A 61,124-nucleotide genomic window follows, 5' to 3' on the forward strand; every position below is an offset into this window, starting at 1 on the left:
GTGTCTGATACAATTAGGTTAATAGCATGAAGCCACTGGAGTGTGGGGATGCAGGCAGACTGCTCTGTGCCCAGGAGTTAGAGCTACGGTCAAATTTGCCCTTGCTGTCAAAGAAAAGAGAACAGCAATGACAACAGTTGCTAGAAGGATCTTCCTAGAAATAAAAACTGGCAGGCTCTCCTTGTATGCTCATGCCCATAGGCAGCTATCCTACAAAGTGCTCGCACTTCCTAGAAATTTCAGCAGGTTTTTCTGGCCATGGGTAGAGAACTTTTCAGAAAGAAAAAAACAAAACAAAACAAAATCCCCCCAAAAAACCAACCAACCAAACAAACAAACAAAAAAACCAACAAAAAACAAAACAAAACAAAACAAAACAAAAAAAACCCACAAACCAAACCCCCAAAAAACCAAAACCCAAAGAAACAATTTGGTCTAATTTTTAATGCTGCGCTCCTCATGTCTGAGTCTTTCCTTATGTAGGCAAAAGCATGAGAACATTAGAAGAGATCACAATGAGGCCTCTCTGTGAGAACTCATCTCAAATGACTTTCATACCCCTGGAAAAGTCCCAAATTTGTTAGACTTCTTTCAGCAACTTCCTAAGTATGGGGGTTTTCTTCCCCATTTCTTTCCAGCTCATCACCTACATTTTTGTGAAGTCTTTTCTTTATTTCTATCCATCTCCTTCCAAACTGTGTTCTAATTGAGCTGTAACAAACTCAGTATTGGAATGACTGGCTAATTGTCATCCTTGGCCACTGTTCTCCAAGTTTAATGTCACAGATAGCTGTGCACTCCTACAATAAAGGTTTCACTTTGACAGAGATGTAAATACAGGGAGCTTCTGCCTTGAACTACACCCTCTGTCATGTGTATTAAATGGAAATTATTACAAAATGTAAGTGAGAAAGAGCCTGAGGTGTGTGTGTGTATACATACATACATACATATATATATATATATATATATATATATATATATATATATATGTATATGTACCCATGAAACCCATTATCCCAAGTGCAGTCAGATTTCAGCTACTTATAAACTGCTTCTAGATTTTTCTCTTTTCCACAAGTTAAAAAAAAATTACTCCTAGTCGTAATCCTGTTCTTGTGTAATGCAGAAAAGGAGGTGACAAGGAGGGACTGGAAAACACACAGCTAATTAGGGGGAATGTTCTCATTAGTGAGATGAATGATCACCACATGACCACTCATGGAAGGGTCAGACTCTGCTTTTTCACTGGCACTGAAGGCCAGATTATCCAGAATGTTAGGGATGTTCCCCGCTGCATAAGCATGAAATAATTTCAAACAGAGCCTTAAAGGAGCAAGAGATAGCTAGAGAGAACCCCTTAAAGAAAACCTGTCCTGGTTTCAGCTGGAAAAGCATTATGTTCATAAAAATGTTATGAAGATGGAAGGAAGGTAAATGGCTATTATATGGCTCAGGTCCCAAAGCAGCCTGTGTTCACAAAGCACTGCACTCAGTTTCACAAACCTTGTTCCAGATGCCCTATTGCATGAATTCAGTCAGCATGATTTGGAACCTGAACTGCTAAGTCCACATGACTTGGGAGTGTCCCCACCAGCTGTGGAATCTCAGAACTGTGCTCCATTCCTTTATACAGACATATCTTCCAACATCTTCCTTCCAAAAACGTCGGTGAAAAGGACTGAAGGTCACATGAAGGATATTTAATTGTGAAGTGGGAAAGGAAGCACTTGATAGCTTTTTAGTAGCCAGGCTTTGAATCCCACTGACAAAAGCTAGAGTGGGTTTCTAATTCTCTGTAAGTAGCCCCTTTCTTCTCATGTCCATATGTAATTTCAAAGCAGCAGATAAAGAAGCCCATCACTTAAAGAGCTATATTCTTACAAAATATCAGTTGAGCTGCTGGAATTCAAATGCCTCCAGAAGATGTGAGACATGTGACTTCTACAGATCTTGGTGTAAAATGAAATTCAGATAAACACCAGTAGCACCTCATTACACAACATCTGCCTTCTTTGCAGCTGCTTTCCATGTCCCCAGGTGGAACTGGTCACCTGACCCCTGAATATCAATAAAAGCTCATATAATCCCATGACAAATATGTATACATACAAGGCAGCATTCCAACAAGCTGCTTGTTTGGTCATTGCCATCTAGACTCGAATTATGTGAATTTTCTGGTTCAGGGCACAAAACCCACCTTGCAGGTACATACATGGGATACTGGCTTCACTAACTCTAAGTGCTGATGTTAGTTGTTTAAGATGCCACCTACTCTCCCAAAGCATGCTGCCTACTACTTGGAAGAGAACAAATTCCTCAACGGATGACTCAGAAGACCTATTTATCTTCCCTGACTTTGAAGGAAGTCCAGAGTGATACGTGTCACATTCTGGGTGTCTAAACTTCATCAGATGGACTGTTTCCCCACAAATCTTCTCCAAGATCCTCTGCTACCTGACAGAGAGGGAGATATCCTGACACACAGACATTCCAGTGCTGTTCAGGGCAGCAGACAGGCAGCCCACAGCCAAGGGTCCACTGCAAGCCACAGCAACACCCCATCCCTTGTTCCCTGGGCAGGGCACTCAGCATCAGGAGAGCTCCTTTTTATGCAAGGGATTTTTGCTAAGCTGTGGTGCAGAAGAGTGAGGACTGGACTTCAGACATTTCTTAATTGAATGGAAAAGAAAAGAAAAAAGAAAAGAAAAGAAAAAGAAAAGAAAAGAAAAAGAAAAGAAAAGAAAAGAAAAGAAAAGAAAAGAAAAGAAAAGAAAAGAAAAGAAAAGAAAAGAAAAGAAAAGAAAAGAAAAGAAAAGAAAAGAAAAGAAAAGAAAAGAAAAGAAAAGAAAAGAAAAGAAAAGAAAAGAAAGAAAGCCAAGTTGTAACTGAGGAGCAGTTATAAAAGTAGTTCAAATAGCAGTATGATTAATATTTTGGAAAGGTTTCCTCTTATAACCACATCTGCACAAATAGTGAGAAAAGCAAATAGCAGCATCTCTTGTTATAGACTAAGTAAATATTCTGCTACTGAAGATGATGTGGAAAGCAGAGTTGTTTTTTTAAAATAAAGGTATCAGATTACCAGCAGGATTCATAGTCTTTTAGATTTCACTAACATATGCAAAACAACAAAGACAACACTCTTACAGCTCTTCCTATCTTCTTAGTACTGTGTAAATTTTACCTACCCCTTCAACAAAGCCATCAACACTCTCAATACCCCAGCAAGATCAAACTTTAACCAGGCACCTGCTCTGTGGGAAAGTTGGCTTCCCTGTGTCCAGCCTTTTAATTCCGCTACAAGGTGGATAGATACTCCTGTGCTTTTTGGTCATTCACAGTAGAAGAGAAGCTATAGCAGATAAACTACTACATAGATACTGGATAGTAAACCTCTGCTATTTTTTTATTAGCTGGTGAAATATTCCAGAGCCCACACTTGGATCCCTGAGCCATCTACTACACTTTCCACAACTATTGCATAATTAGTCACAAGCTACACTATGAGCTTCCACCATTATCACCCATTAAAATTCTTCTTTCCTTACGGAATGTTTAAACACGTGTTATTATATCATGGCTGATATAATCAAGGGTGACAATGTGGGTGGGGAGGTGAATAAGACTTTTTTGGTCCATTTACTTCTTCCACTACCCAAGAATTTTGCCAAAAACACAGGAAAGGAAGCAATCACTCAAACAATCCAATAAACATTTTCTTCATGTGGGTGATCTCATAATATTGCAACCACAGTAACTGTAGTAGTCACTAAATGAAACTTTTCTTCCTCAGATAAATGATCTTATCCCACAAAAAATATTTATCTAGCAGAAGTAGGCAGTATGCTGAGGCAGTTACATTCACTGCAGTTTATAGATAGTATTATAAGGGTCCTTCAAGAATAAGTATTTTTTTAAGTATCTGTAGAGAATACTATCACAAGTCTGGACAGTTTCCCTATCACCCATGTATAGGCTTCTTTTTTAATTATTACAAAAGACACCATGCAATGTGAATCACCCTGAAGGTGCTTGTCCTTCTCCATTAACCAAGGCAGGCAGATGTCCAGATCTCTTAGCTCCTTCACTTAAGAGCCCTCAGAAGATGTCTATTATTAAGCAAAATTCTTTCTAATACCTGTTCAGTAAGGTCACTGCTTACCTTGAATACAGAATAGAGCTGCACACTCATCTCCACTCAGAGAATGGCTCCCTGCTTTCACAGACAGAAAACTTCAGTTGTAGACTACTCCTCTATCTTGTGCTTGTCCTCTGCACTGGTGATTCATGCCTCTCATTTTTACCTAGAAGTTGACACTATTTGGGTCTTTGGACCAAACCCGCCTGTCTCTCTCATGTGCACAGCACAGACTTGTGTAGGGGGAGAACGGAAGAAGAAGCTGATACAGCCTTTGCTGATAGAAGTACAGAAGTACAGTGCACTGCTCTAGCACTGTCTTATAATAAGTATTCTCCAAACTTCAGCTGGCTTTATGAGGACAGTATGAAGATGCTGGAACCCATAGTAAGAAGTATTTCTGCTGTGCCTTTCTGAGAGCACCAAGAGAAGCAGTGGAGCTTTGAGGAAGATGAACAAATAGGGTGGAAACAGTGAAGATGAGATAAAGGACGTCAAGGTGGGTCCATTTAAAAAAAAGATACTTGTTAAAAAAGTAATATCCTTAGGGCCACAACTCAAAATAAAGGACAGAAGATGGCAATGTATATGAAAACTGGGGGAATACAGAGGAATTGTGTAACCTTGGATGGTATAAGAGCGTGTTCTGCTTTTCTATCAACCACTCTATCCCTTTCTCACATGCTCAAGAGCTTCCTTATCCTCTGCAACCAACATTTGAACTCATGGCTAATACATAGAGCAATAAAAGAGTCACAGATTTTGAAGACTACTGAGCATCTGCATTGTCTGTGGACAGTAAGCACTGAACATCCAATCAGCTTTACGTGGGAACCTAAGCACAGATGTAGACCCATAACTTTAAATGGATGAGACTGAAAGTGATTGTCCAAATGTAGGATGAAATTTTATTTGATAAATCTCAGATGAGTAAACTTGGCATCTTTATCATTACTCCATGAACAGAATTGCTGAAGAGTATTTATGGGAGAAACTTCTTGACAAGTTGCAATAACTTGTAAAACTTATTTTCACATCCTTTAAGCAAAGACAAGTGCTTAAAATTATCTATTTGACTTTGTCCTTTGGCATACTTGGAATAAAATATTTATAAGTTCTTAGACATTTTCAATCTTAAGAAAAAATTAAGACATTTTTGTGGTCTTCATATCTATAGCATTATCATGGAAGATATCTGGAAAATAACTATTTATGAGATCAATCCTGCAAACACAGAATGCTTTTTATAGTACATAGCAGTACCATTTTCTTAACAGATAAAACTAATGGACAGTGTTGCCTTAGAGTTAAGAGCAACACTGCATTTTCAGACAATGAACATAACTCTTCCACTGGTTTCATGAAACTCTGTTTTGTCTAAACCATTTCATGTAAGTCACACTCCATTTCTTTGAGTATAAACAACATTCCTCAGACAGGGACATGTTGATCAGCTTCCTTGAATATCAATTTAAAGAGAGATGATGAATTTATTGTCTATTCTCCATGGAGTGGCATTTTTTTACATGCTGACATGCTGTGAGGAGCACTTTATGATGGATAGTAGACTGGCTCTAATACCACTTGATACTTCATAAATTAAGAGGCAAGAGGCAGCAGCCTATCATGTAACTCCATTACTGGGATTTGGATTAAGAGTGTCTTGCACATGTTATTGTCCTTCTTTTAGCTGCTACATGTTAGGTGCTTGAGAATAGCTTTGGGAAACCTTTTCCCAAGCCATCCTTTTACTGCTCATCTGGGCTCTCTGAAAGGATCTATTTGCCACTGAGCTTCATGGGCCCAAGTCTGGGGAAAAATCCAGCAATCAGCAGAGAAAATGCGTAAGTTTAGAAAGAAACTTTTTTATTTCATGTCCATCTGCATTGCAAAACCTGATCCTGACTAGTAAAGCAGATGCTTTTATTTGCATCATTATTTCTAAGTCCACCTGTAAAAACTTTACCTGTTATACTCTGGCAGTGTCTGTTTTCACAGGAGATCTGTTGCAGTAGGTGCAGCAGTGGGCACAATTACAGTCAGACCTTTCCCTTTCATCTTTGAGAGTTGGCATGTTTGAAAAGCTTGAATGCAGTTTGCTTTCTCCTGGGCTATGGAGGCTTCCTATGGGCTATGGAGGCTTCCTGTCGGTTGTGGGGCTTTTTTTGTCAGCACACCCCTCCCAGCCCGGGTCACACAGCCCCTGCACACCCAGCAGACCGGCCACATTAAACTTTATAAGAACTAGTAAAATAACTGGTGAACAGGGAAATGAGCATTTAGCCCTCCTCCTCCCCTCTGCCACAGCAGAGGAGCCAGACTGATGCTGTTGTTGCAGCTGTGGCCCAAGGGAAACCAGGCAGAGGGCCAGTGGGACTAGCAGGGCTGTGCAGAGCCTGGCCCAGATCCTGTAGCATGATGGAGAGAGGACACATTTCAATCTTACTGTCATGAGCAGGACCTTCTTCTTCCTGACACACAGAACATTTAAATACAGATGGGTTTCCTTCCACTTTGATTTGTGCATCAAACAGCTTGGAGCTGAGAGGTGCAATTGGCAGCTTTGATAGTTGGATGTTGCCTCTGATGTGTTTTCTACAGTGGTCTGCGTACAGGATGATACCTATAAAATACAGCTCCTGGCAGCAGCACTAGTGTGGAGGTTTTGGCAGATTCACCAGCAAGGTTTGCTACATCAAAACCCCTGACTGAGGCACATCAGAGCTGAGGACAGCAGCCATTAGATTTTCTGTCCCCTACACAGTGCAGAATTCCATGAGGAGTGAAATCACAGTGTAACTGCTACCAAGGCAGCTTTCTTGTTTCATTAAGATTTTTTTCCTCACCACTAGCTATGGGATGCCCTAGAATGCTGCTAGGATGTGTAGGAATCGTAAAATCAGCCACATTTTCTCTTAGCCAACCAGCTGGACAATAAGAAGTGGGATAAGTTCTGATCTGCTTTGTACACTCTTTTATTTCATGCCCTTGTAACATATCAAAGTCACATCTGGAGATAAATCATGGAAGTATCATTAGAAGTTTGCCCTGTCCTTATGCTTTCCTTAAACATCTCCTTCTGGCTACTGGATGAGATAGATACTGGGCTAGATGGATCTTGGACATGACCTAGTACAATTATTCCAATAGTGTCTAATAAAAGAAGATTGCAGAGCAGCTAGGGAATCCAGGAGGCACTGCAGTTTGAGGGAAAGGCACTCATGTACTTCAGTGATGGGCAGCCATCCAAAACACTAAGGTAGATGGAAGGCAATAAACTCTGGAGATAAGCAGATGGCTCTCAGGCTACAGAATGAGTTTACAACCAATACTAATGGTCTTAGGCTTTTTTTATTAACTTCTTGCAAAATGCCAGAGCCAGCTATTACATGTCTGAGCTTCTTAAACATCAAAGATATTTTTAAAAGTTGATTTACACAAGCCAAAAAAACTTATGTAATTTTCAGTTAAAACTTGCAGACCACAGAAATAGCATCCAAATTTCTTTCCTAATAATCCATTCTGCCTAATGGATTTTCAGGCCAAGTTTCTGCCCTTTATACTTTTATTTGGCCTAGTTACAATTCTGCAAATCTTTCAGTGCAGTTTGAGAACAGCAGCTGAAGTAAAATTGAATCTGGGCTGCTGGGGTCCTGTCCTCTGCCTTGGAAGAACCATCCACTGACAACCACGCTGTTCTGTCCCTCTCTTTGTCTTGCTGCTGGACTTGGTGCAAGGAGAAGTTGAGTCTGTCCAGGAAAGTAATGTTTCTGGGGATGAACCATTTCTTCCTTTTGCTAGGCTGGTTTTCAGTCAGATCAGCTCCTTCAAATTCTCCAGGTAGTGTGGAGATGAGGAGGTGCACATGCACAGTCAGGGACAGGAGAGAAGGGCAGATGTGCATCCTCCCTTTAGCTGAGTGTTAGCTGCTGAGTGGCTCTGCTGCACAAGAGTGAGACCTCCTGGCTCTGTGGCTCACTGGATGATGCAGCTTGCAGGTTTAGTTGAGACCTTTAATATGATCCATAAACTCTCAGAAAAGACCACCCTGGTACAAATGGATGAACCAGAAAATTGGGAAATTTTACATTCTTTCAATGATTTACCGGCTCTGATAAGATATTAAAAAACTGCCTGGCCCATATTTTGGGGCAGAGTGTTTTTATTTAAGTCCCAATGATTTTCTTCCCATGGTTCCTGTACAAGACTCTGCTTTCATTCCTTGCCAGGCTTTGGTAGAATCACTGAATGCTTTGGGTTGGAAAGAACCTTAAAGATCATTTAGTTCCAACCCCTTTGCCATGGGCAGGGACAACTTCCACTGCGCCAGGTTGCTCAAAGCCCCATCCAACCCAGCCCTGAACATTTCATCATTGCCTTCTAATGTCCTCAGCACAGGCAGGGAGATCACATATTCAAGGCTGCTCTCAACATGAGAGAAGGGCTATAGCAGTCACAGCCTCAGTCTAACAAGGGAGGGGGAGGCTGCACAAAGCCACTGGACACAGGAGCTCCTACACCAGCCAGAGCAAGTGGGACTTTAACATCTCCCTGTACACCAGTAAAGCTACTCCTGCTCATAGATCTCAGAAGTGGAAATGGAATCAAATATCCTCTAGCAAAAATTGCTTACATTTTATTTTAGTGAGCTACTTCACTGTGTTTATCATTGTTTATATTATGCACAAAATAGGCATTCTTGATGTTGGTTTGATACATCAGTGGCTAAAATTCACATCCACTGGATTAAAAGTTTAAGTAAAAAACTTTAAACCTAGTAAAACCATCTGGCTGCCTATCTTATGATTAAAAAATTGTATCACAGGTAATTCAAGACTTATTTTTTGTAAATGTGGTAGAACAATTAGGAAATAAAATCTCCCTTGGAGATCCAAGAGTGTTTTAAATGTAGCTGCTTTCCAGAGTAAAACTTTTTACTGTCATGACCAGCTGCAAAGGAAAAACCTGAAGATCATTTTCAGTTTCAGAAGAGTCTACATGTAAAAGCTGCTGTAATATTTAATGCTGCTACCACAGGGGCTTAATCTTTCCTCTTTGAACATCAATGGGTACAGGATTGGTCCTTGAAAATAAATGTTTTCTCTGCCTTGTAAAGCACACTATTTCATGAAAAAACCCTTCATTTAATAGGAGTTGTCATGGTTACCAATATAGGAGTGCTTTTCTGAATATAATAATCATTCACTGAGTATATGTGAAGGGTTAAGGACACTTACCAGAAGCCAGAACTGTCTCACTGACCTCATAAAAGTGACAGCAAGTCCATTGTCTGCTTTCCTGGTATACTTTTCACACGTGTGGCACCCCATGACACTGGCTAGCACTTCTTTAAATGTGTCAACTGAAACATTTCCACTGTGCTTTAGTGGATGTGTGCCAGTACACACTTAACACTTCTATCAACAGAGAAGCAAGGCAAACACCCAAGCATCACCAGACTCATACTCTAGCTCAAGCTCTGCCTCCCTTCCTCAGCAAGTCCACAGAAGATAGCCCAATACTCTGTCAGCCAGCACAGATCAGAGTAGCCTCTGGCCAAGTGGGCTAAGAGTACTTGGAAATGTGCAAATTTTTAGGCCTCTACCCATCCACTGATATGTTGAAAGCAGCTCTCTAGTTCTAGAGAAAGTAGAGATGGCTTTTCTTGGATTGTGTTGGCACTCTCTCTTCTTGCAGAGCAGCAAAGAAGAGGAACAGTGTAACACTACCAGCTGGTGACCAGAAAAAGGGGAATTCAAGGGCATGACTTCCACCTGCCTTCACACAACCATAGCACGCAGCCCTTGTACCAATCTTTGCACCTTCAGGGCTGCCCAAGCTGCTGCTAAGCCCTTCTAAGTTCCCTCACACCAGTAAGGGCTGTGTCAAAGCTTGCAGCAAAGGCTCACCTCTCCTGCTTTATCTAGGATGTCAGCACTGATGAGTGCATCAGCAGAGATTGGGGCTGATTCAGCATTGTCTGGCACAGAGCCACTGCCCGAAGGTGCAATCCTGGGTGTTGATCTTGGCACCACTGATAACATCCACTGGAAAGTTCTGTCTGAAAGGGATCCTTGCAATGTAAGGACAAGATTAATTCCTGATGTCCATAATACAGAGTCACCTTGACTTTACTTCACCTGGAAAGGGCTTTTCATCACCCACACTGGTCAAGCTTCCAGCCAGAAGCCTGAACAGTGTAGGGGTGCAGCTCCACTTTCCTTTGTACCCCCATAGAGTCCTGGGCTTCAGGATGGTACTGAAAAGGACTCCAAATAGTCAAGTTTTTATAGCAGTTGTTACTGTGTGCTAGAAATTTTCCATAAAAACATTAATATACTAGAATTCAAGTAAAAAAAGAAATTTGCTTATAAAATGAGCATTTGTTGTACTGTACCATGAACTTGGGTAGGAGTGTGTCTGTGCTACAGATTTCAAATGAAACTTAGAAGAGTGGGACCTGGGAACCAAGGTCCCTTAAACTTCACTGAAAACCCTCACCTTGGTGCTTTGAAGAAATAGCTTTTTATTGCATAGTTGTATTTTACCTCAAAATTGCAGAATTTTAGGATGTTGGGTGTCTGGCTTGAGACCCACCACAAATGAAACTGACCTTATAATAACCTTTAAAAATCCAAACAACCCAACAGCCTATGTGAGAAACTGCCACAACTATTTTGGCAACATTTACCAGTCTAAAAGTCAGCCTTTTAGGGCTGACCTAGCATGAAGAGTGAACCACATGCCAAGCCATAATTTTCCTCCTCCTTCCAAAACTGCAATTGTCTCATTTTTTTTAAACCACAACCCCGTGTTTTAAGTCCAGCAGTGAATGTTAACAAAGCCTTGACCTGCAGAGGGCTAATTTCCATGGGGACCATTAAAGGAGAAAGACTTTTCTATAAATGCCAGGTTCTGTAAACTGAGAAGTTCATCACTGCAATACTTAGAGTAGTGTGGAAAGTGCCAGGCATGGAATTCAGAACCCCTTATTAGAGGGTGAGATTCTGCCTCCAGAGTCAGGTAGCAGAGGGTAGAAACAGAGCAATTTAAAAGGTTTTAGTTGGGAATGAAAAATTCTGTCCTTTGGCATCTTTGCTATTTCATTGTCTATGGTGCTGAATCCTCTGCTAAGCTAGGTTTTTGGTCCGCCTCTCAAAAGCTAAGAGGACTCTCTAATTTATAGCATAATGCCAGAAGGAACTTCAGTGGCATTGGTCTGCTTTTGTTTTGGAATTGCATAGGAAAAGGGAGAGATCCCAAATGTTGCATGAAAAGAAAATAATTGAGTGCTTTTTCCACAACAGAAGACACCCATCACCAGAATTTCAGTCACATGACAAGAGACACATATTTTTCCTCTCTCCCTACCCTGCTACACTCTTTTGCTTACATTCCATCCTCCCAGCTGGTGCAGGAAAGATGATATCCCAGCAGACAGAGCTCAGGGAGCAGAAAAGATATTGAAATTCAAATCCAAGTGTGGATTCATTGGGGAAATGGATGCTTTTGCTTCCCCTACTTTTAGTCCCCATATGATCTGATGTGGTTCATCTTTCAGCTTCCCAATCTGCCTTTTTCAGCTGGAGGCTGCAGTTATTGCTCTCCTGCACCATATAACAAATAAGGTTGCAGTTAGGTGGTGCTTAACTTTGCTGATGCAAGCTAAAATGGTTACCCTAGGGCAATTTTCACATAGAACCCCAGATAGATTAGAAGTTTCCTCTGAAAGGCAGAAACTTACTAATTACCCATTATGTAGGACTTACCATGACAATAGATTTGAACGAAGTCATAAAAACAGGGTTTACATCCTCTTTTAAGTACCTTAGGTCCTATTTTAGATCTGGATCTAGGCAGGTAGGAGCAAGAGAACTTCCTGCAGTAATAATGCTCATTTCACATCCTCAGTGTTTGGTTTTGAGAACAGAATGCCTTACTTTTTTGGCATCTTTGAAGATCCAAAGTCTCCTGATACATTTGTGTCTGGGTTCTTGCCACCACTGCTATTAAATGAAAGGTTTGAAATTTGAGGAAATTTAACTTAGAAATATTTTCACTATTATCTTTCTCTTTGAATTGATATCACAGCATCACAAGTATAATAAAGTAATTAAAACTTAACATCTCTTTTTTCAAGAAATAGTAGAGAGGACTTAATGTGAAGTACAGGTAACAGAGAAAACATAAGTAAGGGGCAGGAGTTAACACCTCATTCATTTAAACCTTTTAAATGCTTGGAATTTAATATAGAGAAGTCTCCTTTTCACCATAATTATGTGAAAGACCAGAATAAAACAGAGTTAAATGGGGCAAATATATAAATAAGAGAACCTACAGTTTGCGGTAGCTTTACTTACTATCTTAATTATATATTTCCTTTGAATGTTTCTTTTTTCCCTCCCTGGGACAGATGGAATAAATTAATCTTAAATGCAGCATAAAATCTATTCCAGATCCCCTCGTATGCCAGTGTTTAAACAAAACTAACTAGAATAATAAAAGTCAGAAATGGAAAAGATCTATTAGCTGACCACCTAAAATTTTATATACAGAAACGTATCAATTTAACTAAACCTATTTCTAAATATTTAAGGAGGTTTGGTTACATCTTAAATCAGTTCAACAGTGGCCAGAGTCAGTTTATTTCACTTTGAAACCACTCTTAAAAGCAAATAAAAGTGACCTGCTTTAAAGCACAGTTGCACTAGGTAAACAAATGCATGTGTGTAGGCTAAGAATCAGAAAAACAAGCAGGTCTGTCCAATCCTGGCAACAGAGACTACAACACCACTTTTGTGATGGCCATGGGCATGTGATGCCCAGGGTTGTCCATGGCCATTGTAGTGATGGAGAATAAAATAATTATCTGAGTTGGGAATCAAGAATTGTTGTCTCAGTTTTGCCTCTGTCCAGCTTCGGGGGAATCCCCTAATGACACAGAATATCTGAAAATATTAATGCCTCCTACCTGAAAGTGGTGATTCAAATTTTAGCAAGCTGGGAACCAGACAAGTGCAGAATTTTGGTCCCAGTCCTAAAGAAATTGTATGAATTTCATCTTGTGAGTAAATCGTTTTGGATGGCAGTTTACCAGTCACAATGCACAGAATAGGTTGTTTCCATATGTTCTCAATTACTGTGTAGGTGCCTGCACAGGACTGTTCTGTATGAGCCCCATTTATAGCGTTTTGTCCAAACCAGCTTTTAACAACTTGCTGGGGGGAGAATGGAAGAGGGATTATTAAGGGGGCTTATTCCATACCTAAATCCTTATATTTATGGGAATGTTAATGTGAAATTCTCCACATAAAATGAGAACTCATTTATCTGCTTTCAAATTGACATGCATGCAACCTATGCATGCATGCAACCAGACAGTCAAAACAGATCAAACACCAACTTTCCTATACTACAATTTTTTTTCCTAATTCTTGATGAATAGTAGAAGCTGAAAGTTTCCTCTAAAAATCTCTGAAGACACTCAGTGGGCTGACCTTCTGTGGTGCTGAGAGGCCACAGGACAACACATGAGTTCAGTGTCTCTCCAAGATGGAGCAAAGGAAATTCTCTAGTTTCATAATAAGCACTTTGGGGTTCGGTACTGACGTGTTGTTCCTACAACAAGGCAACACCACCTTGACAGCTCTTCCCAAGGTGTTCTCCTTTCTTTTTATTTCACAAGAGTCCTACCATCCTACCTACACCCAGATTATTTTAGAGAATCTGGACCATTGCAGACAACAGTAGCATGAACTACACACAGCCTGTCAAACAGTGCTAGGTGTCACTATTATTTTGTGCTGCCATATACAACTTGAGGGACCACTGGCAGACTTGATGTAAAGGACAGCAGTGCCATGCAATGTAGAGATGGAAATAAAAGCACTGGTGGCAAACTAAACCAGTTGAGCATTTATTAGACCAGTAGAAGGTTGGTTTGTGTGGTATAACTTTGTATTCTGGTCAGTTTTATGTCTTTAGTGTCAAGATTTCCCCAATTTTTCTTATTTCTTGTAAGACATAAATAAGAAAAGGTATAAGAAAATAATTTTTTTATTAAAACAACTTTTTTTTTTTTTTTTTTTTTTACTTCTGACCACTTTCTCCAAGAGCCTACAGCTAATATAAATCTGGTGATTGTTAGAGATTTTCCAAAAGAAAATTCCAACTCATCAAGGCATCTTCCACAAAACATTAAAGGAAGAAGCCTCCAAGTATGGGGTAGATTAAATTGTCCCACAATATCTACATTGTGGGGAACACAGAGCACCCCATCCCAGTTGTGTGCCTGAGCATTTGAATCTGATTCAGAAGAGACAAAGAGTTGGTCTCCCAGGTTAGAGAGCAGAGGTAACAAATCAGTTCTGCCCTATCCCCCCTTGTAAGATCTGAATCGACTCAGTGGATTAAGGGAAGATATTTTTTCTTCCCACCAACTTTTTTTTTTTTTTTTTTGGCTGGGTGAGATCTTGGTTCACATCTACATGGATGGATATTTATATTTCTGTAAGTGATGATGAAAGAGATTGGTGTTGAATTCCAAAAACAATAATAAATAGACAACAGGAGTGCAACCAAAACTTTTCCTTTCACTCTCACCTTACAGACACTACCACTCATCTTTTCTACATCAGCATTTCCTCACAAGCAGCATTCAAAATGGTTCTAACGCTCCTTTTACATCATTACAAAAATTCTCATCAGGTTGGAAACGACCCGTCGCCCGTTTCTGTGTGTAATTTCAAAGTTATTGTTGTATTCGATGTAATGAACAAGTGCCAGGCAGCACTGAGGGAGGCTGGAGGAAGCTCAGCTCCGTGAAAGACTTCAAATAAAAGGCTGTAACAGCGGAAGTTCCGAGGCCGCACGGATAGTGAGAACGTCCTTACACCAACAGTCTCTCTTAACTTCCACTGGACACGGGCGCTGCACCTTTAGCCCAGGAAGCACTGAAGTGCCGCGGTGAAGAGCTGACGCAGTTTCTGAGCCGGCAGCCGCGCCGGCTCTGCCCGCGGGCCGGGGCGGCCGGCTCTGCCCGCGGGCCGGGGCGGCCGGCTCTGCCCGCGGGCCGGGGCTGCCGGCTCTGCCCGCGGGCCGGGGCTGCCGGCTCTGCCCGCGGGCCGGGGCTGCCGGCTCTGCCCGCGGGCCGGGCTCGCTGGAAGCAGCGGGCGCGGCGGGCGGCGCCTCCCGCGGCGCGGGGCGGGGGCCGGGCCGGCCGAGCGGCCGAGGCTCTCGCCGCTGCTCTCGCTGCTCTCGCCGCTGCTCTCGCTGCTCTCGCTGTCGCGGCTCTCTCTGCCGCACACGGCGGGCGGCAGGGCGGGCGCGGAGCCCCCAGCCCCGCCATGGAGAAGCAGCCCGGCGGCGAGGACGAGTGCGTGGACTCGGGAGCGGAGACGGGCGGGTGAGTGCGGCGGCTCTCCCGGCCGGCGGCAGCTCCCGCCCGGCCCGCGGGCTGCACTTGTTGCCGGCGGCGGCGGGGCCGGGGCAGGGCTGGGGCGGCGGCTTCGTGTCCCGGGCAGAGCTTCCCTCCGGCAGCGGGGCCCGGCGCCCCGGGAGCATCCCGCTCAGCGCCGAATCTCCTTGCCTTGCGTTGCCCTTCCTTTCCTGCCCTCCTGGGACTCGGTCCGGCGTGACCCCGAGGGGGCATCACCCTGCTCCGACTGCCCCGGGGAGGTCGCGTTCCCCCTCGGTGAGGCAGTCCCCACCGTCCTCCCGCTACACACGGGGAGGAGGACACGGACAGGTCTTTAAGTTTGAACTCCAAAGTGCTCTGTGATGGCTCGGCTCCGCGGGCTGCAGATGCGCTGGTCAGGGCTTGTATCCCAGGGATAGTGCGGCTGAGGATAGTCTGAGAACGTGTCCAGGACCTATCCTCTCCTTCTGGAAGTGACACCCAGACAGCATCAGGCAGAGAGAGTTGACTCCTCAGAAGGACCATTGAGAGCCTTCTACAAAAGCAAGTTCGATTTGCAGACACCCTGAAATAGGGCTGCTGTTGTGATTCTCGTTGTGATAACTCACCATGCTAGCCTGTGAACTGCTGTAAACTTTGTTGGTAGTGTCATCTCAGTCAAGGAGACTTTTTTTTTCCCTCTGACTTCATGACTGCTGCCAGGAATGTACTGTGTTTCTTAGGTGGATGACTTCTCCTAAGTTAATGGAGCTGCAAGGGATGATCCATGGGATCTCCCATTCAGCTCACACCTTCAGCCCATCTCTGTGGGAGAGAAAGGGAAGTGCTTTCAAGCCTGTCCTACATGCTTTCCTACACGCTGCTGCCTTGAGATCTTGTCAGGAATGGCAGTGAGCCTTTGCTCCTCTTGTGGCTGCAGAAGGGCAAAAAGAGATTGCATAATCCTGATAAGGCTGTTCTTTCCTGTGTCTTCCTTCTCACTCCTTGCTCCTCCAGCTGTTTCTCTCCAAGCTCCTTGCCTGGTGCATCTCCCTTGGCCTCTAGTCTGACTTGCAAAACTGTAAAAGTAATTCTTTGCACAGTGGTATCAGGTGCACCACACCAAAACTGAAGTAGCAATATTGCAAATAAAAATCTAAAGGGTGAAAAGGCTATATGGTAATCTTTTTCATACATCCAGCTAGTAATTTAAATAATTTTTTAATCTCTTCTGCAGTCTGAGAAGTTAAGGACTTTTCCTATCACCTTATATTGTAGGCACATTTAACAGTAAAAGCTTTAAAATATTTTATTTGACATAAGTTCAACAGAAAACAAAATCCAGGCTTCTTTTCCAGATATAGGTTAGTCCCCATTAGGGATGTGGATAAGAGGAAGACAAAGTAATCAGTGAATTCATGCCTGGTTCAAAGCTCAAAAACCCCTTGATTGGTCAAGTCACTCTTAATTTGCTGTGTTTATCTGGAATGGAAAAACCTGGGTTTCCTTGGGACAGACACTTGGAAGGATTTGACCCAGCTGGTGACATTAGCCTTTAGACCTCATGGACCAGCGTGACAGCTGCTTGTGTCTGGTGTTGATGAGGTGCTAAAGCTGTAGATTTTATGAAGTGTCTCTGTCCCATGTGTGACACTGGAAAGTATGGGTTGGTGGAAGACTCTGTCTGAGGAATTTGAACAATGACTTATGGCAATTAATAACTGCAGTGCTTTGCACTGACGTTTATTTTGAAAAGCAATGGGTCTCTGCATTTCAATTATTATTTTTAGTTTTGTTTAGCAGCTATTTAATTTTGATAAACATATTGCGTATGTCTCTTTCACAATGTTTATATTTCAGCTTTCTCACCAAACCAACTGTTCACAGCACTTGCTTTTCCCTGTTACCAGATCTGCTATTTGCTTTGTCTCAGTCCCATCACCACTATTACTAAATTAAACTGTATTCCTTTTTCATTATTCAATGGTAAAAAAAAAAAAACAAAAAACAACTATTCTGAGCTTCAGCAATAGTCCTCTGAAAGAATGAGGAACAACTGTCAGAGTGATTCAGTCCCAGTTTTGCATGGAGTGGTCGCTTTCTGTCACTCAGGGAACAATAGTGGACAGTGACTGTAGTAACTCCAGGCACTGCACGCCCTTGTCATCTCAATGATTGTACATAATGATGTGCGAGCTCTTACACAGAGCCTGGGCTGCTGAAGCTGCTTAGAGCAGCTAACAAATTGAACACATCAAGTACTCCACAGGGCATATGTTGCTTAAGGTTTTGTTGTGGCTGCCAGCTACAAAAGCAGGCAAAACTCTCTGCTAAAGGCAAGATCAATTACAATTCAAACCCTTCATTTTCCTAATCCTTTTGAAAATATGTTCCTCTTACTGCATTTGCCTTGGTAAATAGGGTTGGCATGGCAAAGAGTCTGTTGAACAAAAATAGCATATTTGGAGTTCCTGAATCCAATAAGAATGGATTGAGCTGGTGTTGTCAAGTACCTAAATAAAGGGTGTAGAACGTATAAGCCAATTAGTTTATATTGGCTGTTTATTAATGAGATTTGAAATAGTTTGACCATCCTTGATCTAAGAGACTTTGCCTATACAAGTTGTATCTTCTCAGGAAACATATTTTGGGAGTTTTTAGTATAAGAATCTTATTTAATCTGCTACTGAAAACTTTTAGTCCAGAAGTATGGCATACAGAGCTTTCTCTGGTAGTAGTTTTAGTAGTGGATTTGTACTATAAAACCTGACATTTTAGGAAGAATAAAAAAGTCCTTATTTGGCCTTTTATTAGAAAGAAAACAAAGAAAAACAAGTGGAAGAAAGATTGAAGGGAGGATAAATGTATGCATTTACAGAACTGTAGTTGAATAGCAAAGAAAAACAAAAAAGTGAAAAAATAACAATTTTGAATTTGAAATTGTAGAAACATTTATTTTAATGTTTTCTTCATTTTACAAGCCATGCAAATGCTATTATTTCACTGTCCTTGAACAGCAGAGCAAAGATGACAAACTAAGACAATTTGGAAGTTGTTAGGCATGCCTGATTTTGAGGCAACAATTCAGATTGGCTACCACTGGCATCCAGGACAAAGCATCAGCTCAATTCACTGCATTCAGGACCGATATCCCAGGTGAATGTGGAAAAACAGGTAGTTTCTCAGTTCTAAACATCAATTTCTAAACATTTCAACATTCATGATAGTTCCCAGCACAAGTTAACTTGTTTGCTTATACAGCTGTAAGAGCCCATGTCTTAAAAGGTTTACACTTTAATCATTACATTACTGATTGTCTCAAAGTTTGCCTAAACATGTAATTTTTTTCCTCACTTTAAATTTTTTTAATATTTCGAGAAGTTATAATTTTTATTTGAATGTGTTACTTACCCACTTATATTTCAAATAAAAATCAATCTTTTTAGCGAAAGTGGGGAGATATTGCTGAAGTACCAGGTGGGGAAGTTTTTTTCTGTAAGTTTAAAATGTAAACATTGATGATGCAAACTGAATTAAACAGTAGTTAATTGTTGAGAATTTGATGAATTTTAGGAATATTGTTTATAGTATTTTTTAGTAGTAGGCAACTGCAACAAAACAGTTCAACAAGATATAGAGAAATTAAATGTTTGAAGTTTATGACACTGTACCATGCAGCAGCTATTTGTAACATATACTTAGCAAAATCCAATGCTGTTTGGTTACAATTAATTTTCATGGTGCTTGTTGCCTCCTTTACATTTTCTCCTGTCTCTCATTCCTCAAATTTATTATGCAGAGTTTATGCTCATTTTTGGAGTGTGCTATACTTGTTTGTTTTCCTTATGGCTCTCCCCAGCTGCATGTGTGACCCTGGCCAAATCACAAATTATTTGAACCTCTGTTAACTTATCTCTTAAGCAGATCAAAAAAGCCTTTCTTTAATTGTTGCAGTTCAGTAAAAGGTGTGAGGTTCTAAAGTAGAAAATACACTTGTTAATAGAAGGTAAGGCAGCCAATATAGATATATATATTAAGTCGTACCCCACTTAGAGGTAAAATATCAAGAACACTGTAATCCACTTGTGTCCTCAGCCAGAATGGATCACTTAAATTATCAAATGAATAGTTGAATGTTTTATTGGGGTGAGAGGTTGCTTTCATGTCTCATGTTTCTGGCTTTAAGGAATTCAACACTTAAAACTTTGTATGGCAATCCTTCAAGCTGACACATCAGTCTCTTGTCACATATTTCATCCATCTATGAGAAACTCTCAGGAACACAAACCACTAATGCTGAAAGCTGTTTTAAGGCTTGTTTTTATATTTAGTCTTCTTTAGTTTTGGTTTTGGGGGTTGTTTTGCTGTGGGGGGTTTTTTGACACTTTTACTTCATGTATAGGCCCATCAGTCCAGATATGTCATGGTACTCAAGTTGTCTCTGATTTGACATTTGAATAATGTGAAGTTGGGCTGTTTGTCACAAACTGGGGTTGAGGCACATTTCCAAACAGATTTACTCAGGGAAGCGAAGTTTTTTGGTTGAACATTGGGGCAGGCAGACCTGAGAGTGCCGGGCACTGGAGCAAGACTCTGACAGCAAGGTTGAAACAGACTTTAGATCTCTCTCTGGAGGCCATGAGCTCTGTGCTGATACCCATAATTTTTAGGTCCCTGCAAGCAGCGAGGCTAAATGTAGCTGTGTGAAGGTTTGATGTTTGGTATAAATAAGGCTTCTTCTGTTGTTAATTAAGAGAACCAGGACCTCAGGAGGATAACTCAGGCCCTGGCCTGGGATGTGTGGATAGATGCCACCTGATGTGTCCCTCTGGGAGTGCTCTGTGAGGGAGTGGGGAGCAGGCTGTGCAGCCAGGTGTACTCACTAAAGCACAGGGTGGTCCTGCCTCATCAGCTGCTTTTTGGAAGATGACAACTTTTCAAACCTTATGCAACAATGGTGTCTCTCACGTGGGGTCTCAAACATTGCTGTTGGTAATAAGCTTTGGAGTGTAGTGGTTAGAGCTGGGAACCCATCACTTGTCTTTCACATCTGTCTTTGTCACTTCCCTAGAAATCCAGAGCAAGGAGTTTAGAGACAAGTTGCTGTGAGTAATTCCATTTCAGTCATTTTGACTGCACAAGTAGAAGTATCGTGAGGGTAACAGATTTGTGCTGGACTGGTATTAGTGAAGCAGATTGTAATATGACCTGCAGGAATTTGGTGATAAGAAACCCAAGACAGAACTATAGAGCCAAATCTTCCAATTCATGCCTGGGACTTTAGCTGCTATTAAATACTCCCGTGTGCCTTGTGGAGCATTTTCTGAGAGAGGGAAGGAAAAGAAGATGTTAAATACAATATTTAGTATGAAATAATGAAATGTGCCAGAAGTCTAGGTAGAGAATGTGTGGGAAATATGAATCCAGCAGGTTTTATTCCATCGGTTCTAGGCAAGCAAAGGATGCAGGGAGCAGAAGAGATTGTAAACTTTCCACTATTTCATTTTGGGGAGTGGGATTAAGGAGCCCTTGCAATGGAGACCATGGGCATATGGAGGTATAGTATGATGTTAGAATTATTTGAGATGTGTTTGTTTTGCACAGCAGGCTGCCTTTGGGGATGTTGCACAGCTCAGAGACCTTGGTCCCAGCCATGCCAGTGCATTAAACAGCATGTAAGGGTGTCCCTGAGCACAGGACAGAATTGTCCATATTGTTGAATCCTTAAAATGTTTTGATGGCATCTGTTTGATTGGGGCCATCTAGCTGTTTCCCATATCTTTCCTGGTGTGTACATTGCCCAGAAGTTTTACCATAGGCCAGGAACTTGTTTTGACATGTTGCCATGGTTCAGGGATCCTTCCCAGCAGACAACTTGCCAGGATGTTTTGGAAGGCAAGAGGTTTCACTGCTACAGGTGCAGACTGTTTCACAGCCCTTGGCCTGGGTCCCAGGCAGTTCCCCTGGGACTGTTTGTTTAGGGCTGCAGCTGTCAGTGCTGTAGCTGTGCTAACGTGGTGCTGTGCCACGGCTGATCAGCATGCCCAAGGAACCCAAGCACTGTGTGATGCTGGAGGAGCTGCATTGCTTGTGTGAGCCAGAGCTGTGAAATAGCCGTGTTCTTACCAAAGAAACAGGCTTACAGTGTTTTTAGGTACCACGTTCAGCAACTGCAAGTTGCACTAGTAGATTTTGCTGGTATTCAGTGGAATAATTCCCTCTCTTGGATATTTTGACGTTCTGTATTACTAATCAGCAGTGGGAGATGCACACAGATCTCAGACGATTGTTCAATATCTTTTGTGCTCCTGATGCTCTTACCATGTCCAATAATGCACAAGTCTGATCCTTCAATGGTGGTAATAGGAACTGAGGTCCCACCTTTATCACAAGTTTCTGCATTCCTATTTTAATGTCTCTTGACATCTTCACAGCTCCTCTTTGCTGGTGGGCTGACCATTGAGCACACATTCTTCACAGACTGATATGTCTTTTGACTGAGCTATAAGCCTACCTTTTCAGTACCTCACACTGTTTCAATACCCTGTTTGATAATTTTTCTTCTCATTACATGCCTATAAAGGGAGCAGTCCTCTATTTGTTCACTTTCTGTTGTGGATGTTTTTTTTCCTTTTATCTATAATCCAACATCTATCAGAGGAAATAGCTTGCTGCAAGACCATGTAATAGACCTGGAACCTCTGAGCCCCAGTGTGGTCCCAGGTGTCACCATTAAAGCACATGAGTGCTGTACTCTTGAGTTATCCTATTGGGAAAACCCTCTTCCAAGGGAAATAATAGAAGGTAATATTCAGGATGTTTAAAACAGGAATGAAAAGAACAGAAAGGAACACAGTTACTTGATGTCCACAGAGCCTGTATGCCCCAGGAGATGTTTATTTCAGTACTTGACTTTTCTAATGCATGATTTTGTCAAAGGGAATGTTGTGTGTGTGCTGGTCTAACAAGCTTAAAAGACTTAGAGTAACTTCAGCATTTAGTATCCTAAATAGACAACTGTAAAGAAAAAAAATTAATTTATAAGATACTTAACAATGCATGACATGAATCAGAATTGTTTCTTCTAATATTTTGAGAACAATAATGATTTTGCTAGCACTGCTTTTTCTTTATTCTTAAGGACTAGATTCAAAGCAAAGAAAGAAGCTGGAGAAAGAACAAAAAGTGAATCAGGTTGTCTCTGAGAGCACACAGAGAGACTCATATTCATCCCATCTGATTTTAGACACACAGTCTAGGGTTCTATATTAGAAATGTGGTTTTCCTACATTAGAAATGTGGTTTCTGTAGGCTTCTTGTCTAGGCAACAGTCAGGAAGAGATACTTCAGACTTCTTTTTTCATTGGCGATAGAGGGAGCTTAGGAAGGGTACAGACCTCATTTTGGTACCTGAGGTTGACATAAGCCTTTGAGCCTAATTACCCTTTTTTAATTTGCGGATGTCAGTTTTGCAGCAAACATTAATTAAGTACTAGTGTGAACCATATTAGAACTACAAAAAAAAAAAACAACAAACACCTGCTATACAATTATAAAGCCTATTAAAATGTGTATGTGCAATTAGTCTCCAAGCATACTGTTGTCTCCTCCTTTCTCACCCTCCATCTTTTTATTTTTCCACTTGTTTAATTTTTCAATCCAGCTTGTGCATAGACTGCTACTCCCTCAGTTCAGGACTCATTAGTTCTCCATGTCCTATAATGTGCCTGCAGCACTTTGGGATAATAAAATAACAGTGTGAAGTAATAGAATACTGTTCCAGCTTGCAGTAAGCAAAAGGCAAAATGTTGTCTCAGTTCCATCCGAAATACAAGCAGTGCAGATTCATTTTGAATTAGCTGCCAACTGCTAAACACAGATACATTGAAGGACAGCCCCAGGCTGTGTTCAAACAGAAGTGCAGACTAAATGAATTCTTGCTTGGGATGCTTGGAGGCAGCTGGATGTATATTGCTTGCCTCTAGGCTTATGAAGAGTGACATGTTACACAGTTTTCACACCCTTTCAAATATACATGGTGCCAAGTGACACTGATGTGACTTGCTGCTGAAAATACTATGTGGTTTTATGGGCTGCACAGCACCTTAGCCAGCCCCTGGCATAATTTTCCCTTGGTCCCTGCCCAGAGCCAGACCAGTGGTGTGTACATTGCTCAGAAGTAGGAACAAGAAGGTCTCCTTCCCTGCTTATGTTGATGTCCAGGCTTTAGAAAGATAAATTAGAATTTATCAGTCAGTAAAATTGCTCTGGTAAATTACAGGACTCAATGTGCTTCAGTGATCTCAGATCTAGGTGGAGGTTAGCAAAGCTTGGGGAAAGGGATGTGCTGCTGATAGTGGGCACAAAGAACACAGAATTCATGGGCCACAGGACATTTGGCAGAACTCACAAGATAAGGAAGAAACTTAATAAAGCAAATTAATTTCAGCAACTGTGCTGAAGTCAGCTCTAACTGGGTAGAAAAAAATTTCACTGGGGGAGAGGCTGACCACTGACTCCCAGCCCACTGACTCAGGAAACCCACTGACTCAAGAAGCAGGCTGATCTTGGCATGGGAAATGAGAGAATCATGTTGCCCACCAAAGCTAGAATACTGATCGGTAACAGAGCTGGATCACTGGTAGCCAAGGAGCCCTGATTTCTTTGCTTGCTAAAATGCATAAGTGGCATGGAGCTTTGATGATTGGGGACCCAGCCTGTTGTGGGCCACACCAGCTCCCTGCTTTGTACAAACTAGACAAAAGAAATGGGAATATCTCATCTTGGTGTGTAAATCGGTGCTGCACATGGGGCAGTGAGCCCACATCCAGGACAACAATGTCATTACTGCCCCTGCCCTTCCCAGCTACATTGGAGTCCTGGGGGTGATTGTTTGAGGGGTAGCACTTGATTCATGGAGGAGGTGTTGTGGAGCAGCTCTGTTATGGGGTGCCTGAGAGTGGCTGCTAATGATCTAAACCTATGGTCTCTGCCAGTGGGACAAAAATGTGTCCTTGCTCCTTGGCCTTATCAAAGTGGCTGGGGGTACAGGATTAGCAAAGAGTAAGTCAGGGAGAGCTGCAAGCCCCCACAAGCAACTCTTTCCCCAGCATTGCCCAGATCTTTGCCAAAAACTTTGAAAACCTCATGGCACTTGATGGTATTGGTGTCATTTTTCATGAGTTTTGTGAAAAATTCAGGTTGTGTCCTCTTTTAGTAGTGCGGAATTGACAAGAGTTTGGGGTAGTTCCTCATCATTTTCTCACCTAACCAGTAGTTTTGGCATCTGATCTGCAGAGTACTGAGTGGAAAGCTCCGAAATATGGGGATAACTGTAATTTCTTTTTTCTTCTGCAGAGATATGTCTACATTAAAATCAAAAGCAGATACTATAGATATATGGGATTGATGTCCTTTATTCCCTTGGTTGCCTGAGAGCCTAGAGTATGAGCATATCCTAAGAATAGGCTTAGATGGTATCTACTTCCACACATCTCCTGGGAGTCAAGGCTCATGTGGTTTCTTTAATTTAACATAATGTTGCAAACGTGCTGCAACTATTATATAAAACAAGTATTTGGGCTTGAATCCAAGAGCTGTGTCAGGGCTCCCGAGCACTTTGCCTGTTCAGGGCACTGCAGGGCACACGTGCTGTATGTTTATGGTGGCAGGGTGCTCTGGTACAAGGGCTCTGTTTTGGGGACCCAGCAAGTGTGAGGGTAGAGGCTGTGTAGCTGTGAACTCCAAACCCAAACACTCAAAGCTTGGGTCTCAGCACTGGAAATTATTTTTTTTTTCTCCTTAAATATTAAGTGGTGGCATCTTTGTTTTACCTTATTATTTCTGATCTTCAGGACATAGAGGGGTTATGTTTTAATCAGTTCAGAATGGGGTTTTCAGGAGTTTGGGGTTATATGCAGCCAAAAAATTTAATTGCACTGCTGCTCAAAACATTCAGCTTCTCTGGCTTTCTCACAGATAATCCAGCATGCCCTGAACTAGAACCAATGGCTGTGTAATTTTATTGAGATGTCTTCAAGAGAAAAATGGTCTACTAAAGCAAAAAGCTTTATCATCTAAATGTTTATATTTTGGCATTCCCTTCTCTGACAGTTGTAATTGTAGAACTATAAAAATTCTGCTCATCAAATAGATTTCTCTTAAAAAGAACTCCAAAAACATATTCTGCACAGCAGCATTTAGAGGACATAAAGTGAGGAAGGAGAAGGAGCTGAGTCAAAGTCTAGTAGACTTCTACTCCTCACCTGTGTCTAAAGCGGACTATTTCTTTCTTATGGAGATCCTGCTGAGCTTTTATTTTCACACCTAGAATTAGGTAGCATGAATAACCCCTAGATAAAAGCATAGTTACTCCTTATACTTACATATTTTCAAAATTCACATGAGATGCCAGTTTTTCTGAAGCAGTGTTCAAAACCTGTTCTAGTTATTCTCTTAGCACAAAAATAATGCTAAATGGGCATTAAACTATATCAATAAGCACTGTGATTTCATTTTGGTAATTTTTTCATTATATCTTCTAGATTTAATGCATTCTAATTAAAATCTTTGTCTTGCAGGTCTGAGTATAGCCGAATGTCCTCTACCAGCAGTGAGTATAACTTTGAGATTCTTTTTTTAAGTGGATTATTATATTTTCTTTTATTCTGCTTGCTAATATTTATTAACATCAACCTGGTGTTATTGACAGAGTTCACTTTGACACAGTAAAGCCTTCATCCCTTCTCTTCTTGGATCTATGTCTAGAAACAGTATAGAAAATTAAACTGTTTGAATATTTATGACCAAATACAAACCAAGTGTAAAGTCCTAAATATTGTCACTTGCAAGGATGCAAGGCAAAATGAGAACAAAATCTATAGACACAGTGTGGGCCAGTGTGAATGGGCCCTCAGGCCAAAGGAGTTTGCAGTGATGAATGTCATTGGAGCTGGGAATGCAGGAATAATTGAATGTTTATTGTAAGCAGATGCCAACAAAGCACTTCACAGCAACTCTAGTGAAGTCATTTTTTTTATTTCAGAGATGGTAGATGCTCTAGTAAGTGTCACAGTCTTGATAGATATTCACAATGCCAGTTGATTTTCAGGTTATCCAACTGATAAAAAACAAATTCTTGTGTCTGGATTATTTTTTCTTTATTTTCCACCAATGAAAAATGATGATTTTTTTTTTTTTTTGAAGCAACAAGGAACACTTTTTCACTCCACCTACTTCCTTAGTTGTAGAACGCACTGCATTCACAGCACTTTGGAATGCAATAATGCTTATTCATGCATGATTGCTGGTATCTCTCCTTGTCCAAGTGCAAAGTGATGTCTGTCTTCCTGATTCACACACAGACATGAGTTTTATTTATGCCAAGCAAGCACATCAAAAATTCCAAGATGACAAGTTGTGTTTTATAATCTGGATCTTTAAGCACCATGAAAATCAGAGGGGAAGAAAGCTGTCAGTTTTTTTCTCATTCACACATTCTGGCTGAAGTGTGGAGAGGGTTATTTTCCATCTCCCGTGGTCTTCACTGAAGGGCTTTAATTGATTTCAACAAGAGCTGGATGAGACAGCATTCGTAATGTCTGACTCCTGAGCTGATGTGACTAGCAAGGAACTCGCTGTGTTTTTCTCCATCTGCTCAGTGTGTGTGTGTCTGAGAAAGAGAGAATTTAGTGCAGCTTTTTCCTAAATTCAGTTGTTTAAATAGATTTCTGGATTCTCACTGTTAGGCATAATTTTTGAAATGATTGGGAGGCAAAATCGAGGCAATCAGTTTCTCTGTGATAGTGAAAGCATACTGGATTTGCCTGATTACACCAGATGTGTGTCACGCCACCCTCTCAGCTCACAACTTCAGATGATGGCTTGGGGAATATGCTGCCAACTTCCTTCATTTTTTGGGTGTTAACTCAAACTTACTTGCTTAATGAAGGCAGATTAGTTCAAAGAAGAAGGTACAAGAAGAATATTTCTCATTGTAAAATTTGGTTTGAATCCGTTAAAAACTTTGCGTGGCTGCTGCACATTTTACGAATAAAGGTAGCAAATTACATGTGTAAGCCTTGGTTTTTATTAAAGGAAGAATTTCCGAGGGGAATGAATCTTTTGTTACGTGGCAGCTACAGTGTATCACGTTATCCATGGTCTGCTCGGTGTCTTGCTGGCCACTGCTGAGCTGGGTATGTGGCCACTGCAGCTGTGTTTCAACACCAGTAATTTGTCGGTACAAGGAGGTATTATCATTCCAGCAGACACACAAGTTCAGGAGTCAGAAAAGTCTCCTTCTTTCTCTTTTCTGCTTCCAAGGCAAATTACAGTGATACAGCTTCACAAGTAGCAGTATTTAGCTTTGCCTTTTGAGGGGTTTGTGTGGTTGGTTTGGTCAGACACTGCAACAGTAACAGAAACAGATAAAAGAATTTTAGTAAAATAGAGATACTTTCATGTCAGTGGCTGGTAGTGGGTATGTAATGCATTTTAAAGAAAGATTGTTGGAGAAGAGATATTGGGGGGAAAATGGTGATTTGGACTTTTTAATTTCTTTGGGGAAAAGATTCAATCATTCACAGTCTAGTCTAGAAAGCAGTGTAGTCAATTATGCTGTTAGGCCCTAGTGTAGCATGATGTAAGCTCTTGTAAATTAAGAAGGAATCTCCATTACCTGCAGCTGCTTCACCTGAAGCCCCTGTTCTAGTGGGGTTTATCTAAACCAGAAGGATTACAGGCTAATTTGGTTTTACAGGGGTCCTATTTGGTAGTACCAATGAGGTTCCAATTCCAGTGTTTAACAAATGAATAATCTTTTCACTTTCTGGATTTAGGCCACTGGACAATGGTTTTCCACAGACATGCCAAGAACGAGTTAAGAAAGACTTTGCAGGTGGATCAACTACAGTTTCTATCACAGTAGCTGAGCAAACTGCAGGACTTTGCACCAATGCAAAGTTGTACAGGAATTCCAGACCCCCCCCCCCCCCCCCCCCCCCAGTTAGAAGTAAAACCTCATTGGCTGCTAAATGGCATTGGCGGGATCATTCTGTGTTTATTTCTAGTACTTTTTTTCCCTGAGCACAAGGCAGCAGCTATTGTGGTCAGTGTACTGCTTCAGCAGTTCAAAGCCCTGCCTGGTGGATTGGTTGGAGCTTGGGTTTTAGGCAGCCTCTCACTTCTTGTCTTCTTTGCCCTTGTGCCCCAGCTTCAGACAACCAAAAATGCCTTTTACTGGCAGCATTCATCTAATGTTTGTAGTTTTGCACAGCAGGTAATTTGGGGAAGAGTAACAAAGTTTGCAGAGCATGTGTATTTCGGCAAGAAAAGGCAGCAGGTGCCTGCTGTGCGGGTTCTGGCTGTTGTCAGGGTAACTGTGTGCCACTTTGCCTTGTCTTATTGAGGTGAATAAAAAGTCACACAAACCTGTCTGCAGAATGATGCATCTGGAGGTATTACAGCTTTCAAAGGTTCAGCAGTATGATTTCAGTGAAGAGGAATGCCTTTTTTATTTTTACCTGAATGCTGGTGTATGTAGTTACTTTTTCCTTTGTTCTTTAGGAGGAAGAGTGCTTTGTCTTGTTGGGATATTTTGCCTACTGGTGTGCTCTTCATTAATCTAGGAAATGTATTAACCTTCATTTTCTTCATATTTTCAATTACCTTTTCAATTATGGTGTTCAATTACCATTAGGAATCCCTAATAATATATGAGAGAGAATTGTGCTAGGCACTTTACACCCACAGAAGGGACCTTTACCTAAAGTACATAATGCCAAAATATGAAGACTGTAAGTGGCACTTGGATACAGACAGTCAGAATCACAAAGAAATAATTAATTAGTGTTGATTGGCACAGTAAACAACAGTATCCATACATCATAACTTTAATTATCTTCAGATTGCTTTGAGCTATGTGTTTCAGAGATGATTTTCAACTAGGGAGGAGGAGTTTTGATGGGGGATGCTGATTGCCTTTTCTGCTTAATTTTTGCATTGACAAAAATGACTCTTCAGAAAGACCCAAACCAGAAATGGATGTTTTGAAACATGACTTTTGTCATTTGTAATATTCACGAAGGATAAGAGAAAATGGCCTCAAATTGCACCAGGGGCAGTTTATATTAGATGTTGGGAAAAAATTTCTTCACTTCAAGTATGGTGAAGCATTGGAACAGGCTGCCCAAGGAAGTGGTGGGGTCACCATCCCTGGAACTTGAGGATGTGGTTTAGTGGTAAACAGGGCAATGCTGGGTTAATGATTGGATTCAATGATCTTAGAAGTATTTTCCGAAGTTAAGGATTTTATATTTGAAGTATTTCACACCTAGTCAGACCTGGAGCCAATATAAATAGATTGTCTTAGAAATAATTGTGGAAGTGAATTATTTTTTTTTTTCTTAACCATTTTTACCCTGGCAGTCAGGTAACTGCTTGGATACACATTTGTACTGGTCCAGTTAAGCTGGTAAATGAAATATAAAAACAGCCCTATAGGATAAGATGCAAGTTTCTAGAAGAGTTAGGAGCATTTGAAATTGTAGAACCCAGTATCTCAGTGAGGTAAAGGGCTTGTCACTCACCTGCTTTGCAGTTGGAAAGCTGGTAATTCACCTTCCTATGCTCCCCTGCCTTTCCTTTAGCAGCTAGAAAACAATCGAGTCCTTGTAGGGTGTTCATATTCTTTTGTGGTAAACCTGAGAGTTGGGATATTAAAATTTTTATTTCCATGTTGCACATACCCATATTCCTAGCCCATGGAATTTCACCCGCTTTCTGGTTCTGGAAATTGAACACAAGAAAGTTTGTTTTGGCAGATATAAAAAATATCGGTTACTGCACATGTTTCTTTTTAATAAATGCTCTGTTTGATATTCTGTTCCTACACTGGTGGAAATTCAGTTTGTTTTGGGGGATTTGGTCAAGGTTTGGTCAATATTTTGTCAGTGTCATCTGCATCAGCTCCCCAGGTGACCCTGTGGGAAGCCCACACTAGAGCAGGCTCCTGCCAGGACCTGCAGAGCCTTGAAGAGGGGAGCCCGCGCTGGAGCAGGTTTGCTGGCAGGGCTTGTGAGCCCACGGGGGCCCATGCTGGAGCCCGTCCCTGCAAGCTGGCACGCCACAGAAGGAACCCATGCTGAAGCAGTCTGGCAAGAACTGCAGCCCGTGGGAAGGACTCATGTTGGAGAAGTTCATAGAGGACTCTCTCCCGTGGGAGGGAAATCTCAGTGAGATAAACCCTGGAGCAGGGGAAGGACTCCTCTCCCTGAGAAGGACGCAGCAGTAGAAACAATGTGATGACCTGACTGTAACCCCCATTTCCCATCCCTATGTGCCACTGCAGGGAAGGAGGTGGAGAATTGGGAATAAACTTAATCCCAGGAAGGAGGGAGGGGCGGAGGAAGGTATTTTTACGATTTGTTTTACTTCTCATTATCCTACTTTGATTCTGATTGCTAATAAATTCAACTAATTTGCCAAAATCATGTCTGTTTTGCTCATGACAGTAAGTGGTGACTGATCTCTCCCTGTCCTTCACTCATGACCCTTTCATTAAATTTTCTCTATCCTGCCCAGCTGAGGAGGAGCATGATGGTGTGGTTTTGGTATGTACCTGGTGTCCAGCCAGACTCAACCCACCACAAAATGCCTTGCAACAAAAGCACAGGGAGAAATGTCTTCCTGTTATTTGTGTATAATTTCAAAATCTGTCTTCAATGAACTGTTAAAGGTGGTGAAAATTAACCAGCAGCAGCAGGAGGAGGAGTGGGTCTGATTTTGGCTTTGAAAAATCTGTCACATAATATAGTTGCCTGCTTTAAGTTAGGTTAGTCCTAACTGATTCTGACCCACTGGGTATCTGCTGGACTGGGTATCTTCTAAGTCTATTTCTCCAAACAACCTAATTTAATGAGCATAAGGATGTAATTATATTATTTTATTTCTTTACAAAGATATACTGTAGTATTTTGTTTCTTATTTCCATAGAGAACAGAGATGCTTTTACAATGGCTGGCAATAAACTGTATTAAATACAACTATAAAAACAATTTACAACAGGCTTGCCAGCATCATACTTCATTTCCAGAAGGTGTTATTATAAAACGAAGACTAATTAAAGTATGAGGAAAAATGCAAGAGGAAATTGGACCTAAATCATGTAGAGTCTTAGCCTGCAGCCTCTGTCAGTGTTGCAAATTCAGGTGTTTTATATAGTAATGAAATCTGAAGTGTCAGCTCCTGTGGAAAATAAAGCTGTGGAAAATATGATACATCTGCATATCTTGCCTGGCTCGTGTTATGATGCCAGGGTTAAAATGCAATGCTGACTCCCACTGTGGCAGGGTGAAGAAGGAAAATGTCGCTGGTACATGCAACCTAGCAGTCTTTGGCTGGGCAAAACCTTTATGTAACTGCTTGTCATCAGATTCCACAGTGATGGAGGACCAAGTGCTTGCATACAGGATAGAAAAGTACAGTGCTGATTCCAGAGAGTTGTGCTTGGAAGTCACCCCTAGAGATGAGGCACAGCCATGTGTAAGGACATGCACAGAAGAATGCATAGCTTGAAATCAAACCTAGATTTGATTTTTGTACTCCTAGTGGTGTTGACCACAAACATAGCATTGCCCTTGTTAAGACTGAGGTTCCTGTTCAAGTTTGTCTGTCTTGGAGTAACCTGTGTATCTTTGTTTTTTTGTTAAATTTAGTTTCACTCATCAGAAACATTTAGCATGCACCAAACTGTGTGTCCCATGGCTTAATTACTTTCTACTGGTTTGGTGCTAGCTTGGGATTTCTGTATCAAGGATGTGCAAGTGTACTCTAAACTGGACCAGAGTTATCAAAACATTGTTTGCAGTTGGTTTATATACTCTTTTCTGACCACATCCAGTCAGGTTTTCTTCCTTGTCATACAGATACAGCAGATGAAAACTGGACTAGTTATTGAAAAAGAATAAAGTGTATGGATGCCAATGTAAATTTTATTCTAGCTTATTTTTTAAGGCCACTTAGTCATAATCAAATCCATATAACCAAGTACATCCTCATTTTTAATGATCCAAACATATTTCAGGAGCATAGGAAATGTTTGGTAGACACTGAGCTATTGATTGCCGTACAGTTGTAGTAAAATCTTAAAGGAAATATGTCAGAGAAAGTTAAATTGGATTATTTGATGATGTGGGTTAAATTTCCCCCTGTGGAAGTGTTACTGCTGCTGTCCCAGAAAACCACAAGGAGCTAGGCAGCCATTTAGTGGGTTTTTTAGCCCTGAGAAATGGGTTGCAGGAAAGATCTTGGCACTCTTAAGTTCAGCTGGTACAGTGATGAGAATGATCTGGAAATTGTTGCTGTGTCTGTCTGAATTGTTAAAACCCAAAGAGGGAAGCTAAAAGAAATAAATCTGTCCCATGGCAACTCCTGACTCAGAGGCACTAGCTGGGGTAGAACAGGAAAAGCCATCTGAGTCACCAGGTCGAATAACGAAACACTTGTGAAGGCTAGAGCTATTAAGGCAGTTTCTACTGAATGTTGCCAATGCCAACAGTTAGTCTCCTCATGGCCATAGTACATTATCATGGGGAAATTTCTTTCATCTGAACTTTTACAAATAAATAAATACTATTTGTCTATTCACGCTCGGTAGAAACTCAGGCATTTGGTAATAGTGTGTGCCCCATTCTAGAGCAGTAGATGTCCTCTGTCTGCCTTGTTTTTTGTTGGTACAACATTTGTTGATTCATAGTTTTGGGGAGAAAAAATTGTATCTATAACTTATGAAGCATTCATGAAATGTTTACCAGGTGCTTCTGGTTGCCATCATAGGGGACCAGGATGGAGCACAGACAATGAAGCACGCTTTCTATTCCTGCTTCCCTTTTCCATCAGCTGCTAGCGGGTAGATCTTTTGAGCCACATGCTGCTGTCAGCTGCCAAGTCCAAGTGGGTCATTTGCTGTAATGCTGATATTGTTCATTGTCTAGAGAAACACAAACGTGGCAATGCTCGGCCATGCCTCAGGGTTTGATCCCATATTGTCTTTGGTTGTGTCTTCAGTGTGGATGTTCTGGTGTGACTTCTGCCTCCTCTCTGGCTGGCTTTCCCTGCCACATCTTTGTGATACCAGGAGGATTTGTGTAAAAGCACAGGCTGATGAAAAGAGGTCTGTCTGAAATTTAACATTTTTAGCCAAACTAGTTTTCTGACTGCCACCAGAAGACACAATCCTTATTATTCCTGAATTCTGAGAGTTTCTTTCCAGTATGTTCTGCAAGCTCTTTCAACTTGCATGTAGACCTGACACATAGGAAGCACTGGAAACACTTAGCTGAGAATAGTAAGGGGAAGAGTGCCAGCAGTAAAGCCTTAAATTGTCTTAAGCCCATCATAAAATCACACTTTCAGTTAACTAAAGTACATTGTGTGTGGTAACGAAGCTCATTGTTGGACTGAATTTGTTAGCTGCTCCAGTGTGCGGTGTTTAGCGGGGTTTTTTTAAGGCAGTGTTCCTTCTGCCCTTTTATAAAAACCACATTTTTGAGAATCTTAGCTCTTCACAGGAGTGGAATTTGGGGAAGACACAATGCCTGTAATCAGAGGACTTTGGAAATTATGGTGTTGGATGCAGTTTTTTACAGCTTTTGATTTACTAGTGGTTGCTGATGGGAGTTTTATTATTTAGTAATTTATTTACATAGTAATTGAATTACACACACAAATTGTAATTGAATTACACGTTGCAGCTCTCTACAGAATCTGGTATTTATACTAAATATCAGTGTCTGGGTTCTTGCCAAGAACTATGATCCTTATCTCTGGTTGAGGAGAGTATTGAAGGCTTCAGTGCTCTCCAGAGGATAAATAGATGATAAGGCTGTTGGGTTTTTAAATTGAAATTCTGATTATTTCTAACAATGTAACATAATGTTCAAGCAGCATATTTTGAGGGAGAACACCATGCACCCAAAATAAAGATCTCATGGAGAAGCCCAGAGCATATGAAGAAAAATCATTATTTACAGGGTGTTTGTAAGGAATTGCCAAGCAATTTACTTGCTTGTAACTATGGTGTGAAAGCACCCACTGTAGGTTCCTAAGTTTGTTTGCATGAAGATCCCATACACTGTCTTCTCAGAGCTGGGAGTCCTTTTTTGCATCAGCTGCTTAATATACAATAAGCACAGCCTCTGCTTTGACATGCCTCCAGGCTCCATAAAGCCTGGGTGGAAAACACACAACCAGTAAAAAGTGTCGGGCTCATGGGATTACACATCCAGAAACACAATATGGCATTCTCATCCTTTCTTTTTAGCCTGTCTTCGAAGGGAAATACAATGTGAACTTGTGCCATCTTTCTTAACAGACACTAACTTCTCACAGGTTTCATTTGAACTGAATGAAATGCACTGGGACAAGAGGGAGAAAAAGTACTAACAGGAGTTCAAGTTATCCTTTTTCCTAACCTGCAGCTGGACAGTCAGCGCACAGGCAACACACACATCCTTTTATACCAGGCACGAGGCGTTCCTTAGCTGCCAGGTAGTGAGGGCATAGGTGAGAAATCTGCAGTACTGTGAATGAAGAGATGAGGGAAATGGAGGCTGAGAATGTATCTGTGCCCTAAGTAGTGACTCTGACTCTTTGCCTTGCTATGGACAGTCAGCAGCTTTACTAAAGGAGTCAAAGAAATTTTGGAGGATGTCATGAAAGACATGATCATCATGTAGTTCAAGAGCTTTGCTTCCATAACACTTAACACTTACCACAAAACCACTTCTCATTCATGGACAAGGAGTACAGCAAGATAATGTACTAAAATAAAATAATGTGTGAGGCCAACACAGATTAGGCACCCAAGATGGAAGTGTGTACAGTGGAAAGTGATGGGCCTTATCTGAGGTTTGACTCTGCTTCTCACCTTGGGCTACAAAAGAAGCCCAGGTCAGCCAGCCATGTGCTGGAGGGACATCCATCAGGTCCATTACCTTCCATGGGAGGACTCTGTGCCACAAAAGCTGTGATTCCCTTGAAGGAGATGAGGGTCGCATGGCTCTGAAGAGGGCTTAGATGGCACCACAGAACACCTGACTGCAAATGGAAGAGGGAGTGCCAGGTATTGTTGCATTATCAGCTTAAGAAATGTAGCTGTGCAAGTGCCCAGGCCAGCAGAAGGGAACACAGCAGGGGTACATGGAGAGGTGAAGAGTGTGAGATGGCCCCTTTCAACAGCAGCTTAAACTGATCATGGAAAATTACCCCTGGGCAGGTCAGAAGATAACTGGTGAGGGAGGGATGAAAATTCACTGGAGCTGGAACAAAGTGGGGAGTTTCAGCAGATGTTTTACCATCTAACAGCAAAGGTACCACATGTTTAGATCTGCCATTGCCTTTGCTTGGCCATGCAGGGCCTCTGTGGGCATTAAGTGTCGGTTGTTGACAAGATTCATTCCCTCAGGATTGGATGCAGTGCTGTACTCTGAGGGTAATAATGACTCCTTGTAAGACTGTTCATATCAATGTACCAGAGAAGGCTTTTTATCTCCATCAGAGAAATAATGGGCCTAAATTTGAGCTTTTTTTTTTTTCTCAGGGTTTTTTCTTATTGTTTTTCAGCTACTGGAGGAGTAGATTGACCATTTTGCTGTGCTTGTCTGTGTGCTGGTCTTCTGTGCATTGTCTATGCTTTCTTAGCACGGATGGAAGAGTGAGAGTTGTAGAACATTCAACTGCAGTTCCTCAGGAAAATGATGCTCTGAAAGGAGTGTGAAAGAGATTTCTCCTCTTTGCACTCTGCTGTGTGGAATATCACCTTTCTGCTTGCTTCTGAACATCCTTCCTGAGTTTGAGGTGGTGTGCAAAGCAGGGCAAGCTGAGAAGCACATCATCCAGCAGCCCTGCATTTGTCAGATTCTATTAAACAGCAGGGAAAGAGAACAGAGGAGCTGGTGAATCTGTCACATCCCTCTTGTTCAAAAGATTATTGATGCTGCATAATTCATCAAAGCATGACTGACCTAGTGGCGGGTTCTGCTGCCAGAGGTGTCCAGTTACTCCTTCTGTTGCAGCTGCCCATAAAGCTCCTTGTTTGTGAAAATAACCTCTGACTTTGTGTCTGCCCATGAGCCTTTCAATTAGTACATGTACAAGGATCACTCTTGCCTTGGACTCAGATAAAATGTGAAGGTCCTGTCCACTGAGAAATGCTACAGTTTTGCCATTTCCTTGTGTTTTGCAATGTGATTGAAGTAGGGAAGTACCAATCAATACTTTCTGTGCAACAACAATCCTGGGAAATTTTAATTGGAAATATTATAGTGCCTTTTTATTCTGACATTATTTATACACTGTTTTGGGATTATTTTACATTCCCGCAGTTGAAATATTTTGATTGATGAACAGTGAATAAATATGCTGTTTTGTAATGTTTGTTTTTAAATTATTTCATTACTTCCTAATAGCAGTAATTTCTTGATAATGAAGTACTGCTTGATGGGAGTTGCAGTTCAGAAGCTTGGCAAATTCACCCTGAACCGCTCCTGTTGCCTGATTTATATCTCTAGTACTGCATCATGAAAATTGGTCAAATGGAATTTGAAGTCTTACTGATGTAGCGATAGAGGAATCTGGTCTGTACAGCATAAGACAGGTTCAGGTATTGAATCTCATGAAGCAGCATGCTGCAGCAGAAAATAAAAAAGGAAGTTTGTTTTCCAGTGTTCTGATTCTCAATGCAATATTTCTGGTCAGGAAAAAAAAAAAATGTGTCAAGACATTTAGGTTGGCTATTTCCTCTATGTTTCCCAGATAGAAGATTGAAAATGTACATGGCTAGAAAATTATAAATGTCTGCCACAGTTTGGAAATGCTCTTTGACATGCACAAACTAGGACCAGGAACCAATCTGCCTAAAATCTCACTTCATTACAAATTCAATCCTATCTTACCAAACTTACCAGGTTTCCTTGACCATGTAGACAACTCTGCATTAAATAACTCCTGGGAAGTCTGAGAGTTCTTTAGGTTTACCCTTTGTTTCACCAGCACAGAGTGAGGAGAGACATCTCAGAGAGACAGGTATTTGTATCCTTCCTAAGCTCTGCTATGGGATGAGTTTAGTCCACTGGAGAAGTCTGCAAAATCAGATCTCATCAAGGCCGCTGAAGAAGACTGCTGAAATAAAAAAGTAGTTGAAACACTGCCATCAGAAGGAATGGGTCTTTTCCCAGGGCACCTCCAGAGGGAATGCAACCTGGGTATGCCACAGTGTAAGGGACCAGACAGTCGGGTCATGGCCAGAGTTTTGCTTGAGCAAGGTACGCAAGAGACCTAGGGCCAAAAAGCAAATGAAAGAGGAAGACTTCTCTAACCTAGGATTATGCAGGTGGTGTGGAAGAAAACTCTAGGGACATTTTGCCTCTTGTGTGGGTTAAAGTTAAATGCATACATACTATAGGGAGGAGTGTTAGATCTAGTTCTCCATATCTGCAGATGAGTCTGGCTGCTTCCCAGCTGCTGGGGTTGCTGTCCTGACCCTAGCCCCACTTGTGCCTGCCTTGGGTCAGGAGCCCTGCCTTCCCAGCCAGCAAGAGTGATACCTGAGTCCTTATGGCACCTCTCAGGGGTGGTGGCTGGCCCCCAGCCACTGAACCCATTGCTTTCCACTTCACCCATGGGTATTTGTGCCCCTAGATCACAGAATCATAAAGTTATTTAAGTTGGAAAAGCCATCTAAGATCATTGAGTCCAAGTCCAGGCAACTTCAGTTTTAGAGAAGTCAGACTTGACAGGACCCACTGCTTTCTCTCAGATTGTCTTACTGATGAAAATGTCCTGGTTTCTGGGCAGGAAGAACCACAGGGCTGGACTGCCATTCTGCTTTGCAGGACTTTCTTTTATCTCAGCTCAGCAATATCACATCAGCAACAAAATAAAAATAATATGTTCAGAAGGACCTATACAATCATAAAATATCAGGACCACCTTCCACTCCCAACTTTAAGAGGTGAAGAGTAACAGCTCCACAGCATTTGGGCTGACTGACTGCTTTAACCTCTCATGGGTGATTAATAGTACCGAGCAGAGGAGTAAAAAGTTTAGAATTGTAAAATACTCTTTCGATCCTGGTAGTAATTACCTCTTAGCAAAGTTAGTGCTTTGCCAACTCAAAGAGACCTAATCCCCTTCTGTCATAGGAAGAGAAAAAATGTAATAGCTGTGAGAACTGGGAAGCTTATTTTCAAATAGATGCCTCAGCATTTTGATATTTTCTGTGGGATTAACTAGTAACACAGGAAGGCTGATACATATGCAGAGCTTTCATTTGCTTCTGTAACAATTTGCCCTAGGGCAAATTGAGCTGCATCATGAAAAATGGTGTTGTTTCTCCTCCTTTGTCAGATGAAGGAAAAAGACTTGTTAGCAACATAGAAACAATTTGCAACTCTGAGGGAAGGTTTCTCCTTGCCTCATATATCTGCTTAAGTTTCTCTTTTTCTTACCCAAACAGAAAGGGCTGCCATTTTAGAAGCAGAGAAGCCACGTAATGAAACATGTTAAAGCATCTGTGCTAACATAAAATAGGACCGAAGCTCTTTCTGTACTGATCTGTTGCAGTCACACAGTTGCTGCTAGCTCAAACAACTCTGGCTCCTAAGGCTGGCTTTGTGCTGTGCCTCCGAGGCTGGTTCTGTGAGCATCTGGTGCTGACGGGCACAGGCAGCGAGGGCTGCAGAATACTAATGCTGCCACTGGCTCCCACAAGGCTCCACTTCTCAAAAATGCTTCAGCCATTCAGTGTCCATGCACCATGCTGAGCAACAGGAGGCTAGAAAACCCATGCTCCGGGATTTTTTTTTTTTTCAATGCAGAGCAAGAAGCTGACAGAAATGATGGCTCTGTGCTTCACATTGTTGTGCCCAGGCTTCTTTCAGAGCTGCAGTCATTTATATGCATAAATATCAAGCCTGTCACTTGTTGCAGGCTTTGATAGCATTTGTATAACAAAGGAATCAGGGAGAGAAAAAACCTGAACATCTTCTGTCCCTTTGAAATAGAACCCTTATAAAAGCCTTAGAAAATGAATGACTGTGTCATTATCAGGTTTCAGGTTTTATTAGATCACTAACTATCCTCTGCAATTTGTTTTCCTTCCTGTTCTGCTGTCTGATGTAGACGACCACAGGAGGATCTCCCCCCACGCCCTTTTTGTCTTTCTCCCACACTGTGACTACCCACAGGGGGTATCTCAAAGAATTACCTACCAGTAATAATTGCCACAGGAAAGCCTCTTGCCACATACTGACCCCGTTTCATCTTTTGCTTCAATTTTTTTTTTCTTCCATTAGCTATCTGACAAAGTCACTCCACATCACCCATTTTGTGCAGAGATACGAGAACTCTGCTGTAATTGTATTTCTGATTACTTACTTGGCTTTTCTTTATCTCCCCTAGGCAAGATGCACGTTTGCTATTTGCTCTGCATACCATATCTTTCTGCAGCTTCTAAACTGAGGCTGACATCATGTTTACCAGTCATCTCTGTCTGCAAAGCTATACAGTTGCATCTAAATTTTCTCTGGGTCTTGCAGCTATCCTATATTGAAAGACAACTAAAATACATTACTTGCACAAAGCTACTTTTCCATTAAAGCAATTGGTGAAGTATCACAAGAATGTTGTTCTGATGCCAGGAGGGAGGAGGGAGAGGTTTGTACTGATTGCTAATAGGAGGGGGAATAGCCTTTGAGACAATCCCCTTATTAAATGTGGTCTGCACAATGAAAAGCTTGGGAAGCTTTTCTAAGGCTTCTCACATTTAGGCTTTGTGCCCAAGCTCAGGGTCTCAGACACGGAGGTGGTTTCAGAATACCACACAAGCAAAAATATCAAGGTTACTTGATTAATTTATTAAACTGTCTTGGATCACCATGCCTCTTTTTCGGCATATAACTCCAGCAGAACAAAGTAACAATTTCTCTCTAGACCTCTACCCAGTCATTGGTCTGCTGGGCTCTCAAAGAAGTTCCAGGGACAAACAAGAGATAAAGCCCCTCTGAACATTGCCAAGGTTAACTAGAAGTTTCTTTTTTCCCCTGAGTAAGTGTAATTTTTTTGTGCCTCCTCCCTTTACAGGTCTTCCCTAATCTTAAGAAAACCTTGAAGCAGTAGTGTTACAGTCCTGATAGTCTGAAGATATAAACAGTGTAGGATTTATAGGGACAAGTGATATATTTTCCTAAAGAAGGACGTGTGTGTCTGAAGGCTTGTCTGCTTTTTTTTTTCTTTTTTTTACCAGCTGTATCAGTTGGTCTAATAAAAGATACTACCTTTCTCTACAAACATTGCCTTATTTACCAGAAAAGTTGCCTCCAGGACATAAAACACTTAACTGTGTCAAACTTCAGTGTCAGGGTGACAGAGTAGAATTCAATGGTGTGATTTCTATGCCCTGAGCCAGTTGGCAAAAATGAAAGTAAGATAGGATGAACGCTCTCATCATTCTTATCATCTGCACGTCATTATTGTCCCTTACACCTCCACTCCACGCCAGTATTTTTGTCTTTCCTACCTCTCAACTGTATGGAACAGGTCTTTTCTAAGAAATAAATGCATGTTGACTAGCATCTTTTGGATGCTATCTCAGAGAAACAGCAGCTCTTATGGTATGCTTGATGAAAGTTTTCTCTGCCTTCTGATTATTTTCTTGGTTGCTATATCACTGAACTTTTTTTGTTGTTGTTTACTACAAGTGAGATTCAGAGAGCTGGAGAAAAAGAAAAGCCCACGGTGACTGAGTAGACTGTTTCTCCTCTAAGGATCACCTAAGTGTTGTAACTTAGTTGCAAATCTTAAAGGAATTTTTTTTTTTTTTTTTAATATTTCAGGTGAACTTTCTGTGAAAGGCACACAAGACCCATTCCTTGTTAGTGTACATATTATTACAGACCCAGGTGAATCCATGACTCTTCAGCAGGCCATTGATAAGCTTCTAGCCTGGATCCATCCAGACCTCCAGCTGTTTCGGGTCTCAGAAAGACGAGTGCCCAGGAAGCGCAGGAAGCCAGCCAAGGCTGGTGTTTCTCAGCCAGCCCTTGCTGTCATTCTGTTCCTGCAGGAGGAATATGGAGAAGAAACCATCTTGCAGCTCCATGAAACTTTTCAGCGGCCACCTTGGCATTACCACCACACAGAGCTCCTGCATGGGAAATTCCTCCCTTACATGCCATGCAGCCAAGACTTTTACACTTTGGCTCCAGAGACTCCTCTGTGGGCCATTCGCCCAGTGCACTACGGGAAGGAAATGATCCGCTTCACCATATACTGCAAGAATGAGAATTTTTTGGACATTCTGAAATTGTATGAGTTAATATTGAAAAGACCAATGTGTCAGAAAAAAGCGGACTTCTGTGTTTTTCCTGTCTATTCTAACATGGAAATAGACATTCAGTTTTCTTTAAAAAAGCTCCCGAAGGGACAAGTTCCAGTGAGGACAGAGTCAGCCGTGCTGGAGTTCAGAGTAAAAGACGTGGGGCAGCTTGTGCCTCTCTTGCCCAACCCTTGCAGCCCCATCAGCGAAGGCAGGTGGCAGACAGAAGACCACGATGGAAACAGGATCCTTTTGCAGGTAAACTCAGTACACAGGGAAATAGAAGTACATTTCTTGGTTTTGTGCAGGAAAACTTTCCCTGCACTGGCAGTTGCCCTTTTGTTGGTTGGTTGGTTTTTTTGCTCTATCCTTGGAGCAGGAGCCAGGACAGTACTGCTGAAAAAAATCTGAAACACCTTGCTGTGTTGTGTAACTGATCACAAAAGCAGTGAATGATGTTAGCCAGATATCAGTCAGCCTCAGTTTATTCTAAGAGTGATGTGAGATGATATAGCAGTTTTAAAAAATGAGGAGAGAAGGAATTATGAGCCCAAGTGGAGAAATAATGGCTGGTGAGTGTAGTTTTATATGAAGTATGGGCACAGAACTGACATGGAGTTTTAAAATAGCCCTCGGTTATAAGACTTTTATGGAAGACAAGCAGAAGTCCTGATGGTACTCATTATTTTCTAGCATCACTGGGTGACAAACTGCATCTCTCTTTTACACAGTGATTATCAGGATGAAAGAGAGGTGATGAAGGAAAGGAAATGCATCCTGATGAGCAGCCTAAGAGAGACATTCCCAGACTCTCTTTTTGAACTAATCTCAAGTGCTCATGACCGAATCCTGAGAGTTTGTTAGGACATCTGTAGGCACCATATCTGGGCAATATATCAGCATTCTCTGCTTCACTACACCACATCCAAGGGAGATAAAAGGATAAGCAGCAAACTCCTAATAGTTGCCTGCCCTGCAGAGGGGTATCTGTGGCAATCCAGAGCCAGGTTAATGTGCATTCTTGCGCTGCAGAGGTATTTATTGCTCTTACATTAAAATCAAGGAGCACAGTCCTTCACCTTTATAAGGATGTTGTTCAGATTTCAAAGGGTATTCTTTTGGAGTGAATTTCATTCATGTGGCTTGTCCAGTTGCCTGACATTGTTTCTGTGGAAGGCGCATTAGGGGTGCCATCCTTGCTCTGTACAGACCTACAGCATGCAGAGAAGTGTGTGCAACCCTGTGTGGCACAGTGCCTCTGGGTTTGTAGTTCCTGGGGCCGAAATTCCAAGTAGACAGGGCATCTCTGCTCTGGTGAGTCACATGCAGGTGGTAGTGGAACCTTTTGGTGCTGCTTTGCAGATGCCACCATCAGAGAAATCCCATGCCAGAGCTGAAGAACACTTGTAAAGGGCTGAGGAGGGCGGTTTCCTTACCCATCTGGCAAGAGTCACCAATTTGTCAGGGTTACTGATTGCACTTCAGGCATATCTGTGTTAGCCTAAGTTGCAAACTGAAGCTGCCAAGTCATCACCAAACCTATACACAGCAACTACAATCACCTATGTCCTCTTTTCCCTATTCTTTCTCAAGAGGTTTCTGCTATGTGATATAACTTTGGTTTATGGGACCTTACACTGATTTCAAGCAAATTGAAGGGAGGGATAAAAACAAACAAACAAAAAAATAGGGCTTATAAATAGGGATTTTGGTTTAAACTCAGCAAATTTTCATAAGTAACAAATGTCAGGCAGTACAGAGGTAAAGTAAGACTTGCTGAGCAAAGAAAATCAAAATAAGATTTTAGCCATATCAACCAAAAGAGAAGAGCAGAAACCTGCCTAAGTATGGTCTGCAAATACAATTTATTTTCATTTCTGTTTTTGGTGAGGATGATGATTCTGAACAGGAGGACAAAAAGGCAAATGAGAATGAAGTTACAGAAAAGGCATTTATCACTCCGGAAGTTCGATGAAGCAAAAGAAGTTTAGTATATGCAAAGTGGAAGGAAAACAGAGACTTTGGATCTTACTTATGCTGTTTTAAAGTTGTGAAAATTAGGTCCTGGTATATGGGTTTTAAGCAAATCTGTACAATAGAAGTGGAGCTCTAAGGCTAAATCAAAGTGAAAATTTCCTGTTACTCAGATACCTACAGCCATCAGTGCAACCTGACCATGGAAAGAAAATTGTATTCTCTGGTGGGTACCAGAGTTACTACACCATAGGAAGGATGGGAAGTTGCACAGGGTCCCAAGGGCCACACCTGTCTTGAGCTCTGGACTCCAGAAAGGTGACCTCAGAAAGGTGCAGGGGCAGGGAAGGGCTCACCCCATGCAGAGGAATGAAGAGACAGTCCTGCAAATGGAAACTGGAAGAGTAGGGTCACCTGAGCCAAACCAAAGTAAGTCTGAAGAGAGCTCTGACTTGAAGACAGACCACATGATAAACAGCAGGAGCAGGAAAAGGCTAATTTACTCAATGATTGTTTTGATGCAGGAACAAGAACCTGCCAATAAATAGATTTTAGTACATATTCATTGCTAACTACATAACAGCCACCCAGCAGGTGCAAGCAGGTTAATTCCTTAATTTAAGGCAGAATGGTCAGTTAGAGAGAGGAAATTATAAAGCTGGGATATAGGAAATTATAAAGCTGGGATATAGGAAACATTGGATTTAGTGATCCATGGACTACTTATATTCATTTAATTCAAGTTCAAAGCAATTATAGTAACTACCTTTTAAAGTAACAAGACTATATTTTGACTTCTTACAGAGAGTTGCTATTAGCAATATTATCCATGCCCCAGCACTGATGATAACTTTGATTTCTTCCCAGTTATATAAACTTAAACAATGACCTCCCAGTACTTTTCAGTCTCCATATCAGTTGACAGTAATCATCAGAATGGTTTTGTTTACTTTATACAGACACTGCAGCTTTTTAAAAATAATTGTACTGAAAAGGGTTGATTAACATCCCTGTTAAATTGCAGGCAGTGTTTAAAGTTTGAAGCTTGGGTATACTTTCATGTTTAAGCTAAAGAAATATGACCTCTTGCTTGTCCTGACAGGGACTTGGATACTTGCCAACCAGATTGATCCATGTTCTTAATCCATTTTGCAAATGCAATTATCAAGGGGCTTAGATAAAGTCAGTTCAAGAGACAACAAAGTTATTCATGGGTAAGATAAATCTGTTTAATGCCAGGAAACTTTTCCTTCATTTGCAGGGAAGCCTTCAGAATTATTTTGTCACAGTAGCTTTTACACATTGGCAAGTTGCTCCAAGGTTGCAGCTATATAATAGCTGATGTAAAGGATCCAGGTGGCTGGAGCAGGAGCAGGGGCAAGGCTTAGGAACATGACTGCATCCTTTGGGAAAACACCCACACTGCTTGACCAGAGCTAAGCCCAGAAGCAGAAGCACTGGGGAGCACTGGGGAGCTTTTGTCAGAGAAGTGGAAAGAATATGTAAATCATGTAGCTAAGAATATACCATGTACTCGTATACTGAGTATACTGCTGGATTTATAGGTCTTGTCCAGATTCTTGGCTGCCTCTGGGCATAATCCACACAGAGACAGATGAAGTGCTAATCAACTTACACTCCTGGCAATGCAGAGTGGGAAGCATGAAGGGTTGATAACTGATTGGACTGGCTTGGCCGTGCATGTTTGGGAAGTAAGGATATTGAGCAGAGAGGAGAAAGTGCACAGATGGCTTCTTTAAATTATGATAACATCTCTGGATAGAGTAGGAAAAGTAAAATAATGTTTTGGCATAATTTCCTAGCCACTCTGCATGAGATGGAACATGCAGACATACCCAGGAGGAAGGTGAACACCAGAAAAATTAATATCTTACCTAGGCAGAGACTCAGCACTTAAGCATAGGACCTGCTGCTGTTTTACATGCCAGAGAGTCCCTGTGCAGTTTATGAGGTGGCTATTTTCTGCCTAGTGTTGCTTTTTAAGGCATCCTTGAAATAACACTGCAAATGTTAACAGATCACAGCTTATGAGGAGGTAGAGGGATTATTTTTTTTAGCTGATTTGCTGAATTAATCAGCCAATGTTCATATCTGTATGGGGCAACTGTAATCTTGAGTTGAGAAATGGTGTCATGTTTTGGGAGCAGAGGTGGTGGCCGTAACTGACACAAGGAGCTGGGACAAGAGGACTCAGTTACATACAAGTGGAAAAGAGAAAGAAGGGCAGCTAAACCACGGTCAGAGAAGGCAAAAAGACAAAAACAGGAAAAGAAAGGGCACTTTTTCAGAGAACAGTTTGGTCTGCAGGAAGGAAAATGGAGGTGAGGAAAGACCTTCAAGCTTGCTGCATTATTATACATAATAGTGCAGATAGAGCAGAATTGAGCACAAAGAGGAAGAAAGGCAAGAAAAGCATCCTCTGGCACAGGTTGCCCAGAGAAGTTGTGAATGCCCCATCCCTGGCAGTGTTCAGGCCAGGCTGGATGGGGCTTTGAGCAACCTGGATTAGTGGAAAGTGTCCCAGCCCATGGCAGAGGGGTTGTAGCTATGCAATCTAGTCTCTTCCAACCCAAACTGTTCTATGTCTTACGACAGGCAACGACGTGTACAGGGCACCTTTATATAAATTGTATTTATTTTCTTCTGAAAGCGGTGAAAAAGACACTTTCAGAGCAAAAATTTACTCACTCAGGGGAGGTACCATGAACTGATTTAATTAATCTGGAAATCTAATACTAGTCACCTGTTTTACAAAATATTTTATTCTATTTTTTCCTTACCTTTTTGTGACATAAGTGTTTAGTTGTCCTTAATGCTAATGTCTGGTTTTTGGGGGAGCATAGAGAATTGGTCCCTAACTCATATAAGAGATTTTTACTTGTTTTTCTTCAGCCTAAGGTACTTTATCCAGTCAAATTCTATGGCATACTAGGATCTCTTACAAATCTATACACCCAGCAAAAATTCTTGAGAATTAATATATTTTGTGTTACAAAGCACTCAGCTTTTCTATTTCTGTAAACACATTACAAGCCGCTTTTCAAAGAGGTCCAATTTTTAATCAAATCTGTGCATTTTGCCTTTTTGAAATGCTGTGCTTCTGACTATTTGCCTTTAAAGTAAGACTTACTATGATGATACCGAAGACTAATCTCTGTCACTTTTACTCGTGTTGATTTTTTTTCCTCTGGATCAGTTCCACTGGTCTCAATACAATTAAACAAACACCATCGCACTCCTGTTGAGCAAGGCAGGCAAAATCTGGGCTCGAGATGGTGATGTCATTGCTGTGCTTGCTGGGTACTGACCTCAGCAAAGCCTTGCTGGCAATTCTTAATGCAGATAATGCTTAAGGAGATCTCTATCTGCTTTCTTAAAAAGCAGATAACTTAAAATAGACTGCAGCAACACTCACGGATTTTTTCTGTTAGGTGCTGGCAGCCCAAGTTGAAAGTGCATTTATGAAAGGTTCACCCAAAGTTGTTTATAGCATTCCCAGATATTCATCATGAAATTCTTCTGCAGCCCATTGTAAAACACAAAGGCTCTAAATCCCTCCAGGCTTCACAAAGATTTGTGCAGAGATTATAAATGAGCAGCAGATTAGCGCCAGATGAAAAAATCTGTTCTGTTAGAGAGCTAATCTGCAAGTGGCCGGGTTTGCTGCACATCTTCACAGCAAGGTCTGACAAATCTACCTCCCTGCATTTGGAATTTTGGTCAAAATCAACGTGTCACCTTGCATTGTGTCTTTATCCTCTCAGATGACTCGACGCCCTCCCTGGCATCTCCCTGGTGCTTGTGCCTGCTGCAGGCAGCATGGCTGTACCAGGCAGGGCTCTGCCAAGCAGCAGGGAGGCAACAGGCAGTGCTGAGAGTGTTGGCAAGCCGTGAGAAGGCTGACGATGAGGATTTAAAAAGAAAAGACCTCAGAAAATATGCAGCTGTTTTCAAACCCAGTGGCAGGATTAAGGAGGCAGAGAAGCCTCCTCCAAAATCTGAAGAGGAGCGGTCACATGGGTGCACAGGCTGCGTGCAGCACTTGGTGTTCCATCCGAAGGTGGCACAGGGGAGCATAGTCACTGGCCTTGGCACAGGACAAGGAGCTAGTTTTGCCTGACTTTTAATCCTGGCTAAACCACTGAATTCCCTCTGTGATCTCTGACATGTTAGAGAATGTAGATATAGAAAAGTCCTATTAGTCCACATAATCCAGTTCTCTGCAATACAGGATTAGCCTGTAATCTTTATTCACTAGTATTTTGTGGGATGGAGCTTCTGACACGCTACCTCTGGTACACTGTTCTACCTGTAGTACACCACTGCTGCTTGTACTGTGTGGTGTTCTCACAGCCAGGAAAGTCTCTTGATGCATTGCTTTAAGATTAAAGTATTAAAATAATATTTCCCCATTATTTCACATTTCTGTCCATATAATGAAGTGCAGCATTAGAAAATAGGTCTTCTAAAACTTAACTAATCTGAAAAAATTATCAAGGGGAACAGTTCCTCCTGTAAACAGCTGTTCAGAAATAAGCTGTATTAGTGATGTAGCTTGATCTGCCCTGCAGGCAGCCATTCTGGGGGCAGGCTGTGCTTGCTCACTTCTCCCCACCATCCACCATTACCTCCTGCCAGGCCAGCTGGGCTTGACCAGGAGCTGTGGTCCAGGAGGAAGATTAACAGCAAATACTTTGAGTAAAATGAAGTACCTCTACTGTCTGCATGAACATTAAAATAACTAGAAAAAAAAGGTTTAAAATATCAAAACCCTAAAACTAACATCTTACCTAAAGTGGGTTGTCAGCTACAGTGTGTGTTCTCACTGTAGTACAGCCCAAGGACATAGAAAACAATTCAGCTAACTAACCACACACAATATTTTTTTTCAGGGAAAGCTGAATTACTCTCCAGACCCCACTGTCTGTATTAACTAGACAGCTAAATCTTATTTATGATGTCTGTGGGCTCTGCCTGACATACGTATGGTAGGCAGGTGGTGTGGCCTGCACAAGGTAAAGGTACTGGCCCTGGAACTCTCTGCAGTGCAAGGATGGATCTGTTCCCAAAATGATTTTGGGAATTGATTCATTGAGCATGGTGGTTGAGTTCATGTCATGTATCTCATAACAGAGTTGCTGCAGAGAAAAAAAAATAGTCCCTTTTGTTAATGCTAACAAAATATAATGTAGAGTGTTTTCTTGGTCAAACACATCAAAAGGATGCAGTGATCTGTTTGTGGACTTTCAGCATGTCAGATTCTTATTTCTGAGTTATCCAAAAATGTCTTTAGTTAAGAAATAGCTGGTATTTTCTTTGTGGACAAACTTTTTATCTTGCAGAGTAATTTTAAAACAAATTGGTTCACATATAGCACTAATAAAATAATGTTATTTGTAGAAGTCTAATGTGATTTCTGGCTAATGTTTTGTTGACAACTGACTCATTATATTTGACTCTTTTGTCCTCAGTGTCTTCATTCATATAATTCTTTATGACATTAAGGGAAACAGCTTACTATATTACACAGAAATAGGCTATGAATTAACACACATTATTACAGATATATATATACACATACATATATATAGTATACATATATATATTTACTCATCTACAGCATCTAAATGAACTTTCGGCTGTCCTATAAATTCTAGTAAGAGATCATGAAAGAACCAAGCATTTTTTGCAGAAAAAAAATCCTTTTTTTTTTTTTTTTTTGTCTATAGAATCACTTCAATAAAAGCAGAATATGGCTATGACAGATCTGGGTCACTAAGACAATGTGATGTGCACTAGCAAGATGTTAGAAGCATCAGTGTATGGAGCTCTTTTAGAGACTGGGTACAAAGAACCTCCTTAGTTGCCAGGTCTCAGCTCTTTATGTCATGTCATATAATCTCTTTGATAAAATAAGCAGGCTCTGTCTTTATCCACTACTCACCCCAGAAGACTCTTCTCTTTCTGTTGTTATTAGAAATATTTTATTAGTTTGTGGTTCTGATTTTTTTTAATGGATAGTTCATCTTCTTTTTTTTTTTTTCCTGTGGCTCCATAATTTTCAGTTCAAATTTATTCTTTTTCACACAGATGTGATTGGAATCATGTGCAGTATTCCAGCTGAGGCCATAACAGTGTTGTCCAAAGTGCTTTGTACAACTCACTTAAGACTGCCCAACACCATGTTGTCACAACCTTGTTGCTTTAATAGCAGAAAGAGATCAGGATACCCAGTTCTTTCTCCTTTCCTCTTTCCAACAGACAAGTCCATAGCTGAGATTATTGTTTATTCTCAAGGGTATGATCTTGCACTTTGTCCCATTAGTTCCTGTCCCTTTTGGAGCAGAGACCAAGCATTGTGTATTATGCAAGAAATTCTATTAAGAAGACTTTAAATTAAACTTTTTTAAAGGCCGATTTCTAAAAGCCTCACTGAAATAAGGGCAAAGGTGAGAAACCTTACAATTGCTCAAACACAGTTCAGTTACCAGACATCAGTTCCATAAGAAAGCCACTTTGCTCCAGCTCTTTCCTGAGAAGGATGTTGGGTCATCATTTGTCACAGCTGCTTTCCCTGTTCAAATGCTTGAGTATCTGGTGGCAACTGAGACTGAGATTCAGGTCCAGATTGGGATCATAACCATGAGTTTGGGTCTTCAGTCTAGGTATCTACAAGCAAACTGAATGTGTGTCTGTAATGTCACTCTGAGCTTGTTAATAGAGCTAACAAGGTAAGGAAGAAAATGTGCAAGAGACAGTAAGTATATTTCCATTGAGAAGATAGAATGCACATGCTTGCTAAAGGCTTTCTGATGCTTTAAAGGAGGAAAAAAAAAAAAAAAAACAAAGAAAAAAAGTAAGGAAGCAATGAGAAATTATAATTATATAATATACTTTTTCCATTTCTTAATTTTTTTCTTAAGCTGTCCACTAAGGTAGTAATGTTGGAAGACAGAATATGAATGAATCTGAATAAGTCAATAGGAAGCAAGAAATTCAAGCTAGTGTAATTCAGCCCACAAGGCAAGGCTTCTCTACCGTTTTTTCTTGTTGTCTTTGAGGCTCCTTATGTAAATATTTGGGATTTTGGCAGGGTGGTTTGTCTTTGTTATTGCAGTGAAACATTTGCTGCAAGCATACTGACTGAAGTCTGCTTTGTAATTATTTGCAGTAGCAACTCAGCAATGGAGACTTAAAGCTGTAAAACTGCCAATTTTGTATTAATGTGATCCTCTTCTCTCCCTCTCCCAACTGCAGCAAACACACAGTTGGTGTAGGAAGTCTGCAAAGCAGAAGAAGCAACCATATCCATCTGTGTCAACAGATTCCCACTTCACCACTCTGCCAGCCTTTCTTCCTCAGAGCCACCAATCTGTCTCTGAGCAGCCACAAGAAACGGGTCAAAAAAAGGTGCATCACACAAATGGCCTTGGTCATTATCTTGGTTTCTCCCAGCAGGACTTGAGAGACAGTGATCCAGGAGACTTCACGTGCAGATCCAGGAGTGCCTCCAGCATTTCTTGGTCATTTCAACGAAGCAAATCTCTGTTCTGCTTGCCCACAGTGAACTCCTCTTCAGCGCCAGAGACATTTCATTTCAGTGAACCATTTCAGTTTTTAAACACTGGGTCACCTGCAACCAGGTTAAAAACATGGAAATGCAGCCCCAAGCTTAACATTGATGACTTGGAAGGTGCCCAAGAGACTGATGTGGACACAGGGATGAAGCTATCCTTCTCAGACCTATCTGTGGTTTCTGCATACTCTGCCCTTAATGGGTTTTGCAGTGAGTTGGAAGACTCTCTTCCATCACAGAAACAAACTATCAGTAGGGCTAAACAGGCAGCCACAGGTGGAAGGCCTCTATCAGCCATGTGCAATACTTTTGAGTCAGCTGATGATTCACTGCCTTCTCTTTCAGAATGGTCTTCCAGCTCTTTCATGTCAGCATCTCTCTCTGAGCAACACAAACAGCCCTTGAGAGCAGCTCCCTGTAATCTGGATGATCATGTTTGCCCAGCTTCACCAGTCAGTGAAGAAGAATTTTACATCTGAGGTTTCTCTAACTTACACCTTCCACAGGAAATGTGTTCTACTTGTGAATGACAGCAGTGGGTCCACCCTGAGCTTACAGGAGGTCCCTTGCTGAGGAGAAGGTGATGCAGAAGTGTGTCAAATATTTGAAGAAAATACTCAGAACCATCTGGGATTGGCATTCCTAAATGGGGTAAAGTAAAGCAGTCTGAGATTGCAACCTGTGTTTTTGTACTGGAGGATATGATCAGCACAGAGGCTTTTGCACAGCAGCACAAGGTGGATTTTTTCTGACCAGCCCTTGGACTGATGGTGGAGGAAATGCCAGAAGAGACACATAGTATTCCATTTTAATTTGGCAGAAAATGAAGACTAATTTGTAAACCAAACTGCTTTAACTTTTCTGAGAAATTTCCTTAACTCAGGAAAGGTGGGAAAATAAAGGAGTCTTACTTCTCTTTCACTGATTCCAAAGGCAGCCCTAAGCACAGCAGGTCCCAGCAGCACAGCCCCAGTAGGGTCAAGAAAGAAGTTTTTTGTGACAAAGTAGTTTCCTTCCAAACTTCCAAGCTGGCAGTGGTGAGGTGGGGCATAATCACACAAACATCAAGGTCTTCAAGATCATCTAAGTCCAAGTGACAACCTAGCGCTACCATAATCACCCCTAAACAATATCTACAAGTGCCCCATCCTGTCATCTCTTAAACACTTCCAGACACTGACCCTACCAAATCCCTGGACAATTTATTCTAAGGTCTGACTACCCTTTCATTGAAGACTTTTTTCCTAATATCTAATCTGATCCTCCCCTGATGCAAGTTAAGGCTGTTTGTTCTCATTGTTGCACTGAAGATATGGCAGAGAGACCAACCCGCACTTCACTGCAACCTCTTTTCTGGTAGTTGTAGAGATCAGCGAGTCATTAACCCCTGAGCCTCCTTTCTTTCAAACTAAAAAATCCCAGTTCCCTCAGCTGTTCCTTATCAGACTTTTGCTCCAAACATTTCACCAGCTCCATTGCCCTTCTCTGGACATGCTCCAGCCCCTCAATGTCCGTCCTGAACTGAGGGGCCCAGAACTGAACACAAGGATTCAAGGTGCAGCTTTCACCAGTGCCAAGTACAGGTGTCAATCTCTGCCCAGGTCCTGCTGGCCATGCCATTGGCCTTCTTGGCCACCTGGGCACATGCTGGCTCATGTTCAGCTGGCCATTGACCAGCATCCCCAGGTTCTTTTCCAGCCACTCTTCCCCCAGCCTGTTGCAATGCATGGGGTTGTTTTGGCCCAAGTGCAGGACCCAGCACTTGGTTCATCTTACTGAGCTCCACAAGACTGTCCTCAGCCTATTGATCCACCTGTCACAATCACTCTGGAGAGTCTTCCTGCCCTCCAGCAGATCAACACGCCCATCCAATTTGGTGTCATCTGTGAACTTACTGAAGATGCACTCAATCTGCTCATCTAAATCATCAATGAAGATGTGAAACAGAGCTGAGCCTTGGGGAACACCACCAGTCACCAACAACTAACTGGATTTAGTTCCATTCACCACCACTCTTTGGGCCTGGCCACCCAGCCAGTTTTATTCAGTTAAGAGTCCACCCATCCAAGCCATGAGCAACCAGTTTCTCTCAGACAGTGCTGTGGGAGACAGTTTCAAATGCTTTCCTAAAGTCTGGATAGACAATACCCACAGACTTTCTCTCACCCACTGGGTGGATCACCTTGTCATAAAAGGAGATCAGGTTGATCAAGCAGGATTTATTTTTCATAAACCCATGCTGGCTGGGCCTGAGCCCTTGGTTGTCCCGTACGTGCCACATGATGGCACTCAGGATGATCTGCTCCATGACTTTCCCCAGTGCCAAGGTCAGGCTGACAGATCTGTAGTTCCCCAGGTCATCCTTCCAGCCCTTCTTGTAGATGGGCATCACATTTGCTAATTTCCTGGGACTTCTCTGGGAAACCAAAACTGCTGGAAAAGGCTTGAAATGGGTTTGGCAAGATCTTTTGCCAGCTCCCTCAATGCTCTCAGGTGCATCACATCAGGGCACACAGATGTGTGTCTAACTGGGACAGAAGGTCATTAACCCATTCCTCACAGATTATGGGGACTTCACTCAGCTCCTCATCCCTAACTTCCAGCTGTCATTACTGGGTATGCTGGGGGCAGCTGTTTTTGGTGTTAAATACTGAGGCAAAAAGGCATTAGGTACCTCAGTATTTGCCTCATCCCTTGACAATGTGCTGCCCTGTGCATCCAACAAAGAATGGAGACTCCTTAGCCCTCCTTTTGCTGCCAATGTATTTATAGAAACTTCTTCAGAAGAAGCGTCACTCCTTCCCCAGAGAAGAGGAAATTCCATTGTATATTTTGACAGACCAGGATGCAGAAAGTGCCAAAAGGGAAACCTTAGAGAACATTTTCAGCCCCCTCACCTAGAAAGCCCATCCTGTTCAGCTAGGAGGGAGCCCTCTGTCTGTTTTCTGAACCACTTGTATAGACAGTGATAACCTGAGTAAGCCATGTTTGCTACTCCTAACTCAGGCAGTACAGCTGAGCTTTTTGGAATACAAACCAAGAAAGATAACACAGCATTTTTATATATTGCTACACCATTAGACCCAAATAAAAGACAGCTCCCTGCTTTTAATGGGTTATTATTTTTCTGTTAAAAATAATTAATGCAGAAACTTCTTCTTCTTATTTCCAGTGCAAGCATACTTCTTTCTGGATAAAACTTATTTCTTCTTGAATACCTCTCCCCAAAGGGAAAAAAGGTCAGATTTTCTGGCTTTCAGAAGATGTTTTTAAAATATGCATTTTTGATAACATGTTTTGTTCCAATTAAGTTGGTATTAAAAAAAAAAAAAAAAAAGTAAGTGAAAAGCTGCTAATATGACAGCTAAATACCTTCACCAGGAATTAAGTCATATAAACAAATTTTATTATGTGTATTCTGAAAAGTTGTATTTTTGGCTGACAAGTGTCACTGATCACAGCTCTGGTTGAGCCACTGGGGATGATGTTAAAAGGTGTGTGTATAATGCTGGATGTAACCTATATACAGGTGTAAATGCTGATGGCATTGTGGTGCATGGAATAAAAATTCATTTTCAGAGAAAGATATTTGCTGTATTGCCAGGTAATTTTAAGCAAAAGAATTTCTGCTTTGGAGGGTGAAAAAAAGGTGGAAAAGCACACCATACTGTAAATAATAGTTACAAAAAGTGGAACCGCTCCTCTGGCCTGTTTCGGTAAGTGCAGGGTTTTTACAAATTATGCTGGAAGAAAATCTAGAGGAAAATTAGTGCAGTTTTTAGGGGAGGAACCTGCAGCCTGAATCCAGAAGAGGCCAGAAGGATAGTCAAGGCTTTTCCTTCTGCTGTTATTTTCTTCACACAGGAGAAAAGGCAACAAAATGAAGTCCAAGTCTCCTCTCTGTGAGATGCTATCATAGCATTTACCAAGGGTAGACTTTTTCTTTTGTGCTATAGACAATGAATAAATAGGAAAGTCTATTAAGGTAAAGAGCACAGAAGAGTATCAGCCTTCTGCCCTCTAAAACTGTTTAGGCTTTCTGCAGTTTTGGGTAAACTGTTCTCTTTCTGGAACCAAAAATAGCACTAATGAAGAATTTGTCATGGTGTGTTTACCTGCTCTGTGCTCCTTCAGACCCCACGCAGTCTTTCCTCTGACTGTTGTGACCTTTAGATCAAATCCTTCCCTGGAACATGTGAACCTGATTTATCTAAAGTTGTATCCCCATGTTATTGTATGTACCCTGCCAAAATATATATAAAACACTATGAAGTCAGACTAGCCACTTTTTCCATCAGCTTGCATTTCACCATACAAACAGTGATGCCTAGGACAGTCAGCATCCACAGGTTTAAATTTATGCTTCATCATTTTCTGTCCAGAATCATGGTATTTTTCACAATATTTTAATAATACAGAAAACATTTGATCTGGATATGAAATAAAAAACTCGTTTGAGCTGATGTAGCTGTCTGATCCTGGCATCATGCCAACACTCCTGACAAAAAGCTGATTGGGGTTTTTGATGAAGAGGAAGCTCTGAACCATTTTTCTGCTAAGACATGCCTCTGGAAGGAGTCCATCACATCTGGGGGCTGTTGCCTGCTGCAGCAGGAAGCACTGGTATTGGAGGTCCACAGGGAAGCACAGGACAGCTCAAGTGTCAGTCATGAAGTTTGTGTGTGTTATTAACCAGCAGCTCCACAAGCATCTCTGCTCCAGATTTTGCCACATTAATCCTGATGGGAAGAGAGCCAAACTAGTGTCCACAGACTCTGCATTTGTACTGTCCCCACTGGTTCTGTCTCTGTTCTGTTTACTGATATCTAACTAGAGATTAAAGTTTTAATTGTTTACATTGATGGTGCTTGTAACCAAATCTTGTAAAAAGATAAGTGTCCTACTGTCAGGAAAAACAGAGGTGATAATGTACAGAAAACTTTCTGTCTATAAAAAGGCAGACTATGAAGTGTGTTTCACTGAAGGTAGGCTTCATTAATTCTCTTCCCATTATTTAAGAAGGGGCTTATCTCTTCAGAGACTTGAATATGCACAAGTTTCATGGCATTTACTATTGATTTGGTTAAATTATCAACAGTGTATTTTGAGAACTGCAGGTTTTTCCTTAACTTTCTCTCCTTCTCACCCCCGAATGCACTGCTTTTGTGAAATAAAATAGAGATGAAAAGTCAATTATACACAACCTTTTGTGTGTTCATTTATAAAGTATTGCAGACTTACAGAGTATTTTAACTAGGCTGCAAAGTGACTGCAGTGCCACAGGCTCTACAGCTTTTGGTGGTGTGTGTTGGTGGGATAATTACAAAACAAACACAGCAAAAGTATTTTTTTGGACTCAGGTTTGCCTATGCAGACTGGGTCTTTTGATTCTCACTGTGGTGTTGTAAATAATTTTCTATAATAAGGCTGAAGGATAAAATAGGAGCTGTGAGTTATCTTCTTATAGATATTACATATTGGTAATCTTGCATGCTCAAATCCCATCTGGGTTTGTTTGATGTACACTGGTCCTCATAATCATCCTTTCCTCTTATTTTCATCAGTGTGTGCTGTTACCTATAATGCATTTCTTTATTCCTCCCATGGGACACGTCTGCATGTCAGGATTACATTGTATATGCAAAGTTGTGTAGGTTTGGCTTTGTTTGGTTTTTATGGTTTAACATTACGGGGTTTATATATGTTTTTATGGCACTTACAGAGCTGTAGAAACATCAGGAGTTGGAAGAGGCCTCTGGAGATTATCTAGTCCAAAACATCTGCTGAAAGCAGGCACAAAGCTGCTGAAGCCTTGAGCTTTGGAGTTAAATCAAGTTGTTCAGGACCTTACTGGGTCATACTTGAAAATATCTAAAGGTGGCAATGTCATGGTGTCTCTGGGCAATGTGTACCATGTTTACTGGCTGTAATGGTGAAGAATTGCTTCCTAATGTGCACTGAGAATTTCCCATGTCCAAAATTGTGATCTTTCCCTCTTGTTTCACTGAGCACCTGTTAGAAATCCAGGTTCTGTCTTCTCTTTAGGTGCTGGAAGACTGTAGTTGCTCCTGCAGCCATGGTCTTCTCACTCCCTGACCCTCTGAACTCTCTCAGGTTTGTCAATATCACTCTGGTACTGACGATCCCAAAACTCTACACAAATGTATGGATATGGATGATGAGTGCTCAGATGCCAGGAAGAAGAATTTCTGCCAACCTGATGGCAGCTCCCTTGCTTCAACCATCCAGTATCCTGTTGGCCTTATCACTGTAAGGTTGCCCTGCTTAACCATGTCCAGTTTGCTGTTTACTGGGACTCCAAGGTCTCTTTCTACTCCCTAGCCAGGAGATGCTTCCTCCTGTGCTGATTGTACCAGGTTAGTCCATGCCAGGTGCTGGGCTTCCCTTTGCTTCTATTGAGGTTCTCACTGGCACCTTTCTCCAGCCAGTGAAGGTCTCTCTCTGTGAGTGGCAGCCCTGCCCTTCAGTGTATAGGTCATGGCCATCACATTGGCCAGTTTCTGTTGCACTGTCAGTGGTTAGCCCATCCAGCCCCGTGGGCTTGTGTATGTGCAGCTTTCTGCATCCTTGACTCAGACTTCTAGTGTGATTAGTAATTTTCTCCTCAGAACTTTGCTAGATACAGATGCATGGCAGATACAAGTGACAACCTTGTGACTGGAGACAGTTTTTCCAGTTGGCAGATTTTTCCAGTTACAGACAGAAAATTTTCTAGTCTGTCCTGAATAACTTCTGGGTTGTTTAAGGAAGGTTCATCTGTCTTTCCTTATTGATTGACTGCGTTGTGGGACATGCCCACAACAATATCCCTTTTGTTATCTTCTCCTGACCCATGAGCTCTTGAGTGTCTCACCCTCTGCTCCCCCACAAACATGCACAAATTTGTGCCACTTAGTTGATTAGAGCACGAATCTCATCACTGTCTTCCACCCTTCCATAAAGAACCTGTATCCAGCCATGAACACTCTGGACCCAATTGCCTCATCATATCTCTAAGTCATCTGGTTTTACATCCTGAGAGTGCCGAGGTCTTCCAGGAGTGATTTTCAGGTTCAGCAGCCTGAGCTTTGGCACTGGCCACCCCATCTGCCCAACAGAATGGAGCTATCCAGGTGTTGGGAAGAGAGTCCCACCTCACAAAGGGCTTAGGAAGCAGTTTCAAACAGTGCATGTGTTCACTACTGCAGAAATCAGATTATTGTTTTTCCTCTCAAGCTGAGAAGTCTTAAGCCAGTAACTCATTCTTCATAAGAAAACTATTCCATGCTTTTATTGATTCTTGTTACCCCTCTGTTACCTTTCCGTGCTGTGTGCTTTTTGAACTAGAGGGTCCATAAATACATATAGTTTTTGGATACACTGTGTGAGTGTTCAGAACAGCTTGAAGGTGTTATCCATTTTATTCTGTTTCTCTCTTAGTAATGGAACTTTCTACTTTGGCTGCAGCTGAGCACTGAGCTACCCTTTTCATAGATATTTGCATAGTCCTAAAGTCCAATTCCCAAGAAGAAAAAGTCAGTTGAGAACCTACTATCATGTATGTAAAATACTATATTTTTGAGATGTAATGAATTTTAGAATTAGCTACATTGAATTTCATCTGCCTTTTTATTGCCCAATTGCTGTCTATTGTGACATTTTTCTCTAGCTTCCCCAGTTGTTCATCATTTTTACTGTCTCGGGTGCTTAATAACCTCAACAAAATCCCATCTCACAAACCCCCCCCTTTTTCCAGGTTTAAGTCATGCTGAGCAATGTAAGCTTGAGTACAAATCCCTGCATGACTCCACTGCCAACCTCCTTCCACTGTCAGAGCTGGCTATTTATTTCTACCTTCTGTTTCCTGCCTTTTAATCAGCCCTGTATTCACATAACCTTACCTCTTAAACCATCACAGCAGGATTTCTTGTAAAGGCTTTGATGAAGGGCTTTGGAAAACTGTTCTTTGTTGATGCCTTCTGAAGCACCAAATAGATTTAAGAGGTGCGATTTCCTTTTATAAAACCATGTTGACTCTTCCTCAAAAATATCCTCAAACTTCTCTTTGTTTGGATAGTGACTTGTCTCTCATCTGAGCCCAGGTGTCATTTGAGTACAGAGCAATCCTCCCTGTGGCATTCTTTCCTAGCTTCCAGGACTCGGCATAGTGCAAATTGCTAAATTTACACAGAGCCCAGACTTCTTGAGCCAAGAACTGCTCAGATCACTGTGTGGCCAACTGCTACATTGTGCTACCAATGGATTTATCCTACCTGAATTTGTCAGATTTCTTGTTGAATTTCTCTTAATTCCCCAGGTTTCCACAGCAGCTCAGGGCAATGAGCAGCACTGAATTCATTCCCTGCATGAGAAGAGAGACACATTTATTTGCAGCCTTCACCCAGACAGTTTCACTGAGCACCTTGTGTTCCAGAAGTCAGTGCAGGCTTCTGGGCCATGTTGCCTCAGCAGCTGGGAAAGATTTTGTTCCCCTGAGCTCAGGAACCAATGGGTTGGGAGATAGCTGTGGAGGAAAGACTTGCAGCCTTCTAAGGCATAAATCCTGTGGAGGAATATTCTTCAGAGGTAAATGGGAGTGGGACAAGGAGTAGGTTCAGACACTGGATTGTTTGATTGCTTGTCTCTGTTTTGGACCACTTCAAGCAGATTTCACCAAGACACTTCCTGGTGGTGCCCTTCACCCCTAGGACTGTCCCCAGTATGGAAGAGGCTACATCAAGGTTTGGCCTCTCTGTCTCCAACACTTTCCCACTGGGCTTTTTGCATCTTCCTGTCACCCCATGTTCCCTTGGACATAGCACAGCATGAAACTCAGCCTCTCAGGGTCATGCTGTAAAAACACCTCTCAGGCTGGGCGCAGTCCTTACTTGAGTTCAGATAACAGCCCCATGCACAGTGAGCTGGCTGAACAGATCCTGCGGCAGTCCAGGGGGGAAGCCAGGCCGGCTGCAGCGTGCTGTGGCTAGTGACCTGTGGGGCATCTCTGAAGCTTGTGGACCCAACTCAAACAGTGCTGGGCTGGCCTTGGAGCTCAAGAACAGTATTCAAACTGCTGCTATTTTTTTTTTTTTTTAGCAGTTTACAGATAGACAGTATTGCTTCAATTTGGCCACAGAAAGGCAGTCTTAGGAGGGCTTCAGAGCTGTGCAGGGGCAGGATGCCCTGTGGATGGCTGTGGCCCAGCCTCCTGCATCAAGGCATGGCTGTCGTTTTAATCAGACGTCCTTTTCAATCCCTTTCCTCCTGAATATATGGTGCATAAAATGGGAAAATAGCTTGGTAGGTGGAGGCCGTTAACCCAATCTGCCAGTCATAAATGAAAACTGCCGAGTTAAGGGCGCATAATGAAATGGCGATGGAAATGGGTACCGCCAAGGCTGACCGGTCGGTATGAGCATCACGCCGTCCCCAGCTGCGGGACCGCGGGGCGCCCGTGCCGTGCGACGGGATGGCCGCGGTGCGGGATTGTGCGCCTCGCCGGGAGGCCAGCAGCCTGCACAAGTGCCTAGTGCCATCTCGTGGGCCCGGCGCACACGAGAGGCAGCGCACGGAGCTGCCAGCCCGGGCGGTGCCGCCCCGGGGCAGCGGGGAGCCCCGGCTCCGGCTCAGAGCCCCGCGGCCC

General features: G+C 41.8%; 1 protein-coding gene and 1 long non-coding RNA gene across 2 annotated transcripts; one reads left to right on the top strand and one right to left on the bottom strand.

The window, feature by feature from the left end:
• The first annotated feature begins 15,383 nt into the window (after positions 1–15,383).
• On the top strand, positions 15,384–56,674 carry FAM124A (family with sequence similarity 124 member A). The gene is made up of 4 exons (XM_021526591.3): positions 15,384–15,545; positions 26,117–26,148; positions 41,429–42,168; positions 51,163–56,674. Exons 1-4 carry the CDS (start codon positions 15,487–15,489, stop codon positions 51,958–51,960), a joined length of 1,629 nt encoding a protein of 542 aa, XP_021382266.2. The 5' UTR covers positions 15,384–15,486; the 3' UTR covers positions 51,961–56,674.
• Positions 27,780–59,770, bottom strand: LOC144245914 (uncharacterized). Its single transcript, XR_013339493.1, has 3 exons — positions 59,755–59,770; positions 30,125–30,238; positions 27,780–27,943 (listed from the first exon to the last, which is right to left on the bottom strand). It is a non-coding gene; the product is annotated as an uncharacterized LOC144245914 (long non-coding RNA).
• Positions 59,771–61,124: the final 1,354 nt, after the last annotated feature.

The sequence above is a fragment of the Lonchura striata genome, chromosome 2, assembly GCF_046129695.1.
Source record: "Lonchura striata isolate bLonStr1 chromosome 2, bLonStr1.mat, whole genome shotgun sequence".
Classification (NCBI taxonomy): Eukaryota; Metazoa; Chordata; class Aves; order Passeriformes; family Estrildidae; genus Lonchura; species Lonchura striata.

Bases quoted from the DNA above. Each gene is read 5' to 3' on its own strand.
- FAM124A (XM_021526591.3), top strand. From the start codon at position 15,487: ATGGAGAAGCAGCCCGGCGGCGAGGACGAGTGCGTGGACTCGGGAGCG. The intron at 15,546-26,116 runs GTGAGTGCGGCG...TTTGTCTTGCAG, and splicing joins TCGGGAGCGGAGACGGGCGG to GTCTGAGTATAGCCGAATGT. The intron at 42,169-51,162 runs GTAAACTCAGTA...TCCCAACTGCAG, and splicing joins GAAACAGGATCCTTTTGCAG to CAAACACACAGTTGGTGTAG.